A 72,089-nucleotide genomic window follows, 5' to 3' on the forward strand; every position below is an offset into this window, starting at 1 on the left:
ATGCAGCTATCCCTTCCTACTTCATGCAATGTTCGCGACTCCCACAATCTACTCTCTCCAGCCTTGACAGACTCAATAGGGACTTCCTATGGAGTTCTACCTTGGACAAAAGGAAGCTACATCTTGTATCCTGGAAGGTTGTCACCAAATCCAAAGATATGGGAGGCTTAGACATCCATAGTATGGATATACGCGACAAAGCCCTCCTTAGTAACCTAGTCTCCAGAGCATCATCTCCCAGCACCCCTGGGCCTGCCTCCTCCGCCACCAATTCCCATCAAGAAACCCAACTAGGCTCAACCGAGGGTCCTGCAACTGGAGGGCACTTATAATTCGTATGAATGTTTGGGATAAAGGAGCAAAATGGCTAATTGGCGATGGAACATCAACCCGATTTTGGACTAACCGCTGGGTAGGTGCATCCCCTCTCAGAAGCCACATACAGGGCCCATTACCTTTCCACGAAAACCAGAGACTAGTCAGTTCAATGCTTTTACGCCACAGGACCTGGGATTTTTCCTCACTTCCCTTTGATCTGCCAAACTACATTCGAGACTCCATTCAAGGCCTCCCAATTGGCCTAAAGCCTAGTACACCAGACACCGTCATTTGGGGACTCTCTCACGATGGCAACTTTAGCAACAAGTCTGCCTATATCCTCCACCTAGATCATGAGAATAGCCCGGTAGACAAATGCGACTGGCTATGGAAATGTCAAACTCTCCCTCGAATCCACTACTTCATTTGGCTGTGCATCAGAGATAGTGATACGACTCAGGGTCAAACGGACGAGCTTAGGTCGGAAGGACTTCGTGATGAGGATCGTGGGCACGATGATGGGGCTGAAGCACACGAGCTCGGAAGTGGGATTCGTGAAGAGGGAGCTGATGCACAAGATCTCGGAGGCTTACATGTTTCGAGTGGACCAATCACACGAGCGAAGGCAAGACAAATCCAACAAGCTGTGGAGAGCTCATTTGCGGGTTTCTTGGGCCAAGAAGAGACTTATTCGAATTGGTCTCTAAAGGGCCTTACCTAATTAACTTGTCTTGAGATGGTCAATAGCCCATCTAAGATTATAGTAGACGCATAAGGAAAGCCAAGAGATGCTGAATAAGGAATAAAAAGACTGCCAAATATTCTAGGGGGGCCTTTATTTAGTTTCCTCTATTAATTTCGATTTTAGGAAACTAAAGATATTCCAGTTGCCAAGTTTATTAGTTTCCAGATTCTACTAGGCTTATATAAAGGAGGCTGAATAGCTTATTAGAGGGACTTTCAGACTACACTGGTGAGAATTTTCCTCTATGTTGTTCTTCGGCAACCTTCCGTGATTGTAAGCATGGATGCTTGTAATTCTCGGCTATTTATAATATTGGTTCTTGGTTTTCTATAACCATCGAGTCAATATTCCATTCCTTTATAATATTGGTTCTTGGTTTTCTATAACCATCGGGTCAGTATTCCATCCCTCTTAATCTCTATTGGCGATTCGGGTTCGATTTCCAGTCTTTGTTGTCGGGTCTTGCGGCTGGTCTCGTGAGGTTCGCATAATTTGGTATCAGAGCCTAAGTTCCAAATCGAGGTTTCATCTATCCTTGTTCTTTTCTTTTTCTTCATTCTAGAATCTTTAGATATAGCTTTCATTTCTATCCTTTCCATTAATCTTGTCTGATCTGATCTTAGCTGTCTAAATCGTCAAAAAAAAAGAAGAAAGAAAAAGTGCAAAAAAAAGGAAAAAAAAAAGAAGAAAGAAAAAGTGCAAAAAAAAAAAGAAAAAAAAAGAAAGAAAAAGTGAAAAAAAAAGAGGTATCATTGGGTGTTGTTCGTAGCACCATTTGCTGTCTTCGTGGGCGAAGAATTTATTGCACAATTTGTTGTCTTTGTGTTCTAATCGTCTTGGCGTTAAGTTGACCTGTCATAGTAGCTCTTCCGTACTCAGTGTCTTCTATCAATCCATAAACTACGTCGTTGGGTCAGATTGTGTCATATCATTTTCTTTGGATCTAATATTATAAGTTGTTCGGGTTGAACTCGTTTTCCGCCTTACGATCGGATTGATTAGTTGCCCTAGAACTTTGAAGAGAAAATTAAGAGAGGAAAAAGGCAAGAGTGTGTGAGAACATCAGAGGATAAAAGCCTATTTTGAGTGAAAACACGAGTGTTTTGAGTGGCATCTTGCTGAGTGTAAACACGTGAGGGAGCGCGTGAGGATCCTATAATTGCATATTTTATCATGTCAAAGGAAAATAGTGGAGACGATAGAGGACCTGATTTGAACATGACGTTACGAGCCATGCAACAACAGTTTGAGCGCATGAACATGGTTTTCGGTGAATTCCGAGAAAGGTTGGATAGGCAAGACGAACGGTTGGAACGGCTTCAACCTGCGCCCGTACCACGGATTAGGAGACCCCACCGACAACCATCCGTTGATACTCTTGATGAAGAAGCATTTGATGAAGAAGAGGAAGTGGCCTCCGATGCCACTTGGGGGAGAGGTAGAGGAAGAGGAGGCAGACCAAGGCATTTCGTTCGTAGGGAGCACCGGAGGAGAGACGCCGTGGACCATAACACAGGTTCAATTAAGCTGATCATACCTCCATTCCAAGGTAAAAACGACCCCGATGTTTACATTGAATGGGAGAGGAAGGTTGAGCTTGTGTTTGATTGTCATAATTATTCAGAGGAAAAGAAAGTTAAATTGGCTGCAGTTGCTTTCACCGATTATGCCATTGTTTGGTGGGACCAATTAACTGTGAGTAGACGCAGGAATCGTGAGCCTCGTATTAATACTTGGGAGGAAATGAAAGCAGTAATGAGAAGAAGGTTTGTTCCTGCCCATTATTATCGGGACTTGCACTTGAAGTTGCAAAGTCTGAAGCAAGGTTCCAAGTCGGTGGAGGATTATTATAAGGAGATGGAAATAGCCATGATACGTGCTAATGTTGAGGAGGACCGAGAAGCAACCATGGCTCGATTCATCTGTGGCCTTAATCGGGAGATTGCCAATGTAGTTGTGCTGCAACATTACGTGGAGATTGACGACGTGGTACACATGGCCATGAAGGTTGAGAGGCAGCTCAAGAGAGGGGGTCGAACATTTTCAAAGGTAGAAGCTTCTGGTTCAGCGTCTTGGAGATCGAAGTGGGGTTCTTCTACGAAACCGGACGAGAAGACTGATTATAAGCCAAAGGGAGACACCTACAAGACCCAAGCCAACAACAAGAATAAGGGTAAAACTTTTTCTGAACCTCAAAGAAATCGTGATATCAAATGTTTTCGTTGTTTGGGCTCAGGTCACATTGCTTCCCAATGTCCAAACAAGCGGACCATGATTATGATGGAGAGTGGGGATATCGAGACTGAAGAAGAAGAAGATAGTGATTCCATGCATCCACTCGAAGATGCTAGTGACGTCGAGCATGCGGTTGAAGGTCAAGCCTTAGTTATCATGCGAGCCCTACATGTTCAAGTTAGAGAGGATGGTGATGAAGTGCAAAGGGAGAATATCTTCTACACTCGTTGCCATGTGAAGGATCGTGTGTGTGGGTTGATTATTGACGGAGGAAGTTGCGTGAATGTGGCCAGCAAGTTGATGGTAGACAAGCTCGGTTTGCATACCCAAAAGCATCCCAAGCCGTACAAACTCCAGTGGCTGAATGAATGCGATGAAGTGAAGGTAAATAAACAGGTTCTTGTGTCCTTCTGTATTGGAAAGTACCGGGATGAGATTCTTTGTGATGTTGTACCAATGAGTGCTAGCCATATGTTGCTCGAGAAACCATGGCAGTTCGACAGGAGAGTGATACATGATGGGTATAGGAACCGATATTCATTTGTAAAGGACGGGAAGAAAGTAACACTTGCACCCTTGACACCGACTCAAGTGTTTGAGGATCAGATTCGAATTAAAAGGTCTCTTAGTGAGAAGAGTGAAAAAGTGGCTGAAAAACAAAAAGAGAAAGAGAGTGATCTTGAGAGAAAAGAAAGTGGAGAGAATGTGAAAAACAAGAGTGAAAAGATAGAGAGTTCAGAAAAAAAAGGAGAGGAAATTGAGTTTTTATGCAAAAGAAAGAGAGCTTAAGGGTGCTTATAAGGCTAATAGACCGATGATCTTGTTCTTGTACAAGGAGGTCTATCTTTCTATTTCTAACCTTGACTCTACTTTGCCTAGTGTTGCTATTTCTCTCTTGCGGGAATTCGAAGATGTCTTTCCCGAAGAAATGCCGCAGGGACAACCACCAATAAGAGGGATTGAGCATCAGATTGATCTTATTCCAGGAGCCCCTATTCCAAACCGACCGGCCTATCGAAGTAGTCCGGAAGAGGCTAAAGAACTTCAGAGGCAAGTTGAGGAGCTATTGGCCAAAGGACATGTTCGAGAAAGTATGAGCCCATGCGCTGTCCCTGTTTTGCTCATTCCAAAGAAAGACGGGACTTGGAGAATGTGTGTCGATTGTAGAGCTGTGAACAAGATCACGGTAAAATATCAACATTCCATTCCTCGATTAGATGACATGTTGGATGAATTGCACGATTCCGTTATATTTTCTAAGATTGATTTGAAGAGTGGGTACCACCAGATTCGAATGAAAGAAGGTGATGAATGGAAAACAGCTTTTAAAACCAAGCATGAATTGTATGAGTGGACGGTAATGCCATTTGGTTTAACTAATGCACCCAGCACTTTTATGCGTCTTATGAATCATGTTTTGCGTGCTTACATTGGGAAATTTGTGGTTGTCTATTTTGATGACATTCTGATATATAGCAGGAGTTTGGATGACCATGTTGAACATTTGAGAAGTGTCCTTGAGTCATTAAGACGTGAGAAGCTGTATGCTAATCTCAAGAAGCGTAGCTTTTGCTTGGATATAGTTGTTTTTCTTGGTTTCGTTGTTAGTTCCAGGGGTGTGGAGGTCGATGAAGAGAAGGTAAGGGCAATCAAGGATTGGCCTACACCTACCACTATCGCTGAAGTGAGGAGTTTCCACGGCCTAGCGGGATTCTATCGAAGGTTCGTGCCGAACTTCAGTACCATTACTGCTTCTTTGACAGAAATCATCAAGAAGGATGTTGGGTTCAAGTGGGGAGAAGAGCAAGAGAAAGCTTTCAATACATTAAAAGAAAAGCTAAGTTCAGCTCCATTGCTACTTTTACCAGATTTCTCTAAACCTTTTGAAATCGAATGTGATGCTTCTGGAATTGGTGTAGGTGCTGTACTTATGCAAGACCGGAGGCCCATTGCCTATTTTAGTGAGAAGCTTAAAGGGGCCGCTTTGAACTACTCTACCTACGACAAGGAGTTATATGCGTTGGTAAGAGCACTGGAAACGTGGCAACACTACTTGTGGTCTAAGGAGTTCATCATTCACACAGACCATGAATCACTGAAGCACTTGAAAGGCCAAGGTAAGTTGAATCGCAGACATGCACGTTGGATTGAGTTCATCGAGATGTTCCCATATGTGATCCAATACAAGCAAGGTAAGGAGAATGTGGTAGCCGATGCCTTATCTCGCAGGTATGCCCTTGTTTCAACTCTTGGAGCTAAGTTTCTTGGGTTCGAGCATTTTAAGGAGTTGTATGAGCATGATTCTGATTTTGCTGCTATGTTTGCTGCCTGTGAAAATGGAGTGTTTGATAAGTTTCATAGGCATGAGGGGTATTTATTTCGTGAAAATAGGCTATGTATTCCAAAGAGTTCCATGCGTGAATTACTTGTTAGGGAGTCTCATGGGGGAGGGTTGATGGGGCACTTTGGAGTTGCTAAGACCTTGGACATTCTGAAGGAGCACTTCTTTTGGCCTCACATGAAAAGAGATGTCGAGAGAATTTGTTCTAGGTGCATCACATGTAAGAAGGCTAAATCAAAAATTCATCCACATGGACTTTACATGCCATTACCTGTTCCAAGTCACCCTTGGATCGATGTCTCCATGGATTTTGTTTTGGGTCTGCCTAGATCTAGGAATGGTCGAGATTCTATCTTTGTGGTTGTTGACAGATTTTCAAAAATGGTACACTTTATCCCTTGTCATAAAACTGATGATGCTACTCATGTGGCAAATCTTTTCTTTAGGGAAGTGGTGCGTTTACATGGAGTCCCTAAGACGATTGTGAGTGATAGGGATGCGAAATTTCTGAGTCATTTTTGGAGAGTTCTGTGGGCTAAGTTGGGAACAACTTTGTTGTTTTCTACTACCTGTCACCCACAAACAGATGGACAAACCGAGGTTGTCAATCGAACCTTGGGAACTTTGTTGCGCGCTGTGATTGGAAAGAATTTGAAAGCTTGGGAAGATTGCATTCCATTCGTTGAATTTGCATATAATAGAACTGTGCATTCTTCTACAAAGTTTTCACCATTTGAGGTTGTTTATGGTTTTAATCCACTAACTCCATTGGACTTGATTCCTTTACCTGTAAATGAGCTTTCTAATCTTGATGGAAAGAAAAAGGCAGAGTTGGTGAAGCAGATTCATGAAGAGGCACGGCAAAACATTTTGAAGAAGAATGAACAAGCAGCAACCCGAGCCAACAAAGGAAGGAAGCGGGTCACTTTTCAACCTGGAGATTGGGTTTGGGTTCACTTAAGGAAGGAGAGATTTCCGAGTCTGAGGAATTCCAAGTTGAATCCACGTGGAGATGGACCATTTCAAGTTCTGGATAAGATCAATGACAATGCTTATAAGATTGATCTTCCAGGTGAGTATCAAGTAAGTTCGACTTTTAATGTTTCTGATCTTTCTCCCTTTGACGCAGGTTCAGATTCGAGGACGAATCCTTTTGAAGAGAGGGGGAATGATACGACTCAGGGTCAAACGGACGAGCTTAGGTCGGAAGGACTTCGTGATGAGGATCGTGGGCAAGATGATGGGGCCGAAGCACACGAGCTCGGAAGTGGGATTCGTGAAGAGGGAGCTGATGCACAAGATCTCGGAGGCTTACATGTTTCGAGTGGACCAATCACACGAGCGAAGGCAAGACAAATCCAACAAGCTGTGGAGAGCTCATTTGCGGGTTTCTTGGGCCAAGAAGAGACTTATTCGAATTGGTCTCTAAAGGGCCTTACCCAATTAACTTGTCTTGAGATGGTCAATAGCCCATCTAAGATTAGAGTAGACGCATAAGGAAAGTCAAGAGATGCTGAATAAGGAATAAAAAGACTGCCAAATATTCTAGGGGGGCCTTTATTTAGTTTCCTCTATTAATTCCGGTTTTAGGAAACTAAAGATATTCCAGTTGCCAAGTTTATTAGTTTCCAGATTCTACTAGGCTTATATAAAGGAGGCTGAATAGCTTATTAGAGGGACTTTCAGACTACACTGGTGAGAATTTTCCTCTATGTTGTTCTTCGGCAACCTTCCGTGATTGTAAGCATGGATGCTTGTAATTCTCGGCTATTTATAATATTGGTTCTTGGTTTTCTATAACCATCGGGTCAATATTCCATTCCTTTATAATATTGGCTCTTGGTTTTCTATAACCATCGGGTCAGTATTCCATCCCTCTTAATCTCTATTGGCGATTCGGGTTCGATTTCCAGTCTTTGTTGTCGGGTCTTGCGGCTGGTCTCGTGAGGTTCGCATCAGATAGGCTTCCCACGACAACCCTCCCTGCTCAATGAGGACTTCATATTCCGCCCTTCTGTCCTCGATGCCCTGCAAAGCTAGAAACCATCGATCACATTCTTCGGGCCTGCCCTATAGCGCAATCCTTTTGGCACCTAATTTGGGCACCTTTACAGAACCTATCAAAGCTTGGGTTCGATATAACATTTCTTCGACCCAACCTTCTCACCTCAACATCCCTTGGGGTGTGCTCTTTACCTTTGCTATTTGACACCTTTGGAAAAATAGAAATTCTCTTGTCTTCTCTTCAAAACCTCTCCATAACAACCTGATTGAGCCAATCATCGAAATTGGATTCCAATTGGCCAATAAAATAGGTCAATTGGAATTCATCAACGAGAATCGAGCCAATCATCGAAATTGGAAATTCCTTCAAATCTCAAAAGCCTAATTATTCTCGATCCATTCGAATAAGGCAAAATTGCTGGGCAACTATATCTAGCATGCTTTTGAGAGTTAGGCTTCGTTTGAGAGTGCGGCGGCATTTGAATAAGTACTTATATTGTTGAGTTTTAAGCAGAAGCCAGTTTGGTGAATTCTTTCAAAATCATGGTTGGCTAATTTCAGTAATTTGAAACGTGATTTTCTCCAGTAGGTTTATAGGTGCTTATAAAAACTGATTCTGCTTATTTACTATTTTAAGTATTAATTTTAATTTCAACAGTTTCAAATTGTTACATCCTATACGCTTTTGCTTATTCAAAAATCAGCTTTGATTTTTCATAAATTATATTTCAACACTTTTATTTCAGTAATAGGTAAAGAAATTAAAGAAACCCTAATTTCAGTAATTTGTCAAATGATGGCTCTAATATCACATTATATGAATCTCAAAAATTTCAATTCCTAGAAATACTGTATAGATTAAGATTACACCAGTTATTGATAACGTACCTGAATGCGCCATGTCCAGTAATCAGACCATGCGAAACTACGGATTGAGACTTACCTATACCATGGTGGATCGGTCAATCGATTGCACCAGATGCCTCTTGTTAACCTTCTGAATCAATGAGGCAGCAAAAGCTGGTTAGGGTAGAAGAAGGTACCTAGCTCGCAATTTATTATAAGGATCTCCTGTTACGAGCCCATTAAAGTAAAAAGTACTGCTTTCTATCTACAATACCCCCTAATCGAGGAATGCTAATCCACTAAAAATGGGTTATTTGCAAGTCTATTGATGGATCAAATATCTATTTGTTTTTATAAACTGTAAATAAATAATTAATGGTAGCCAATTTTATAGTGGAATAAAAATTGCTAACAATATATACATATATGTATATATATTACAGTCACTTCTTTCACCCCAAAATGATATCCAGTTCCTCCTCCTCTCTCGCCCTGCCAAGTGCCAACCACGTTTACTTGTCTTCTCACTTCCAATATATTTCATTCAGCTCAACTAAAAATTGGCAGAACTATGAAGTCATACCATGCACATGAGATTGTCTAAGAGGGACCATTTAAAATTTATATTTACTATTTAATCTTGAGTGAGTATTTCTTAACAACAATTGTATGGCCTAACTAACTAGCTCCATATATATAGTACAAATATTTCGTATAGTATAAATATTTTTTCTAATGAATAAAAAAATGACCACAGGGAACATCCCTCTTTATATCCAAAAGAAAAAAAAGTTAAGGGAAAAAAAAAAGAAGAGAAAAGAACATCTCTATCTTTAAAGGCTGTGCATTAATTGGAGGACCCCGACCAAGATGGTGTTCAATCAAATGAGGGTATGAAATGCCCTACCTGACGACACATTCAGCCCCAACTCTCCCACTTGTGCCCTAAAATATTTCAGTTCCCAAAGCACTATTTATATAGACATTGTCCCCATAGCTTCTGGTGCCATTAAAATTGTCGAGGAATTATCAAAAAAAGGATGTAGCGTAGTGATGTAAATCCTCGCATATTGACCTAGAGTCACATGTTCGATACTCAGTGGAATTACTCGTACTCCTTAATTAATTATTTACGATTTCACTTTTATTGTACTAGAATTTTGGCCCCTTATAATTGAAAAAAAAAATCAAGGAATACCAATTCCAAACAATAAAATCTTCCACACGTAGCATCCAAACCAATGATCCATTGCACAACATCCCTGTGGCCTGTCGGGGTCCCCTAACAATTGCCTATTATAATTTGTCCTCCCTCGGTCAGTGTAAGGTGGAGCCATGCAATAATATTAATGTCGGGATAAAAGCATATCCCTTCAAGGTGAAAAACATATTCACCATACATAATTTGTCCAAGTTTCAGATATCGTGATTCATGGTACAACATAGTCGCTGTACATTTACAATCGGTTATCCGAGCACAAATTAATTAGATGTATTTATAATTGCTAACATGATGGTGTCGGGAGTATCTAAATAGACATGACATATATGGGTAGACTGTGATTCATGTGGAGCTAAATCATCCCATGCGTGTCAAGAATATTTTCAACTGATAATAACTATTCAAATGTTGTTCACTATATGGAAAGCAAGACGACCGTGCATGGCCCTAGGAGAGTGCAAACATCAATGCTCATAGGTTTTGAATCCTATGTTTCTTCCTCAAAGCTTTCCCCACTTGAGACTCCTAGTATTACATTCATTGCCCTATAAATTGACAAAATGTAGGACGTTTCTGTAATGTATACTGCTGAAGATATACGTGTATCAGAGCAAATTCAATGTCCTTGTTACTATAACTCTCAAGTATTATATCTTTTTATTATTCCTTTCTTTTTCGGTTACAATAGGAGGCTCATGGCCTAGTACAAGAAAATAGAAAGGAAATCTAAATAAAGCGGCACGGATAGTCCTACTGGTGAGAATCGAACCTGAAACCTCTAGGTTATCAGGTGAGGGTGTTAGCCACTGCACTGTACCCAATTTCTCATTATTCCTTTCTTTTTTCTGGTTACAAGTGAGGCCTAATGCCTAGTATACAATGAAAGTGAATATTTTTTCCTTTTCAGTATAAAGAAAGATTCATGAGCCAACTAGGAGACATAAAAAAGGTAAGAGCATGTAAAACTTACACTCATGATAATTGAACCTAGAATATCTTGGTTTAAAGTTTGGAGCGAAATATCATTATCGGGCTAGATTTCTATATAGTTATCTTATATTTCGTCCATAAAAGTCTCTTATTTTTTCATAATTTCAATTTTTCCCTTCAATGCACGTGGAAACTTTTCTTATATACTAATTCCACTAATTCCATCAATGCGGACAACTTCCTAATGTCTTTTTGATAATTTAAAAGATGCAATTATTAATCATTGTAAAAACCTTTTACCAAGGTGTATTTGTTCAAGTGGTTCAATATTTACTTCCTTAAATAAGGTATCGAGTTTGTATTTTATTAATGGAGATATATTGCATTATAAGAGTTTTATACCTTAATGGACCAATTGAACTCAATTTTAGATTAATCTTGGCCTATTAGACCTCCGGATATTTGCACACAAAAAAAAGATGCCCTTTTAGTTTAGTGGTATATTTTTATCCATTGTGACCATGCAACTGAATGGTGCTTTTCTAAGATCAAATGATAAATGATTGATACAAACGTATTTTATACAAGAGTCTTTTTTCAAATTAAGCATTTTAAAACTTATGTTCACTAATTTTTTTTATTAATTTTCAATATTTCATGATGTAAATATATTTTAATCTCTTTGAAATTTTAGAAAGATATAATAACTACAGAAATGTATATAGAAAATTTTTGACATTATTACATAATTGACATTATATTAACTATAGCTAGAAATTCAAATAATCTCATTTTAATAGAAATCTTATTTCTTAATTATATTACTCTTATATATATTTATATATCGATCTTTGCTTTGCTGCATATATGATGAATTTTGGTTGAAATTAAAATTAAGTACCTCTGAATAAGGTTACTTATATATCTATGTCTATATACATAATATTATAGTGGCTGAGATACTGATAAATATTCCTCCAAGATTGCCTAAAATCCAAATCCTGAATACCATGTTTTCTCGAATATTATAATTAATCACTTCAAAATATATAAGAATTTTTTTAAAATAAAAAATATATATTCTGATTTTAACTGTAAATATACCGAGAAGTACAACATAATATAATAATGTATATTTAATAATTAAATAAATTTATGTATGCATTACATTACTCTCGTATCTATCTACATATAAATATGTTGGTTTTCGACTTTACTTTGTATAATAATATCATAAATTTCGGTAAAAATTAAAATTAAGTATCTATGAATGATTTGTACGAATCAGAAATCGACAATTCATCTATTTCTAGATATTCAGTCATGGTACTATAAACTCAGATTTTATGCTCAACTTGCTAAAAGGTCACTAATTTGGGAGAAATTATATATTCAAGTTTATGCTTTGTCAAGATAAGTTATTAATAAGAACCATAGATACTAATTTATAGGTATACCTACTACTATTTTTATAAATGGACAATTTTATTATAATTAACTTAAATTATTGGATTTAGTTCATTTATATATAATCTGATTTTATTCTTGAAGTAACACATTTGTCAACATGAATACTAACTTTGATGCCGTAAGTTTTTTTAATTGAGAATAAATATAAAATTTTAATCAAAGACATAATATAATAATAGTTTGAATAGATGATGTTGGCTAAAATTCTAACAAGTTATTAATGAGAAAATTTCTTATGGAAAGTCAATAAAGAATCCAGCGCAAACGGCAGATGCCCTTTCAATTATCACTTCATGTAATCATTTCTTACTGTAGTATCAAATTGAGTTAGTTTTTCCAGTTTGAAGCCAATTATCATCATAATATATAAAAGCTAAAGTGCGGGACAATATGGATACTCTATCTAAACTCGATTTTGGAACCCTTAGCTCTACAAAAGCTATAGGCGCGACTTGGATGATCTATCCAAGCTCAATTTTGAAACTATTACTTCTATGATGAATTCTTTTTAATTAGTCTATATTATTGGTACACGTTAATTAATTATTAAAATTCTTTCTTAAAAATGCAAAACTTTACTAGAGAATTAAAAAGGACGCTTTGAGATACCAAAAGTTTTCTAAAATTATTTATATATATTAAAAAAATTAATCTAAGTACCATATATATTTTAAATAAATATATATTTTAAGTTAAATCTGTCAATTCTAATTATAAGGTAAAAATATATATTATCTCGTACTTTTAATCTTAGTAGTATTTTATAATTTTTAAAAATACAATTTCACTTTATATTCTACCAAATCGCCCCTGTAATTTGCGTAGCATGTGAGCCTACATCTAAATCTAATGCTTTATTATTATAACAAAATTTCAAATGAATATTAAAATTATTCATGAAAAATTATATAAAAAAAAAACTCATTTCGTGAATAAATCTTAAATTTTTTTAAAAAGAAATTAACCTCCACCACAAATTAGATAAGTTTTTGATATACTAATTTTCTTACACGCTCATTAAAGCACGAGCCTGTGTCTAGTTTGTTTGCCAAACGTCATGCTCCACCTTCATTATTTTGAAATTCCGATTAACATCATTAACATATGGCATTATATAAAAGCCGAGCATTTGTATATCTTTTTATTATTTTTTCTTTTCATTATAAAGGGAGACTCATCAGCCAAATAGGAGATACCAAAAAAGAAAAGGCATGTGAAACTCACATATGATAACTGAATCTAGTATATACTGGTTTTAAGTTTGGAGGATATTTCACTACAGGGCTAGATTTACATATCTATCTTATATTATCGTCCAAATTATATGAATAGCACTAGCTTATCTTACATAATCTATTATATATTTCTCCATTTTTTGTGATATTCCACTCATTCCATGAATGTGGACATCTCCGTAACGTCTTTTTAATAATTTCAATGTGTATGGTTTAATCTTTCAATCAGTACCTATTAGTTATTTTGAAATATCACCCTTTACCAATTTGAATTGATTCAAATGATTAGGTTCTTATTCCCATTAAATAAGATCTTGGATTCTAGTATTATAAATGAAAAAAATATATGCTAGGAGAGTTTCATACCTTAGTAAGCCGACCTGACTTGATCCTAAATTACTCAGGCTCATTAAAATTTAGAATACCACGTGGTGTACACTGAAAAAGCATGGCCGTTTAGTCTAGTGGTATCCTTTTATCAAATGAGACCATTCAATTGAATGTTGTCTTTGTAGAAATCAAATGTTAGTTAATTAATATAATTATTCTTTTACAAGAGGTTAACCAAATTAATCATTTTAAAACTAATGTTCAGCGGCTTTTCTAATTAATTTTCAATATTTCAGGATGTAAGTAGATTTTAATCTCTTTAAAAATCTTAAAAAGATATAACAACTTAACGAAAATTATTTAAATAATTTTGACATTATATGATTGATTTCATGAATTTATAAATCTAACTATTGACATCTATACATTTGGTAGCCTCTATCCTATCTTAATTTCTACATTCTTATTAAAAGATGAGCTCTCAGGTGGATCATATGTGGATTTATACTAGTGCATGTATAATATATAGTTACTTTGTTAATAGCTTGATTCTGTCACGTATGCCCATTTGTCGAAATGGAAGCTTAACGTGCATTAATAACCGTTAATGTCAATTATAATTTTAGGCAATTATTAATAGACTTAACATAACAGTTTACATTAAATGCGCCTAAATATTCAAATACTCTCATTTTAACGTAAACTTTATGGTTAATAATATTGCTCTTATATATATATATTTATTTCTCTTTGTATTATAATATTTTTATGTATTGGTCTCTGGCTTTGCTGCATATAATAAAATAATGAATTTTGGTTAAAGTTCAAAATAAGTACATCTGAACGAAATTATATAAATATATATATATACCTAAATATCTATATATATCACATTATAGTGGCTAAGATACCGACAAATATTCCGTCGAAAATGCTTAAAATCCAATTCTGAACTCCACGTTTTCTGTGGCCAAGGTAACGCTCCACATTTTTTCTAATAGTAAAATTAATTAATTAATTCTTGAAAATATAAAAGAATCTTATAAAATATAATTATTAATATATATGTATATATAGATAAATATAAGAGTAATAAAATTTACACATAAAAATGTTTTTATATTTTATATATATATATATTATGTCTGTATATATCACATTATATATATAATTGTTATTATATATATAATATATATATAACTATATATCTATATATATCACATTATAGTGGCTAAGACACCGACAAATATTCCGTCGAAAATGCTTAAAATCCAATCCTCAAGTCCACGTTTTCTGTGGCCAAGGTAAAAGCTCCACGTTTTTTCTAATAGTATAATTGATTAATTAATTAATTAGTTCTTGAAAATATAAAAGAATCTTGAAAAATATAATTATTAATATATATTTAAAACAATTTTATGTGTAAATTTTATTACTCTCATATTTATCTATATATAAATATATTTGTTTTGGAATTTCCATCTAAAATAAAATTATAAATTTAGATTAAAATTAAAATTAAGTAGCTCTGAATGAATTGCCTAATTGTAAATCGAAATACATCCGACATAGTGATTGTACTTAAACTCCGATTTTATGATCAACTTACTAAAAAAGTCACCGATATGAAAGAAATTCGACGTTAAGTAGGTAAACGTTTTGTCCAGATACATTATTATTAAGAACCAGAGAGTTTAACCTATTAGTACACCTACTATTTTTTTATAAATAGATTATAAATAGAGAATTTTGTTGGAGTCAACTTCAATTATTCGTTTTAGTTCAGTTATATATAATTTGTTTTTATTCTTAAAATAACACATTGTCGTAAACATAAATAATAACTATATTGATGCCATAAGTTTTCTTCATTGAAAATAAAATTTCAATCAAATCAAAATATAATAATCTTTATTTTCAATTGAATCAAAATATAATAATCTAAATAGATGATAATTGATAGAACCCTAACGCGTTATTAATAAGGAAATTTCAAAGGCAAAAATAAAAAAAGAATTTCGCTCGTAATTGAGGGAACCCTCAATTACTTATTAGAATTGAGGGTTCCCTCAATTCCTATCAGCGGGGCCTGTCTCCGACCACTACCCCTCAGTTGCGGCCACCAGCCACCACTGCATGTACCGGGAATGCATATACACATAACTACATATAATCCTTTCTAAATGTAGTATCATATTTTATTAGTTTTTCTAACAAAATACATACACAACATAAATCGCATATTTGTCTTAGCTGCATAATGTTTCACTATTACGATCACTCTGATATAGAGATGGCTTTTAGTTTTTCACGTACTAGTTTATTGCTCTTCGTTTTTTTACCTATCAACTTACTGTTTAATCGACTTACTATCTGCTCTAATACATAAATAAAGAACACAGACAACCAGTCCAGAGAGGGTATCACAATATTGGAAGGGAATTTCCAGAAAGTATTGACACGCGGCAATTCAATTGCATGCACCTACAACATGTCAACACTACGCAAAGCTTTTCCAACATGAAACATCTTTCTGCTGCATGAATGGTCGAGTTTTTTTTTTTTCCCATGTCTAGTCACCGCTTGACGTTCTCAATTTATTTGTAGACCCTTCCTCATCACTTCAGACAGAACGTTCGCTCCTACCATCACGTGTTTTCATTCACTTCCACGGGAGTGCATGTGGATGAGGCTTTGCTGACAGGAGGCAGGGGAATATATACTCTCCGGGCAGGAGGAGCGATATATCACCAAGTTGGAGATCTTTTACCCCTAGAGAACGAAAGGCCTATATATCAACTGTCGGCACCCCATTTTGGTCCACAGGCACTCGAGGACTATGATGGAGGCCTGACTACATTCTTCATTTATTGACACTCATTGCTTTTGAAATCAAGTCATTTCTTTAATTTAACTCTAATTTTACATTTTCAGAAAAATACTCTATGGAACATTTTCGGGATTTCCGTGTGTCAAGTTCGATTTTTAAAATCTGGGACAAAACTCGAGGCCAAAATATTTTTTTTTGCATATCATTGATCCTTGAATTTTTCTGAACCAAATGGTGATCCCGGTTTATTTTTTGAATATCCGGTTGAAAAGACGAGAATTTCAGGCCTTATGAACATCAATTTCGATTCATTTTCAAAATCAGGACAATACTCGAAATCGAAAAATATTTTTCTGCAAAATGTCGATTCTCAAATTTTTCTGAACACGATGGCGGTCCCAAAATATTTTTTGGATATCTGGTTGAAAAGATTGAATTTCGAAAAATAATCGAGTAATTACGATCGACACATTGCGAAACCTCAATGTCGATGCAAATTGGAATTCTCATAAAGCCAATTATTTCTCGAATTTCGAAATTTTGAAATTTTCATTCCATAAATGTCAACGGATCCTGAGAAATCAAATTTCGCCTGAAACGATGCTCATACGAATAAAAAAAATGGAAATAAGGTCGATGTGTGGACCCGAATTTGCTCTCGTCGGGGCCTACATGCGTGCACCTATGCGCATGGCTTGGGAGTGTCCACCTTCTCGGGGATGCATGATGGACACACGTGAGAAGAAGTCGCCACTTACCATTTTACGACCCGAGGGTCGAGGACCGGTAAGTTACCCGGGTCTAAGGGTACGGGGTACACCTATTTGCTAAGGCAATGGTCATGCGGAACCGAAAATTTCGAGTTCGAGGTTCTATTACGTGCAGGCCTATATCCCGCAAGCCCTTTCGGTACTTTGTTTGCCTAGGGCTTGCCACTTTATTTTATTTACCCATTGCATTAAGTTGCACTCGACTCGCCTGTTTTGATACCGTAAATTTGGTGAAACGATCGATTTCTTAATTAGCTTAAGTGCATATAGATTAGATGACTAGGTTGGTAAATTGTGGGAATTAGAGCTTAATTAGGATTAATTGAGTAGTATCTTGCTAAACTAGGATCAAACTTTGCTAAGTAATCTTGATTGTACTCGCGAAAAGACTACTTGCATGTTAATTTAGCCTAATTTGGTGCTAATTGAGTTGATTTGTGTGTAATTAGGTGTAATTAACTTGTACATGTGCTAATTAGGTACTAATCAGGTTAAATAGGACTTAATTACTCATGCTAGTATTCTGGCCATGTGATGATTTGGTCGAATTTGGGGTCCGTTGGGTCTAATCGGGCTTAAATCATGTGTACTCGGCTTAACCACGAACTTGGCTATGAGTAATTAAGCTCGAATTAGCTTAATTGGGTGAATTTAGCATGAAATTGGGCTTTGTAGCATTCTGTAATTTTCTGTAAAATGGGCTTTAATGAGTCATTTTGATGGTTTGTTGCTTGATTAGGCCTAATTGCGTGTGATTAGCTTCCTATTGTTTGAAACCATGGTCAATTAGGTTTAATTAGCCTTAATTAGCTCAAAACCGACCTTTCAAGCACGCTGAAAAATTTTTGCTGACTTGATCCGAGATTCGATTTATTGATTTAGGGCTCGGTCAGGCTTAATTATGTGTAAATTATGTTGATTATTCATCCCCCTTCTGTAATAAGGCCTCATTGTGGTCGTTTCTTGTAATTCGTGCTTTAATTGATATATAGAGCTCATGAATGTATGAATGATGTTGAGGACCGAGCGGATTAGGGTCCAAGTGAGTATGATTTTACTTAATTAGTGTCTAATTAGGGGTAATTATAGCATTTTAGGTGAAATTGACTTAATTAGGATTTCGGCCTTAGGAATCGAGTCTAATCGGGTGTCTTTAAACTTGATTAATGTAGATAACCGCTCTTGTGACTGTCGGCCGAACTTGTATACGTCTAATCGAGTCAAAATCGGTCAAACTGTGAAATTGACATGTTACCTTGTAATAATTATGTATATTTGACTTAATTACACGGGCCTAAGGGTAATTAGATACAATTAGTGTGTCTTAGGGTTTCTTTTGTTTTTTAATAAAGATTTTACTACAACCCAACTCAACTCTATTATTTCTCAAATTCAATATTACAATCATTATTATTTTATATTTTTCTTTCTTTAAATAATAATATCTCACTCATATTTTTTGCTAACCATCTTTATAATCATTTTTTTAATAATAAATTCTTATCTACTTCACATCTATATATACATATATATATATATATATTCCTGCACATCCTTATATTTTTTAACACTTGCAACAATTATTTTTTGTCTTTTCTTATTATCCAAAATTGTTCCCCAAAATTAAGTTTACTTGAGTTAAAATCTCAACTCAAAAACTAAATACAAACTTAGACTCTTAGGAAGGTCTTTGCGACCTTGAGGGCGAGTCATTAGGACTTGGGGTTCCCTAAATCGGATTAAAGTCAACAATTTGACTTAATTGGATTAATAATTCAATTTTTAGTGTAAATCGCTCAAAATGGATAATTACGTATGTTGACACGCGTCATGGGGATAAAGAATAATTAACCAACTAATTGAGTCTTAGTATTCAAATTGAAGGGCAAATTGATCTTGAGGGGATTAAGATCATTTTGCATATTTTTGGAGATCAATCGGTTAATTCATGTAAACACGACACTGTTAAAAATCAAAAAAACCGTGAATAAAATGCGTAAAGATAGAAATCAACTTAGAATTTTTCCAAGTTAGGGACCCTAGGGCCATTTTTTCTCTTCGAACTTTAGGCCCATTTATGGGCTCACTCGGTCCATCTCATGGATATCGGCCCAAATGAGTGGCCCACGAATATATGGTTAGCCTGAATGTATGGCCCATTTGCTTTGGCCTGAAGGTATGGCTTGTTTTACATTTTTTTGGCCGGAATGTGTGGCTCATTATTCAAGAGCAGACTGTATAATTGTATACCCACGTGTATCATGCAGAGTCTGTAATTTATTCTTTAATTTCCTGGTGCATTCTCGAATATGGACTCGACCATAACATTAAACAACTCGACTATAAACGATAAAAAGTATTAAAACTATTAGGAGCCCAAGATGTCACTGAAAGGGCGAGTTATTGGCTCGCAGACCTCTAATCTCGTAACAAAGCCTCCGAACTCATTTCTTATGTTAGAAAGATTGAGTCAAACTTAAATCCTTAAATGGTTAATATCCTGATCATGTAGATGACTTAGGTGGCTCACCGACCAATTAAACGGTGTAGGGGCGACTCCAATCTCGATTGGATCCCAGGTCACGTAAACTAATAGAGCACTCAAGTCGATGGCAAAGACCTAATGTAGACAAGATTAGGACGATTAAGAGCAGTTAAAAGACACAGTCGGGTATTACAGTGTGTTTGGTTTTAGAGTTGAGTTGAATTGAGTTTTGAATTTTAATTTGTTTGTAATGATTGTGATGTTGAATTATGAGAAAAAGTATGAAAAAGTATGAAAAAGTAAAAAAAGTAATGGTTGTATTGTTGAATTGTGGAAGAAGAAATGAATAATTGAGATAATTTATTATTAAAAATTGAATTGAATGGTTAAAAAAATTGAAGAAAAATGAAAAAATAATAATTGTGTTGTTGACTTTTGTTGTGTAGTAAGTAGGGGTGTTCGGTTCCAAGTACCCTTCTTTTTTTACAATACTCGGACCCTACCCTGGAAGGAGCAAGTTCCAAGATTTTGGAACCAAACCCTATCATGTTGAGTCATGGAATCGGAACCTGTATTATCCCATAGGTTCCGAGTATCTTGTTGGAACCTGTAAATTTTTTTTATTTCACTAAATAAAACCGAAAATGTCTCATCCATAATCAATAATTACGCATAACAGAATGTCAACATAAATTTAGATTAAATCCACAATATCTACAACAAAGAGTAATATGTCTATTCAATCCATCCACAAAACTAAACATATATAATACGATCAAGCCTCACCAAGGATACACCTATCATCGTAAAACCAAAGCTACCGACGATAAGGAAAATGAAGCTTCCACCAAGAGAAGAGAGTGATAGAAAGGGAAATAGGGTAAAGTAAAAGGGAGAAATATATCTGAATATAATTAGAAAAATTATTATCTGGTCTAGATACCAGTTCCGATTTCGATTTTGGGTGCCCTATATGCAGGAACTGGAACCGGAACCTGTTTTCACCGGTTCCTAATTTTAATACCGGAACCCTACCGTATTTTCAATACGAGCTGCCCGAATCTTACCATAACGTGTAGGTTCCGACCGGTTCCGTGTATACCCGGTATCCGTATACACCCCTAGTAGTGAGTATAGTTAAAATTAGAGTTAAAATCTTAAAATCTGATTGCGAAATGAAACGGGTAATAAAAGTTCTTTTGAAAACAAAACTTATTGATTCACGAATAAATATTAAATACTTTCTCGGAAAACAAAAATTTTCTTGACAAATTAATTGATATGCGTGTAATTTGCATAGCATGCGGGCCTGATTCTATTATGACAATTTCTTATTATAATAAAATTTTGAAAGAAGTTAAAATTATTCATGAAAAAATTAAAAAAGATAATTCTTAATTTCTTGAATTAATCTAAATTTTTTTCAAAATGAAATTAACTTTCACCATAAATTAGATAATCTTTTCATCATAATTTCTTACATGCTCGCATAAAGCACGAGCCTGTACATTGTTTGCACTTATTTTGCTAACTATCATGCTCGGCCTTCATTATGTTGAAATTCTGAATAAGATTATTAACATAGGGCCATTACCAGTTAATTTCAGGCCGTGTGTTGGCTATAGACGGAAGAAAAGTATAACGATTTATGTGTTAATAACTTTGTTTAAAAAGAGGAAATCGTTCGGTTGCATCCTAATCCGGGGAGGAGAATAATGAACTCCCGTAAATTCAAACCATTAATGTGAAATCATTTCTCCATAACGGGGGAAAGTAATTTATATACGGTGAGGGGTGGAAAATGCTTGATAAAAAATATTAAAATTAGGGCTTCGGCCCCATAGTTCACAAAAAACAAAAAAAAAAGAAAGAATTTGAATACCTCACGAAAAGAAAATGCTTGATTAAATTCAATATAAATTGGTTAAAGCAGTCTAAAACTTATTATCATTAAATAAGATCTCACGTTTAAATCTTGTGAATGGAAAAAAAATACGTAATTGGGATAGCTTTACTTTATAATAAGCCGATTCGGCTCGGACTAGATTATTCGAGATCTAATAGATTTCCAAATATTCGAATGCATACGAAAAAATGCTTGATTAGGGAGAGAAAAACCAAAAAAGAAAAAGAAAAAGAAAAATCATCAACGAGAAATGTATGGAAGAGAGATCTTCGCTTGTCCCTCCCTTATCACATCCATAGCCCTAATTTCTCCGGTCTTAGTGACCATAGCAATGGCCACAAAATGATTTTCCCAAAAATAAAAAAGGAACTCAGATTTCTATTGCGGGTAAGTATCAATCACAGTATATACTAGAGGAAACATGAAAATATTCTTATAACAACGTGAAATAGTTCAATCAATTCGGTATTTGTTTCGTTTAAGTAATGTTTCATATTTGAGTTCTTGTGAATGTAAAAAATCAACGTTGGGAGAATTTTACTCATTAGTGGGTCGACTCAACTTGACTGGATTAATCGAAGTCCAATTGGCCTTCCTGATGCCAAGTTCACACTAGAAAAAGAAAAGAAAGCAAATTACATCACTGTAAATTACTAAAGTTGCTATTAAATTACTAAATAAAGGAAGTAAATCGCACATATCTAGAAGTAAATAACAAAAATTTTGAAATAAATTACTTATTATATGAATTTCAAATAATTTTACTTAATTTTTTAGTTAAAGTAGTTGATTTTTACTTAAATTTTAATTACTTTCTCAATAAAAAGCTTTTAATAATATACTTTTTTTTAGGTGAATTTTTTTTGATAATATACTTGATTATATGGTCAATGGCACGACCATTTTTATTAATCTTATCGTAGAATCTACCATGCGGCTAACACAATTGTGCACTCTCAATCGCCAATGACCCAAATCTTTGAGTAATAGTTGGCAAGATCTCGACCAATACTGATCTACAATGGCATAATTTTGTCAACCTTGGCTGCGTGCTTGCCCTATCTCAAAACAGAGTCGGGTCCGGCTATATTCGATCTCTCGGACATAACAATGATATATATAAATATGTATTATGTTTATGTATGTGTACAACGGAGGGGAGGAAAATGTGATCATTTGAAATGATTCTCCCGATCTTAGCGGAGAAGATGTGCGGACGCAAATCCTCATGCCCATATCGATTTCAATTTTCAATTTCAATGATTTGACTAATAGGAAAAAAACATCTTATCTTAGTTATTTATTATAAACCCGTGTGTCATATTCAAATTGAAGGGAACTTATGTGGCATTTAATGTCAGACCGGGTCAATTTTTCATTTTTCTAAAGGCCCGACAGGCCGGCCAAACCCAACAGCTTCACGACGAAGACTCAATAGTCACATGGGTCACTCTTTTTCGGTATGGAGTCGATTTCTTTGGGCAATTAGGGGCACAGCAAACAGATCAAAACATTGATATATGCATATGTATACAGATAACGACTTAAATAATCAGACAACAAACGACACATTTGCACTGATCAATTATGTCAGACCTCACAGTCACCTATTATTCATCAGCTTGCTAGCTAGCTAGGCCTAGCAAAGCTACATATGAAAGACATTCATCATATATATGCAAAAGGAGGCATGACAGTGTGTTCAATCAAGCATGTCTAATTTTAAGACTAATGAGATAGCTACATAGCACACCTTAAAAAAGTGAAAGTTCACATCGGAAATGTGATGCAATTGGCGAACTGAACTATTATTGGATAGACTTTATATACAGTGTAAGAATTTGAAACTCGCTGAAAATCACTTCAAGTCCAGGGTCAGCCTATGTATGAGTAAGTATTAGTCTCGACCAGTAAGCTAGAAATACCTCGTATTTCACCTAAAAGAAAAGGTGATGTCAACTTTTCCTAAAAAAAGAAGCAGCTAGAACAAAATAAATTCTAAGAACAAGTTCAAAGGTTTGCTAAATCCTCCGGTAGTCCTCTTAACTACACATAATGGCATTGGCCTCTTACTTAATCAATATGTAATGGTACTTTTAAATATGAATATTAGGAGGGTTATTATTCACGGAAAATTTGGCAATTCTAATGTATTAATATATAGTTTTCATGATCATGTGCTTCCTTGTTTAAATACGGAAAACTTACTACACAAGCTCAGCCTATTTATCCAAGCTACCACCTCAAAATCTGATCGACTGAGCCAATCGTCGGGTGAGCATTATTTACATGTGCTTGATGGTGTTTTGTGTGGGGGAAGAACATTGTCTGACTTTTATTTCCTAATCAAAGGTAAAGCCTGACAGCGAAATTAATTGGAATTTAGTAGAGGTCGCACTATATGTGGTGTTCTTACAAAATGACATGCTTTTGTGGAAACATTTCAAGGAGAGGGGGATAGCTTAGTGATCAAAATCGCAAGTACTGTGTTGTCGTTGTGATGAGCAGTCACATCGAACTTTTACATATAAAAAAATATATTTATATCTTCTCATTAATTTGACCAAATTTTCCGCTTTGGGTCTCCCTAAGAGCTACCTTAACCTCCTACCGGCATGTTCTTCTTGTAAGACTCATCGCATGTTTCCAAATTCTGTTCTTTCATGGTATAATTGGCTTAGAATTACTGCCGTTAGAGCATGAAATAATGACTTCTAATACGGTTCCGAGAAAGGAACGATCTAATATCTAACAATTATATATTTAGATCAATACACAGCTTAGGGACTTATAATTATAAAAATTACACTGGATCTGAATCTACATTTGACCATATAATTAAATATATATTGGGATTAGATTCATGCAACCATAAAATAAATGCCCAGCTGCCTTAAAAGACAAAACAGGATCTTGGAAAAGAAAGCCCGTCTTCTAATTTTTTTTTTTAAACGGTCAATTCAACGGTTTGATCTGACCAAATTTTTTATTGTAAAAACTTGTCGCATGCAGAAGCCAAGAATCAAGCTTTCAAAGTAGATCTGAATCAAGTAATTGCCCGATTTGCCGAGTGTTTCTGTATTTTATTCATTCCCTTTGTCTGAACGGGCTACTGTCTCGGAATTAGGATGGGGCCGGGCCTGAGGTCACTGAAGCTAAGCCCAATTCATGCTAATTAACCGAATTGAGGTGGCGGCAGCGAGAATCGAAGGCTTGACCGTCCTTCGGCCCGAGTTATGGGCTGGGCCGCCTGAGGTCATTCGAGATGGCATCCGGCGGCAGCATGCTAGCTAACCTCATGAGCAGTTCACGAGGGGATGAGAGAAACTACCCGTTCGAGTGAGATTGCTTCCCGTCCCATTCCTCAACTTAACAAATCCGAGTGAAAAACGGTGGATCATTAGCACTCTTTCGAGCAAATATTGGATGAGTATCATTAGTCTACTTAGATGAGTAACAACTAATCATAATATATAAATGAGAAATCGGTCCCGTAATGATCAGCGAATTCCTACTATTTAGCCCATTCTTTCTAAACAACCAAAGCATCAATAAAAATGTGACGAAAAGAAAGTCATCAATAAAAACGTGCATATATACACATATAGAATTAGGGTGCGGATGTAAAGACTAAATGCTACTTTGAGGTTTTTACCTTTGTCGAAGTTGTAACAAGCCAACACGACACGTATAGCTATAAACCTATCAATTAGGATGAATGACCATCGCGGATCGAGTTTGCATGCTTCGCAGTCAATTGTTCTTGGCACCCGTGAATTTTTCTAAAGCTTATTATGGGTGCAAAAGATTCAGAAATGAGACTTTAGGGCGCAAAACTAAATGATTAAAATATCCAAAACTGCATGAAATTTGCACTTTACATCATTTCTCTGAAACCACTGGCAGAATTTCTCCAATGGAATTCAGAATCGAAGGAGATGAAGAGTTCATATACGAGGTTGCATCTGGCTGGGTCGAGGCCCATACATCATGCAATGCTTATCTGTCGCCCAATCTTCTTCCCATTCCAAACCCAGACACACTCCATAACATTCTGATAAATTTTGTTTGGATGATTTGATGAATGCAGTTTGCTATTCAGAGCCATTACGAAAGCAGGATTAGTTCTTGTAACTTGAGCAATGCGATTGCCAAATATGGCCTTATCGTTAATCTTATCGGCCAGCTGATTATGCTTCATATAAGACTGCCAACATCACGTGAAACTAAAACTTCCCTGTGGAATAATTGTTAGCTCCTGTAGCAGCAAAGGAGTGTGTGAGATTCAGTGCCTCGAAGGAAAGGGTCTCGTGGATACATTATTTCCAAATTCCCATCAATGCTGCTAGTCCAGGCAATTTACTTCGCAATCTGCATCATTTAGGAAGGGATTACACTAGAATATGATATTATGAACGACTTACTTGACCTTCAAGAAATCCTTTATGCTCTCGTTAGTTTTTCCTTTTAATGATGTAAAAAAACACATTATTATGCACGGAAATCTGAAGATCATGTACATCTCGCTGAGCAAATTTTCTCCATCTGATCATCACATTGTATGTCATTAGTGTCTTTATGATGATATCTGTTAAGAATATCTCCAATAGCACAGTGGATCACCGACTAAGTAATTGATTTCATGCTAAGTTCCATCATATGAAAATGTAGTACATTAAATTTCATTAGCCGAATTTTGTTAGGGTTCCTTGTACATCATCACAAGCTCGATTCTCACACTCCAGCTTTCCCCATCTTGCATCAAGTCGCTCGCAAGGAAACACCAATTTCCCGAGGCTGTCAAGTATCACCAGAAATATTTCAAGTAGGGTGCAAATTAATTTGTGGGAACTCTAAAAATAATAAATTGGCAAAGTCCATAAATTATTAAGATACCTTCGGTTAACAACGTTGTGTACATGACATAACCACTGTGAGAACTCAGCATGAGATCCTGCCTGCACTGGATTTGCTCTGTCAAGCGTATGACATAAAAAAAAAGTAAGCAGTAGGCAAAGTAACAGAATAATTCCCCACTTGCGGGGAAAAAAAAAAGTAATAGAACAATTGCTTGAGAAATTTACAAAGTGAAATTGACTTGCTGCCTCTAGGTAGCAATGGCGGTATATATTGCCTTGTAAAGTTCCAATATGATTTATCTCGCTTTTGAATCGGCATCACATCAGGGTAAAAGCTTTATAGACATGTAAAAATAGTGATTTCTCCTAAAAATCCATTGGTCGTATAGAGGTTGATGTAAATGAGCTTGTGCTGTGGTCGCATAGTGTTGCTGTTTATATTTTCCCCTTGTTAAATTGTGTTAAGTAATTGCCAGCCCCAGCTTCAGCAACTTATTCTAGAAACGTGACAGGGGAGGGTGAAACAAAGGGGAAGCTAAGAGATTGGCTAGATGAAGAGACTCTATATTGTACCTCAGCACTTCTTTAAAATGATCGGCACATTCCTGGCAAGGGTATAATCGAGATAGGATAGCCATCTGCAGTGATTCAGTGAAACACATTTGGTTAATTTGATCATGCTCCTTATGTCTGCAGAAATAATTGTTACATGTTACCCATATATGCAGTTGTTTATATTTGGTAGCTCAATCAATCATAAGAAGGTAACATGAAAATATAGAGTATAGATATGATGAGAGAGGAGACTGATTAGATCACCATACCAAATCTTTTACATCTTTCTTTTGCTGTCTGCTTGGATTGTCTGGGTACTGCAAAAGAGTCAATATATAAATTCTCGAATCAGCAGAGAGAAGAACGAGAAAGCTGCTCTCTTGAAAGGAAGGAATTTCAACTTCAATAACTTATAAGCAAAGAAATTGGCATAGTGCATGCAACAAAATTCTAATGTCAAGTAATTGTGCTTGAATGTCCTGAGCCTCTCGGACAAGCATGCAAAAAGATGAACCACTGAGTAAATAGAGAAGCGAATTCCATCAGCAATTTCTACCTTAGACTCAGATGATGGCCAACTGTACTAACAAGTCAATATATTTATAACAAGCTTCAAAAATCAACAGACAATTAGAGTAGATAACAATGACAGCTCCTCCAGCCGACTACCGAAAGTCCAGAACGAAGATAATCAAATCCAAAAGTATACCACAGAACAGACCTGGGCAGCTAGTGTGTGAAGAAAAGTCTAGGTGGCCCTCCCAAGCTCTTCTTTTGTCACAGGTGCGGCAGCTTGGGCCTGAAGGAAAAATATTCATCACTTTGGCTGTGCTATTTCTTTATCTCAGACAGTACAGAAGGAGTATCGCGTGTCAATGCAAGCTAATAAGGGCAAAATCTACAACTCTAATTTTCCAAAGAGTTTCACATAATATGGACAACAAAAGCAGCCTAATGGAGCGGCAAAGTAGCCGTAGGGATTAACAAGCACGACTGAGCCGTAAGCCCCTTACTATAACTTGCCATAATTCTACATCAGGGGTGATGGTCTAGTGGTTTCAAGCTCACTCTCATGCGGTTTAGAGATTCTCAGTCTCGAGTTCAATCCCCACGGACATATGCTAGGGTGGGCTCTTTGGTTTAGACCTAGGGTCATCTCCGGCTTTCGTAAACTAGCTCTTGGTGGCGCTACACTAAGGGGACCAGAGCTTGCGCTAGTTGTTCAGTTCGTCCGATATGTTCGCGATTGATCACGAGAGTCCGAACATTGCATAGCAGGGACGGAAATGTTGCAATCGCTGCTGCCCACCATTTTACACGGCAAAAAAAAAAAACTTGCCACAATTCATCCAATTGCCTAGCAGCCTCCAACAAAGCTTCAGAACACAACAAACCAAAATCGAAGGATGGGAATGCTACTTGGCAAGTTTGGTACTTAGTCCTTCACTCTGCCCTTTACTATTAAGTCCTCCAACATCACCAAATTTTCTACCATTTTTCACTAAAGAGGTTGCAACCTTTATGCTAATTGGCGTTAAAACTTAATCGACACAAGCGAGCGTCTCGTCGAGTGGATCAAGTTTGCGTTTCATGTCAGCAAGACAACCCAAACTAACACAGATGTTAGGGGGAAAAAGAAAACCAAAAGTGAAATTTCATTCCCACTCAGACAATCATTAAGTACGTAGAGATCTTCGAATAAGCAGACAGAAAACAATAGGACTTCCCCACAAACTCCAAACACACACCACGCGCTCGCCCCTCACCCAACCTCCCCCCCCCCCCCCCCCCCCCCCAAACCCCAAAAAAGTAAAAAAAAAAAAAAAAAAAAAAAAAAAAAAAAAAACCAAACCAAACCAAACCAAACCAACCCACCAAAAAAAAAAAAAAAAAACTCAACAGCTATCAGCTACAAAACAAGTTAACTCCATTCGATCAACCAATACCTTCTTCTTCAGAATGTCAACCGGTTGAAGAGAATTGACCCCTGTACTTGACGATTTCCCATGGGATGAAGACGAGGTAGAGAAAAGGTGTTTTCTGTTGATGGGCGATGGGTCGTTGGACAGGCCGATGAAATTAGAGAGGTGGGCTTGAAGGCATTTGGATACTGTTTCTATGTTTCGGAAGAGCGACCGCAGTGGATTCTCGGACATCTTCAGCCAAGAGAAAGTTCGAGGGAGACGAATTGGAGGGCAAAAGAACAAGAAATTGAGGGAAAATATAATTTGCGAAACTTTCCCTTTAGAGTTGTAAATTGCAGAGCCAGTCCCTCAAATTTCAGAAATCTACGAGATAAGGTTTGCTTTATCTATTGAATTTCAGAGTGAGTCGCGGAAACTAGGGGTGTGCGTGTCCGGGTATTCTTTTTTTCACGATATCCGGATCCTATCTTGTAAGGGACAAGTTCCAAATCATGCTCTGTTGGGACTTGAAACCAGAACCTACTCGAAACCTTCATTCAAGGTGAGGCTAGGGAACTCCAATATACTGACAGTCAAAACCTGGATGACGATATCATACTCCTTAGCGAGCTTCATAGCCTTTCTGAAGCAAAAGCTCAAGCACCAGGCTCCATATCGTCACCTCAGAACTTGGTTTTTAGTATTACTGATTTCCTAGAATTATCTGGATCGCATCTTCTAATGTGCGGGGTCCTTATAGGAGGCAAGCACCTAGTATACCTACTGGCAATGAAGAAACTACTTGGAGTTCCAAGCCCCTAGCCCAAAATGAGAGTGTTTGGAAGATCATTGAGGGATAATGAAAGTATTTGAAATTAACTCTTTTTTTCCTTGCCCTTGAATACAAAGTGAAGATGCTATTATATAGGCACCGTTCCAATATGACGACAAACAGATATTTTAATATGGCCAGCACAAGCATGGCCGACACACAAACACTTATAATACATGAAGGGCCTAACATATTCGTGGTCGACAATAGATGACATACTTTAATAATATAGGACTTGAACAGCCTGGTGGAGATAAGAGAGAATCTCCATTATTTGCGAAATAGCTCGTGAGATGATGACAGGTTGGGGTCATTAGAGTCATTGTCAGACGCGTGCCACCACGGCTTTTCCTAGGGCCATTGTTCTGCTGCAATTAAGTCTTCTTTAATCACGTGGCTCCACCATTCTTCATTAGTCATTGTTGGCGGAGGCCAATTTGCAGGATCTAGTAGATTGTTATTGAAAGAGCTTGGCCCAAGTTGGTGGCCGGCTGGGGCTAGGGCTGGGGGTGAGTTCCATTTGCTGGTGGATTCAAGTCTAGTTGCATGAATGCATTTGGATTTGGGGAGTATGGATCTTGTGAGTCCAATGGAGGGACCAAATGGTCCCTCTTGTAGTCTTCAAAGGCCTGTTGGATTATGGGCTTAGTTAGCAAGTAGTATCCTAGGTAGTCCCAAGGGAGTCGGACAGTTGCAGGCGGCTAAATAACTCGGGGAACTTCTCCATTCTTCTCACATATCACCATTTGGAACTCTCGGTATTGGTATTCGAGATCTAGGATATCCATGGTGAGAGTTTTCCAGACCTTCGAAGAGTATGTTCGCTGAAAACCTGCTGGTTCTCGCTGTACTTATAGCATAAATACCAGAACAACCATTTCATGTATTCAGGATATGGAAGTAAGGGTGTGTGGGTTCGGATACCATATTTTTTTCATGATATCCGAACCCTACACTATAAGGGAAATGTTCCAAGATTTTAGAACCGAACCATACCCCGTTGAGTCCTAGAACTAGAACCCATATTATACCACAAGTTCTGAATGCCATGTTGGAACTTGAAAATTTTTTTGTCTCGCTAAATAAAACCGAAAATGTCTCATCCATAATCGATAATTATGCAAAACAGAATGTCGATATAGATTTAGATTTTTTTAAAAATTGTTGATTATATTTTTTAAATATAGGAATATCTGAATATAATATATATATATATAAGGGGTTTTTACCTAAAATGGCATATGGTTTGTCCGTTTTGTCAAATTTATCCCATGGTTTACTTTTTGCATCAAATCTATCACGGCGTTATCTTTTCCGTCAATATCTAACTGTCGTGCTGACGTGGCACGTGGAGAGATAACGGGCCACACTTGCCACGTAGGCACCACGTCAGTACGGCCGTTAGATGTCGACGAAAAGGATAACGCCGGGATAGATTTGATGCAAAAAGTAAACCATGGGATAGATTTGACAAAAAAAACATATGATAGATTTAACAAAACGGGCAAACCATTGGCCATTTTAGGTAAATACCCCTATATATAATGGGGGAAAATATTATTCAGGTCCAGGAATCGATTCCAATTCCGGTTTTGGATATCCTATATGCATAAATCGGAACCGAAACCGGTTTTTACCGATTCCTTATTTTAATACCCGAACCCTACCTTATTTTCAATATGAGCTACCCGGACCCCACCTTAATGGGTAAATTCTGACCGGTTCTGGTATACTCGGTATCCGTGCACACCCATATATGGAAGGCTAAATGAATGCTAGAGTGGATGGATAAAAGGATACCGAGGATGCATTCCGAAAGGACAGATAATAAGATCCCTATGGTATCGGAATATCTTGTATTGGTATTCCCATATAAGATTTTTAGCCTTGATGAAAAATGTCTTTGTCCTAACTACCTCTGCGACTTTAGGGGAAATATCACCCTAAGATTTCCAAGTGTCCTAGGTCTTCAATGCACTCCTACGGCTTAGTTCTGTGCTGGAAGAGCAGTGAACATACAGATGACAGGAATGACTTGAAGTGGCTGCCCAGTTAATGACCATTTCTTATACTTCTTTTTTATTCTCCTTTTTCTTACGCTTTGCCTCTCTGATTCTGTTTGTCAGGTCTGCTATGCTTGTCCAGGAGGGCTTCCATTCTTCTCCTGCCGACGGGAAAAACGAGGACCTAATGATGGAAGTTCTTTCCATAAAACTGAAAAGACATGAGGTCGGTGATGACAGAGATGGTGCTAGTTCAGGGACTCTAGAAAGAGCCACAATCTAGTTACGCAGTTTGCGAATTTCTTCGTCCTTTCTGTCCAGATCAATCTGAAAATAAAAAACGGGAGGGGTCTCCTAGATCTTCTTGAGTCTTCGTTGAAATTATCTCATAGCCTTTTTGCAGAGCATAAGAAAAAGGAAAAAAAAAACAAAAGATAATTTCAAATACTCTCATTCTCTCCCAATGATCTTCTAAACACTCTCAATCTCGGCTAGGGGCTTGGAACTCCGTGTAGTTTTTTCAATGTCAGGAACTGACCTAAGTATGCTCTATGCTTGCCTCCTATGAGGATTCTGCACATCAGAATACATGTTGCTTAGATATGACCCGAGTTAATTCTAGGGAATCAATAATACTAGAAATCAAGTTCTGAAGTGACGATATGGAGCCTGGTGCTTGAGCGTTTGTCGCTGAAAGGCTATGAAGCTCGTTAAGGGGGCATGATATTGTCATCCAGGTCTTGGTTATCAGTATTATTATAGTTCCCTAGCCTCACTCCAAATTAGTACCAGAGCCCGGTTTATGTTAGAACTATTGAAGAGTTCCTTCGTTGATACCTAGAGTTTCACCACCATGGAGACCTCTACTTAAACTCCTCATTCTACTAATGTCACTCTCTCTATAGAAACTCCATTTCGCAAGTCTTTTGGTAAAAAGCTTGACGCCCCATATGAGGTATCTTACCTTAGCGACGACTACAAGATCTATGCTGACTTGCCTCTTATAAACCCTTGCATCGATTTCTCTAAATCAACTACTTTCTTGCCCATAAGAAGCATACAGCATCTCATTCGCCAGTCCACTCACCACGTCGAGGAGGATGTTCAATCTACGAGGTTTGATCAACACCGAGCCTCTGAGACTGAACAGTTCGTATACCAACAAATCCCACAAAAGTTTCCCCGCCAGCTTGCTTGTCGTTGCAAGGATGGCTTTGCTGGATACTAGATTTTTGGAGTATCAGCACGCCTATATAGGGACGATAGAGACTACCCTTAACGCAGGGTTAGTCTTTCTCACTCTATTCCAAACTTCAACATCTCAGTTCTCAAACTACTGACGGCCCTAAAGGTTTAGCTCCAGATTACTGGAGCCCTTTAAGTTCAAGATTCTGTTGCGGCCTCCCTGCACTGTCAGATGGTCTATAGAGTCCATAATCATGAACAGAATCTTTCTCTCGAAGGATCTAAAGAAGCTCTCATGATTTTGGTGGACTCAATCAACACACCCACGTGTGTCCACATCCCCCGCCAGATCACGAGACAAGACCTTGTCAAGCTGCTCCCAAACAAGTGGATAACCGACTATGAGTGCCTGCATCAAAGCGCTCAGCCCATCTAGTCCTCGAAGCCTAAGTTTGGCAGAAAACCTGACGGAAAAGTTGTGATCACTTTCGATCACAAACCTATTAAAAATTCGGAGCAGTTCACTTATCCCATGTTCCAGACGATGATGATGATGATGATGCAGTCAGAAGAATAGGGTATGCGAGACAATCCCAAGAACCAAAAGTCGATGCCCCCGATCCATTCATTTAACAACAAAGGAAAGTCTATGTATTTCTTTCGAAAACCTGGAGGAAGACTCTACTACTGGGATGTTTGCAACTGTGGAGACTGTGGCAACTATTACCAATAGCAGGAAGACAAAAAGAAGAAGCCTTCTTGTTTCAAGGAGTACATAAGAGACATAGACTCCAAGCCGGACCCTCTAGAACCAGATGTAGAGAATGGTTTATCAATCCCAAAGAAAAAGAACGTCATGCCCTGCTCTAAGCCCATACTCAAATGGGTTAAAAAGTAGAAGTGGGAAGATCTAGGAGAAATTCGGGAATATCTCAAGGATTTGGTGCCACCTTTGACGGCGTAGAGGTTTATTAAGGGAATGGGGCAAAAATAGCCACTAGCTGAAGTTCCCCGAATAGCTCTTGCTTGCATGTTCCATCCTACTTTTCCTAGCTATGACAAGGCATTTCCCCAAGTAGAGTAATTCACAGATGGCGAAGGAAGGCATACCAATGCCTTTAAAGTCCCAAATCACACTAGTCGTGATGAGACTGGAAACATTAAGCCAATCATCACCGGTGAGGCTGTTCTTAACTAGTAGTCAAAGAACGTAGTAGCCTAGACCACGTCCTTTCATCAATTAGGACCATAGACTCTTTTGCCACATAGGTCAATCAATTGGATAATAAGATTGACCGTCACCATTAGCAGACTCAGTCACTCCTCCGAGTGCTCCAATGAAGACTCCAAGAGATTCAGGAGACCCCACATATTTCCTATTTCCTAATTCATATTGATCTAGAAAGAAATGAGGAAGAAATCCGCAAACTGTGTAACCAGATTGTGGCTCTTTCTAGAAACACTAAACCAACTCCATCTTCGTCATCATCGATCTCCTGTCTTTATAATTTTATGGAAAGACCTTCCATCATTAGGTCCTCGTCATTTTTCCCATTGGCAGGAGAAGAATAGAAGCCCTTCGGGACAAGCATAGTGGACCTGAGAAACAAAATCAGAGAAGCAGAGCGTAAGAAAAAAGAGAAGAAAAAAGAAGTAGAAGAAACGCCTCTTCCTAGTAAGACCCCTTCTGCCTCTGTGCTCCGTCCTGAAGAAGGAAAGACCAAGGAAGCCTTCATGTTTCCTCCAAGGAGAATCTCATAAGCTCTTTTCTCAAGAAAAGCTGTCAAGCTGACTATATGATTGTCTCTAGTAGGCAAGAAGACCAAAACTAGTCTGATTCAGTTGAAGAGGAAGAAGACGCTGTGACATCAGAAGCTTCGTCATGGGAAACAAATGATTCAGAAAATTCATTTCTGCCCTTGAAGATGATAGGCCAAGGGCCAGGAGTTGAAGAACCCGAAGAAGATGTTTAGTCTGACGTCTCTGACCATCACCAAACAACATTAGCATTGCAGCCAAATGGAGAAATATTGTCTTCACTTTAGACGATATTCCCTACCCAAAGTGGCCAGAAAGACTCCAAGAATTTCTGGCCTACCTCTCTCAAAGAGCACTCGTTACTCAGAATAATCATGACCTCCTAGCAAACTTTGTCGCCCAATTTACCTGAACACTCTGAAATTTGTGGACCATCATGGCAGAAGTAGATCAAGTATATTTCCTTTGTCGGAGTCCCACTGAAGCCGTCAAATTGATGCATTTAGTCTTTATTAGGAACCCTGACAATCTCAAGGAACTCAAGAGAAAAAAGTTCTTCGAAAGAAGATGTTACTCCTCTAAAAAGAAGCACTTAGACCTCCATTTCAAGCATATGGTCCGTCTTTTCTATGAGCTCGGTGCGGACATCTCCCTCAAACAAGCTTTCCTCTCCTCCATCCTAGCTTCACTAGCACATGCCACTGAAAGAGCTTCGCAAGCAAGAAGAATAAGGGTCGTCGACTGCACAGTTGGCGAGATCCAATAAGAAGTCCATTTAGCTCTCGAAGACATCTGTAGGAAAAAGCAGGTTCTCAAGGATTACATGAAAGGAGACAAGGCCATGATCGAGCATGTTGAAAGCCAGAGTTATTCATCAAATGCTCTTCACGAGATAGAAGTTGCAGTTCCCCCATTAAGAAAAAAAAAAGCATCACAAGAAGTGGAAAATGTCCAGGCCACTTCGCGAAAAACTGTCCAAGTGCCCCAAGACGATGAATTAAGCTAGTACACTAGCTGGCAAGTGCAACTGTCATCTCTTTGGAGAAAGATGATGTAGAATCTTTATTCTCCTTAGATGAAGAAGCTGGACCCGTTTCAATTGCGGCACTGGAAGTTCTGACAGATTCTGACTCTGATTTCTCGGAGCCTGAGTCTGATACCTGCAATATGGCGACAGAGGTGACCGGAGAAATTAAGTTGGTGAATTCAATCCCTCATGTACCAGTCTCCATTTATTCTTCAAATTATGCAAAGCCAATCAAGGTCATTGCATTCTTTAATACTAGAGCCGCCTATACCATTATGAATCTGGAGATTATTTCCAAAGAGTGTTGGAAGTCCCATACCAAGCATTTCAGCGCTGCCTCCGGTGAGGTGTTCTCAACCACCTCATCATTAAGCCAATCAAAATTCAATTCTTTCCCGGATGTTCTCTGATTACCGAGTTGTTAGGATCAACCTTGCCTAGGAAAGGCACTGTGGTTGGCTGGAACAAAATAACCCGGATGGCTAAGCTCAGGATGACGCCTAAAGGAGTACGGATCAAGCAGTACTTTCGACCGTACGTTCAAACCCCTCAACTCTTTATGGCACAATAGGCAGAGATCGAGTAGCTAGTCAAAGCTCTTGAGCAAAAATCTTGTGCGGACTCTAACCAAACGCTCTTCAAGAAGTGTTATCATCCATTTGTGGAAAAATGAGCAATTCTTTATTAGACTGCCCTTTAAGAAGAGTGAGGATATTAATCCCACTAAGGCCAACCATTCCGAAATGAGTCCAGAGCACCAACAAGCTGTCTCCTTTGAATGTGCAGAACTTCTTCAATAAGACCTCATCAAGCCCTCTAGTTCACCATGGGCGTGTGCGGCCTTTTATGTTAACAAAAGGTCGGAGCAGGTTCGAGGTAAGCTTAGGCTGGTAATAACTATCGGTCGCTAAACCATTTCCTTTAAGATGACAAGTTCCCATTACCTAACAAACAAGCCATGTTCACTAGCCTGTCACGGGCAAAGGTGTTCTCAAATTCGACCTAAAAGCTTATTTCTGGCAGCTCGGAATCCATCCAGAAGATAGAGCCAAAACTGAGTTTTGTATTTCGAATGCTCACTACCAGTGGAAGGTCATTCCATTTGGGCTTAAAATAGCTCCCTTCCTGTTTCAAAAGGCTATGTGTCAAATCTTCAATCCTATTATTGACCAAGTCCCAGGGTATATTGATTATTGACGACATCCTTCTATTTAACCCATCAGAAGAGGCTCATGTTAAATTGCTCCAGCAATTCTCAAGCCTAGCATTCAACCATGGCATCATGCTATCTAAGAAGAAAATAGTTATTGGCCAAAAGGAAATCCAATTCCTTGTAATGAAGCTTGCAGACAATCAAAACCAACCGAAGCCGCATGTGACCCAGGAGTTGCTAAAATACCTTGAGGATTCTCTTACCCATAAATAGATCTAACAGTTTCTTGGGACGGTGAATTATCTCAAAGACTTCCTTCCTAAGATCGCCTGACTCACTCGCCCGCTTGAAAAGATGTTAAAGAAGGATGCCCTAGCATGTGGTCCGTCTCAAACCAAGGCAACTCGAGAACTCAAAGCTCAATTGCAGTCCCTACCTCCTCTCCATATTCCTTATACCGATAAACATATACGCCATACAGATACAAGTGATAAGTATTGGGGTGCAGTCTTGATAGAAGAACTGAACAACAAACACCACATTTGTGGATACCGGAGTGGAAGATTCAAACCATCAGAATAACGTCCCATTCTACGTTCAAAGAAATCATGGCGGTTGTGAATGGGATACAAAAATTCGAGTTCCATTTAATCGGGCAGAAGTTCACAGTCGAGATGGACATGTCTTCCTTCCCAAAGATGATTCAGTTCAAGCAGAAGCAAGTGCCTCATCCTCAACTTCTTAGGTGGGCCGAATGGTTTCCTAATGATTTCGAGGTTAAGCACATCAAAGGGAAGTATAACACTCTCGTTGACTTCCTTTCAAGGAAGGAACAATCATTAATTGGGCAGCCACTTCAAGTCATTCCTGTCATCTTTATGTCCACAACTCTTCAAGCATAGAACCAAGCCATAAGAGCGCATTGGAGACCCGGGACACTTGGAAATCTTAAGGGTGACATTCCCCTTGAAGTCGCAGAGCTAGTCAGAACAAAGACTTTTCTCATCAAGGCCAAAGATCTTAATTATTTGGAAATACCAATATCGGATATTTCGATACCATGGAGTCTCACTCTCCATCCTTTCGGTATGCATCCTCGATATCCTTTTATCCATCCATTCCAGCATTCATTCAACCTTCTATATCCCGAAGACATGAAATGACTGTTGTGGTATTTATGCCGTAACTACACTATCAAGATTCAGTTTCATCGAGAGTGGATGCTCAACTTTCTCAACCGCAATCTCCCTGACAGGGAGATGCTCATTTATTCCACTTAAGACAGAAACTGGGACACTCATTTCATTCAGTTCTTAAAATGATTTCGGTCCATCCAACAGCGGAAGCAACTCTTTGAGGAAGAAGCTCGAAAGGTGCCCCCTCATTCTTTGTTGCACAGACACATTATTGTCATCTTCAAGCAACCATGGAGTATGGTGCGTCCTAGAAGACCTTCCAGAGCACAGGGAGAATCCGCAGGTTTTCAACGAACATTCTCTCCTAAGGTCTAGAGAACTCTCACCATAGATATTTTAGATCTATATGACCAATACCGAAAGTTCCAGAGGGTGATCTGTGAGAAGCATGGAGTAGCTCCTCAAGTTATCTGGCTGCTCGCAACTGTCATAGTCCCATGGGACTGCCCAGGAGACTAACTGCTAACTAGGCCCATAATCCAACGGGCCATTGAAGACCATGACAGGGACCATTTAGTCCCTCCATTGGACTCACAGGATCCATACCCTCCACATCCAAATGCATTCATGCAACTAGACTTGAATCCACCAGCGGATACAACTCACCCCCTAGCCTTAGCATGTGACCAACCAGGACCAAGCTCTCTCAATAAGAATCTACTGGATCTTGCAAATTAGCCTCAATCGACAATGACTGCTGAAGAATGGTGGAGCCATGTGACTGAAGAAGACTTAAATGCAATAGAACGATGACCTTGGGAAAAGCCGTTGTGGCACACGCATGACAGTGACTCTGATGACCCTAACCTGTCACCATCTCACAAGTCATTTCGCAAATAATGGAGATTCTCTCTTATCTCTACCAGACTATTTGAGTCCTATATTATTAAAGTAATGTCATTTACTGACGGCCATGAATATGTCAGGTCCTATATGTATTATAAGTGTGTTATGTGTCGGCCACGCTTGAGTCGACCATATTAAAATATCTATTTGTCGTCATACTAGAACGGTGCCTATATAATGGCATCTCCACTTTTTATTTAGAGGCAAGGAAAAAATAAATAATTTTAAATACTTTCATTCTCTCCCAATGATCTTCTAAACACTCTTATTATGGGCTAGGGTTTGGAACTCAAAGTAGTTTCTTCAATGCCAGGAGCTAATCTAAGTATGCTTTGTGCTTGCTTCCTATGAGAATCCTGCACATCAGAATACAGGTTGCTCAAATGCGATCCGAGGTAATTCTAGAAAATCAGTAATACTAAAAATCAAGATCTGAGGTGACGATGTGGAGCCTGGTGCTTGAGCGTCTGCCGCAAAAAGGCTATGAAGCTCGCTAAGGGCATGATGTCGTCATCTAGGTTATTCTAGTTCCCTAGCCTCAAATTGTACTGCAAATTCAGGATACCATGTTGTAACCTATAACCTTTTCTTTTATTTTTTTCTCTTCAAACACAATAAATGAAATAAATAATTAAAATAAAAAAGATCTCATTCACAATCACTCAAAACAGATAAATGTTTACATAAATTAATTGGATCACATCCATCTATCTATAGAACTAAAAGATTATGTAACTCTCCTTAGGATTATATAGTAGACAAATCAAATAAGCAACTAAAAGTGATTATATAATACACAAAGCAAATAAGCAACTAAAAGATTATATAGTTATTTAGCAAAAAAAAGATGATGTAGCTTTTCTTAGTCAAAAAAGCAAATAAGCTCTCATTATAATTTTGTAGTTACTACATCGCACATAGAAGATTATGTAAATATAAAATATTTTAAAATATATATATATATAGGGTAAATTACAAAAAAAACCCAAATTTTGTAAAATATTTCAATTTTGTCCTAAATTTTGTTTTGTAACAGAAAAAATCATAAGTTTTCTAAACTGTCTCAAAAATGACCTCCGTTATAACATCCGTCAATTTTTGCCTACGTGTGACCTACGTGGACTGTTAAAGGGACCCACCATCAGCAACAAAAATTGACTGAAGTTATAACGGATGTCATTTTTTAGACATTTTAGAAAACTTATGGTTTTTTTTGTTACAAAACAAAATTTAGGACAAAACTGAGACTTTTTACAAAATTTGAGTTTTTTTTTGTAATTTGCCCATATATATATATATGAGTCTCAGGTACCGATTCCGTGAGTACCTTGTATGTTGAAACTGAAATCGGAACCTATTTCCATCGATTCCTTGAATTATTACCAGACCCTACCATATTTTCAATTGGAGTTACTCGAACCCTACCTTAGCAAGAAGGTTCCAACCAGTTCCGGGTATACCAACTATCCATGCACACCCCTAATGGAAATTAATGAGGCGTTTGGTTTCAGAGTTAAAGTAACTTTGATTTTGATTGTGAAAAAGGACAAATGTTGTATAGTGTGTTGAGTTAAAGTTAAAGTTGACTTGGGAAATATGTATTTTTGTTGTGTAGTGGGTTGAGTTAAAGTTAAAGTTAAAGTTTTTGTGATTGTAATCCTGAAAACAAATGGGCCATAATTATCCACTTCCTTTTCTATTTTTCTCGTTTTTCTAAATTTGTTTCTCTACAGAAAAGTATGAAAACATCCTTACTATTATTAAGTTAGAAAATTTTTTACTCCGAAAAGAATGGGGAAATATCCTTAACAATTGAACTGAATTTTATCATTCAAAACAAAGTTTCATACATGTACAACAAGCTAATCTTATTATTAATACATAACAGTGTTCTCAGCGGGGACAAATTAATATGATATTCCAAGAAGCTTGATGAAGACGAACTACTAAAAAAATAAATTAAATCAGAAATAAATAAATTCAAATGAAAAGAGAGACTGATTCCTCCCTCCCATTCTCTGTTCCTCTCTGTCTGTCTCAGTTCGGCGGCCACTAAACCTTACAATGGAAGGAAGGAGAAGATTTTCTTTATTTATATTGACTGGTCTCAAAAACCTCTGCCTCAGCTCTAAAAACTGATTCATTAATCACACAATTGAACTGACAACCCAGTTACCACCAGAGCAGAGCAAAGCTCGACGAACCAAACCAAAAGCATCTCAAATCGAATCAGTTACCAGCTCAACTGAACAAAACAAATCAGCTCCAATCCAATCATTGATCGAAGACCCAACCAAATATGATCGAATTAGTTTACTAGCTCAACTCAACAAACCAAAATCAGCTCCAATCGTCTAAAACCCAAATACAATTAATCACAAAAAAGATCACTACCAGAGAGAGGCTCTGACTGAGCAGCTGGGGCGACGCCGGAGCAATGGGGCAGCGCAAAAGGTGACTACCAGAAGAAGACCAGGCGACGGCACAGCGAATAGGAGAAGGAGCACAGCAGGCAGCAGCTCGAGATCGGTGTGGTGTGTGTTGGGGGGGGGGGGGTTGGGGTTGATGTTTGTGTGGGTCGGAGGGAGAGACAGAGAGACTGGGAGACGAGAAGCAGACTGAAAGGGTCGGGGACTGGGGGCTTAGCTTAGCGCTAAACGTAAATAAACGTGATAATAAGATAGGAGAAATACATAAACAAATTATAAAGTTTAGAAAAAACGAATGACAAGTACAACCTACTTGTCATATCTTATATATTATATGTATCTTATATCTTATCTTATATTTCTTATACTATTATTATTGCTCTTACCCTGTTATTATTAGTGAAAATTTGATTTTAATAACTATTACTTTTATTCCTAGTGTAATTGAAAAGTTAAATTCTTTGTTTAAATATGATGATAAGGTTTAAAATGAATGAGAAAAGTTATAAAAATAATATTATCCCTTATTCATTTCTTCTTCCTCTTATGTGCTAAGTTCTCCTTATTTCGCTCTATTCTCTCAACCCCTAATCTCACATCATATATATTTTTTTAATTCTATCTCAAATTCTTTTTTTTTTCTTACCATCAATTTTTTTCTTATTTTACAAATTAATTCATCCATGAGCCTAAAAAAATCATTATAGTTGGAGTGAAATACGCGTAGGTTAGGCCATGCTATATATGCATAGGTAAATTTCTTCTTTTTATTTTATTTTTTTTTGCTGGGAAAGGTAATCTATATCCATATATCCATATCTTTTTACTTTTTTTTTTGTTGAGGAGTAACGCAAACTACTCCTCAATTAATCCACCCAGCAAATGCATTGTACTTCTTTGGGCCTCGGCCCAGTACTGTTAAAAAAATGTAATATATCTATTACACAAAATTATATGTTATTTATATGTGCTTTATCGCATAACAAAGATAATATTTATCCCCATATTTTAGCTTATAATTGTTTTTACACCAAGATGATATTATATATATATATATATATACATATTCGAACAATGCAGATAAAACAACTGGTGTTAATGGATGAATTTATGAAAACAGAATGAATACTTGGCATTGGAAAGAGAAGAATTATCAATACGTAAAGATGTCAAATTAACTTGAGTACATTTAATGGAATTACTATATCCACTTATAATTGAAGATAACGAAAAATATTTATAACAAAAAAAAATTAAAATTATAACTAATTATCTATCTATATAAAAATTTAAAATTTAGTAGTATTTACAAAAGAAAATCAGTGCGATGCATGGATAAGAAAACTAGTAGGGTTCTATTCTGAACAATTTTTGGTTGAAGGAATCCCTACTCGACTTGCAACAATGATCGCGACACAAACACAATGCAAAGATACATGACAATTCTCTTTTGTAGTGTTCATCAAATATATTAATATATTGTCGCTCTATGTCCTCAGATCAAGTGAATTCACTCTTAATTTGAAGAAAATTCATTTTCCCAGTTGTTAAACAGGGTATATTTATTGAATTTCCGTTGGGTTTATACGTGCTCAAGCTCATTTTTACTTAAAAACTCAAGCTGATAATATGGTGGTACCCAAGTCATATATTAACCCATGGATTTTCTTTTTCATTTCTGATGTGAGATTTTTATCCCATTTTACTCCTCAACACCCGCCATCACGTGCAATATGTGGTCTATTTCTGCCTACACGTTGTCACGTGCCCTTAAACACCGGCTCTCAACAACTGACCTCGAGTCGGGCTCCTCTTCCATACTTGGGCAAGGGGGGACAAATACCAAACTAGCATCGAGCTCCACACTCGAACTTTAACTAGATGTGCATTTTTAGTTACCTCGGAACTGGACCGAGCCACTCTCGGGCCTGATTAACATGAGGCGCACTCTTGACTGCCTCGAAACCGAATCCGGCGTTAGCATAACCTTTTCTGATAACATGTAAAAAACCCACTGGGCCTACACAGACTTAAGCCCATCTGCAACCCAAAAGTTTAAGCTAAAAGGTTGTTTGATCCAAGCCTCATATAAGCTTATGGTTTCTTTCTCAAATTATGTGGAGCTCAAGGCTAATTTGGTATTTGTCTCCCCTTGTCCGAGCACAAAAGAGAATGTCAAGCTCGTAGTCAGTTGTTAAGGGCTGGTGTTTAGGGCACGTGACACGTGATGGCGGGTGTTGAGATATGTTGTCTCACATGGTAAATTTGAGAAAGAAACTACAAGCTTATACAAGACTTAAAAATATTAACATGAGTCGATTGAATCAACACGTTCTTATCTCTAATTCGATTGGTCGGAACCATGCAATTTTCACAAAACAGATGGCTCTATCTGAGCATGTCCGAAGATCTTAAGGATATTGTCAGCACCCCACTTTGATTCGCCATCGCTCAAGAGCCGCCAAGGAGAACCCGACTACATTCCCCTTTTATCAGTGGAGTCATCTCTGATTATTGCTTGATGCATTCACTACTTTTGAAATCGAGGCATTTCTTTAATTTAATTCCAATTTGATTTTCAGAAAAAAAAAATCCTATACGGGACATTTTCAGACTCTACGTGCGTCAATTTCGATTTTTCAAAATCTAGAGTAATACTTGGGACCGAAAAATATTTTTCTGCATAATATTGATCCATGAACCCGGTCCATGCGGTGAACTTGCCATCACGGTCAGCTTAGCCAAGACACATGGACGGTGGACCGGTCCCTTGACGCAAGGATCCGCTCCTCTTTTGGTTAATCTGAATCAATTGTTTTCACGAATTTACGGTGTCGAACCGAGCGAGATGAGCAAAGCCTAATTCACGCAGAAAACAAACTAAAAACGACAAACTTTAGACAAACTAGAGTACCGATAGGGCGTGCGGGATATAGTCCTACACGTAACAAAACCCCCGAACTTAGAACTCTTGTTCCACAAGACGATATGCCTTAGGTAAGTAGGTGTATCCATTACCCCTAGACCTAGGCAACTCATCAGCCCTCGATTTTCGGGTTGTGAACAGATAGTGGCAATTCCTTTTCATGTGCATTCGTCATCCATCCCCCAAAAAGGTGGATACTCCCAAGCCATATGATCGTGCACACATATGCGGGCCTCGACGAGACGAAGTTCAGGCCCGCATATATATTATAACTATGCACAACATTGATTGTGATAGATGAAATCAAAGTTTGCAGATATGAAAATGGAGGCACGTGCATTTAAAATGAGCAGGGGGAACGAGATCCGCTAGCAGACGATCATAATTATACATTTATATTAAAAGGTGTCACGCCCGTAAGTCTCATATTGATTGTGAAGAGGAAAGATCTGGTATTTATATGTATGGTGAAATGACTTTACTGGCAGCTAGTACTTTTTAGCGTTGAGTCTATGGTTGTTACATTTTTTTGTCACGTCACGTGAACCCATATTGATTGTCTAGTAGTTAGCACCGTTGAATTTATGAGTGACGGGCCGTAGTTATCATAGAACCACAAAATAAGATGAAATTTTAATATCTATATATACTGTCGCATTTGTTTTGATTAAGTTTTACACTTTCTTGAGCATTTATAGGAGTGAATGCTTCTCTTGAAACAAAAATTGATCAATGTCGATGAAAAGATTAAAAGATCAATATATCGTTATGTTGATTCATGTCATATTAAGCTATACGACAATGTACGGAGAGGTAATCGCCAAGAGATAGAGAGGTAAATATAATTCGGATCAAGTGAAACCAACTCAATTGTATGTAAGGTGTAAAATGCCAAAAGAAAATTGCAATTAATTAACACAAACAAATGAAAACACCACGCTAGCTAGCGAATCGATCAATAAATACATAACCAAAACACAAACCATGATACGAGGTAGACTCCTGTGACAATCCGTAATACGACACTACTGACAACGAATTTTAATTAGCTAGCTAGTGACGACATGACTCCACAAATGTAACTCTCTCAAGGGCTAGTCGGGGCTGGGGGTGGAGAGAAGAACGGAATAGAGGGAATGGTAGTCGGGATCGAGGGCATGCTTGGGAGTGGTGGCAACGTGACCTTCGGGATGTTAGTCGGCACTGAGGGGAAGCTCGGAAGAGGCGGCAGTGTCCCCGGCTTAGGCCGAGTCGGTTGAGTCGTGGGGAGCGTTGGCAGGGTTGGCTGAGGCAGTGTGTTGGGGATCGAAGGCATGGGCGGCACTGCCAGCTTCGGCATTGAGGGAAGCGGTGGTAGAGTGACCGTAGGAAGGTTGGGGATGCTGGGCAATAGGGGAGATGGTGGTGGAGTCGTGTCAAGCAACTTCCGAACTGCAGAGCCAGTGCTTATGCTCGAGAACAGTATAGCGATAGAGAAAGCAAGTGCAAAGCTCATGCGAGAGGCCATCTCGGGGACGACAACTAAGATTAGATGAAATCACCTGGGCAAGATTAATTGTACTTTTGAGGTATGAGTTGGGATGATAAATGTGATGGAATTATAAGGTTTATATAGTCGAGATTTTGGGGCATGGCTTTGTCAGGTAGGTGGCTTAACCATTGGCATCGTTGGGAAATAATGTGCCTAAAACCTGTTCTCTTTGGTTGTATGGTTAGTTCATCTCCTTCATCAATATTTTTTTTTTAACTAACAAAAAGGTTATGGAAAAGAAGAAAAATAAAGATCTTGCCAGATGTTATGAATATAGAGGCTTTCATACTTTGCCTGGTCAAATATGTCTCTCCATTTGTCTCTCCATTTCAGATATATTTCTCTTAATCCAACTTATATTCTCTTTTGCAAAAGAAGGGAAATCAACCACATTAAAATTACGTTTTGGGAAGATTTCCAACGACCTCATTTTTTTATTTGGCTTTGATATGATTTTAATCATGAGATACTTTCGGTTGATTCAAATCTTTACACTGCATGTAAAGTTCACTTAATGAGATTTCAAGTTTACCGTTGCCTCATATTTTCCTGGTTTTTGTCAAGATATATTACTCTTCACAAAAAAAATTATTCAACAAAAATAATATGGCAATTTAAAGGGGGAAAAAAGTGCTTCGAAAGGGAAATTGGGGTTTGGGGCAAAAAAAAAAAAATAGGATTATATGATTGGGCACGTTTAGAAGTACAGTTGATCCAGGATAAGTGGGCTGGGCTAGGACACGGCCCAAAGCATGTGCACATTTCTTTTTTTCGTGGCCGTGATGAGCATATGGTTAATTATTCACTAATTAATCACTTAACATATGGTTACTCATTCACTAATTATTACCATCAATCAATATCCATATATATAAGTAAATTTGACTCCTACTATAATAAACGATCCATCATCAATGTAAAAAACTTATTAAATAATTTTTTGAAAAGATAAAACTATTAACCTCATTTTATTATAAGATTAAAATCATTATAATATAAAGTTATAATAAAATAAAAATTAAATATTTGAAATAATATGTCATAAAATTTTATATTTAAAAAATATGTAATTAGTTTCTGTATATACATATATTTATGATAAATCTGGCTATTATACAAACAATTAAATAAATGTGAATTGAATTATTCAAAGTTATTGTAATTTTATTAATTTATTATTGTATAATGAAATTAATTATTAAATTTTTTTTTGCTGTGTTAAGAAGGAATATACTTTCCAAAAATCAAAATAATTGTTATAAGAGATGTTATATAAATGTGCTAAAACAAATATTTACAATACAATATATATAAGCACCACAAAAAAATCATTTGATCATAAATATAGAATTTTAAAAAAGGTAGTGGGCATAAAAGAAAAAAATTATAACATGTCACTATGAATTTAATCTCATAAATAAAATTTAAAAAAATTGAAAATAACAATGAAAAAATACTATCTTAGAAAGTGGGCAAAACAAATTCCTATTATAGATGTTATATAAATGTGCTAAAACAAATATTTACAATGCAATATATAAAGGAACCACGAAAAAAATTCAGTTGATCATAAATATAGAATTTTAAAAACGATAGTGGACATAAAAGAAAAAAATTATAACATATCAATATGAACTTAATCTCACAAATAAAATAAAAATAAAAATTGAAAATAAAGATGAGAAAACGCTATATAGAAAGAGGGCAAAACAAATTTCTATTATAATTAGTAAAGTTAATTAATGTAAGAGACAAATCTATATTAACAACTAACTTAAATATCATATACAACTTATTTGACCATATTATAATAATCAATTTACTCCAACTTTTAACAAAAAATTTTGAATAATAGTATTTGAAAATTAAAAATTATTATTGAAAATATTTTTGATGAGAAAATTGGTTCTCAAAATATAATAATTATAATAAGAACTTATATAGCTAAATATAAAAGAGAACCCATGCAATGCATGGGAAAAGAAGACTAGTTTTTTATATAAGTAAAATTGACTCACACGAACATTTAATAGGATTATAGTAAATAGGGCTAAAATTGTCAATTTGCTTCATCTCTTAATAATATTTCAATTTATATTATTTTAAAATTTGAAATGAAATACAAAAAGGAGTTTTTTGTTTCTATTACTATATTTAATTTTTTTTGTAAAGGTCCGAGATAGAATATAATTCGAAATCAATTCATATAATTGCAACATCATATTTTAATTATTGAATTCATATATCCATACTTTGTATATATAGTAAAATACACTAATTAAATTATATAAGAGCAAGCTCCTTCAAACTTATATAATCTAGAAAAATTTTAACAATAAGTGATAATATATACAAAAATAGTTTTCTAGATGGAATCCAGTCCAATGCAGATTAATATATATATAATTCAACTAATTTTTTTTATACAAATGACAATGCATAATGTCATAAGTGTAACAACTTTAAATTTTCAAACAAATCTAATCTAGAAAATTATTAAGTAAGAACTGATAAATGTAGAAATCGCTTTTTAAATAGAATTCAATCCAATATATTTATATTAATATATATAATTCAACTAAATTTTTTTATATAAATGAAAATGGATAATTACATAAATATAAAAAATTTAAATTAATATTTTTCAAATATCAATAGAATAATTAATTAATTAATTAACAGACTTTTAAACAAGTTTATTTTGCAAAAAATATGAATAAATTATATAACTTTGTGATGAACTAGTGCATTCCAATAAATAGAACACTAAAAGAAAAGACTAATTGATTATCTATGTAATAAAAAAAGATTATTGCAAGACACTAATTTAATGAAATTAAGATTATTTGAAAATTTTAAAATTAATCATTACCTGCTAATTTCATGAACTTCTGATTCATTAAGAAAAAATAAACCTGACATTTTCAAAATTAAAAGCTCATAAAATAATATTTTTAGAGCAATAACAAATCTGTAATTAATAAATGCAATTATTGAATATCCTTGATAAATATTTGTAATATATTAATGTTAAATAAATATATGATTCATATTGAATAGGACAATTAATTGCAAAATTATTATTGAATTATTTATGCTTAATCTAATGTTATTGAAGATTATTGTTTTTAGTTTCAAATTAAACATTTATTTTTATTAATAAAGAAATATTGTTGTTAAAATGTGAGTAAGTCACATGGAAACGATAATAGGTAGATGATAATCAACCCATGCAACGCACGGTATCAGTATCCCATTCTAATCCACCGACGCTTGAGGACCACCAAGAAGGACCCCACTATATTCTTTATTTATCAAGGAAGTCATCTATGACTATCGCTCGATGCATTCACTGCTTTTGAAATCGGGACATTTCTTTAATTTAACTCCAATTTTGATTTTTCAGGGAAAAAAAGAAGAAAAAAGAAAAAGAAGAAGATCTACGGGACATTTTCATGTTTCACATGCATCAATTTCGATTTTTCAAAATTCGGAACGATACTCGAGACAAAAAAATATTTTTCTACATAATGTTGATCCTCGAATTTTCCTTAACACGATTGTGGTCCTGGTATATATTTTTAGATATATGATTGTTAAAAATGAAAATTCCAAAATAATCGAGCAATTACAATCGACTTATTTCACAGGGCTCCATATCGATTCTGCTGGGTATCCCTCCAATTTGGAGGAAGTTGGGCTCAAATTGTATTGGGCTTTTATCGGGCTTTAATAGGCCCAAGAACCCATTTTTGTTAGGGTTAATATTTCAGCAAACTAGCTGAGGAATAAATAGCAGCAGAACAGCTGCAGATCAGTGGACGTGCGGCAGCAGCAGACAGAAGCAGCAGATCAGCAGAAGCAGCAACAAAAGAACAGAACAAAATCGGATAAATAGGGGCAGCGCGCAGCTGGAGATCAAACCTCGATCGGGACATCAAACGAACTCCGATTGGGACGAAATTTTGACAGCAGCTTCACAACACGTGGGGCTAACTTCTGAACGGTCAGAATTTCTATTCGAGCTCTGTAGGTGCTGTTTCAGCTGATTTTGTGAACCACCCGGTGTGGGTGACGAATTTAGTATTTGGGTGATCCAAGAGAGTGTTTCTCTTGAGTTTGGTGATCCAAGGGTTTACCCTTGATGAAAGACATTGTATAACCTTCATTCATAGTGGATCGTTGATTCGGAGTTGGTCCCGTGGTTTTTCCCCACATCGGGGTTTTCCACGTAAAATTATTGGTGTTCTTTTACTTTACTGCTTGTTGGTTGATTTGATTAGTTCCTATCTCGATTACACTAGAAGGGGAGGAAGATTAATCGCTGCGTTATTGTTTGGTTGAGTACATCCCTTCCCAACAAGTGGTATCAGAGCCTCGGGTTAGAGAAGTTTGAGTTTTTCGGTGTTTTCGAGATGGAGGAATCTACAGGATCTATGTTCAAGTTGAATGCAACCAACTACTCTATATGGAAGTCTCGGATGGAGGATCTTCTATTTTGCAGGGATTTGTACGATCCCATTGAAGGGGATTCCGCGAAACCCAAAGATAAGGATGACAAGGCTTGGGAACGCACAAATCGGAAGACTATTGGTTTGATTCGGCAGTGGATAGACAATAGTATTTATCATCATGTTGCTCAGGAGACAAATGCAAAAGTTTTGTGGGATAAATTGAAAAATCTCTATGCGAGGAAGACACCGCAAAATAAGGCATTCCTCGTGAAGAAGCTGGTTCATCTTCGTTTTCAGGATGGAGGTGATATGGCTGCGCACATGAGTAATTTCCATGATATTATTAACCAGTTGACGAACCTGGAGATAATATTACCCGATGAGTTACAGGCTTGTCTACTTTTAGGGACTCTACCGGATAATTGGGACACACTCGTGGTTGCATTAAGCAATTCTGCGCCAAACGGGAAGCTATCGTTGGCCACAGTGACAGATAGTTTATTTAATGAGGAGACTAGAAGGAAAGGCTCGGGGATTTCCATTCAGTCTGAAGCTTTGGTTACTGAACAACGGGGGAGAAGTCAAAGCAGAAATTTCTCTTCCAAGCATAGTAACTCACATGGCAAATCGAGGGGTAGATCAAAGTCGAAGACGAGGAAAGTGGTCACTTGCTATCACTGTGGAAAGGAGGGACACTACAAAAGGGAGTGTAGAGCTCTGAAGAAAAATCAGAATGGCAACGGTGAGAGCAAGAAGGAAGAAGGTACTACAGCAGTGGCATCTGATGGAGAGACCTACATCATTTGTGATGAAGCCTATGTGAATTTCACATGTCAGGACTCTACCTGGGTTGCAGATACAGGTGCCTCGTTTCATGTCACTCCTCATCGGGATTTCTTCTCATCTTACACTACCGGGGACTATGGTTATGTGAGAATGGGAAATGGACAGTCATGCAAGATTGTCGGTACTGGTGATGTCTGTCTAGGGACCGAGCTTGGCTGCAAGTTGCTTCTGAAGAAGGTGAGGCATGTTCCAGAAATTCGCCTTAACCTAATCTCGACGGGTCAGCTTGATGATGAAGGCTACAGTAACGAATTTAGTAATGGGAGATGGAAGCTCTCCAAGGGTTCGTTGATTGTGGCACGGGGTCAGAAGACCGACACTCTCTACAGGCTGCATGCCAAACACAATTCCGGTCAGGTTAATGTTGCTGAGGATTATCCTATCGAGCTATGGTATAGGAGACTTGGGCATATCAGCGAGAAAGGTATTCAAATTCTTGCTAGAAAGCAGTCTTTGCCCGTTAAAGGTATGCACTTGAGCACTTGTGATCACTGTTTAGCTGGTAAGCAGAGGAGAGTTTCTTTTGTTAGAAGTCGTCCCTCTAGATGCGATCATATACTTGACCTTGTGCATACTGATGTTTGTTTCATGTCGGATAGATCTCTTGGTGGTGCTCTCTATTTTGTGACCTTTATAGATGATCACACCAGGAAGGTTTGGGCTTACCTTATGAAAACTAAAGATCAGGTGACTGAGATTTTCAAGAACTTCCATGTAGCAGTGGAAAGAGAAACGGGCATGAAACTGAAATGTGTCAGAGCTGATAATGGTGGTAAGTATAGGGGTCCTTTCGAGAACTATTGCAAGACTCACGGTATCAAACTTGAGAAGACGGTATTGAAGACACCACAGCAGAACGGGCTTGCAGAGAGAATGAACCGCACAATTGTTGAGAGAGTTCGTTGTATGCTTTCTCAGGCGAAACTGTCTAAGCCTTTCTGGGGCGAGGCAATGAGGTCAGCGGTTGATCTTATTAATCTTACACCGTCAGTTGCACTTGATGGAGATGTACCCCAGCAGGTGTGGACCGGCAAGAAAGTATCATACAAGCATCTCAGAGTTTTCGGGTGCAGGACATCTGTTCACATTCCTCGAGATGAAAGATCAAAACTTGATGCCAAGGCAAAACAGTGCATCTTCTTGGGTTATGCACATGAAGAGTTCGGGTACAGGCTTTGGGACCCTGATAGCAAGAAGATCATCAGGAGCAGGGATGTTGTCTTCTTTGAGGACCAGACAATCGATGATTTGCAAAAGTTAGAGAAGGCCAAAGTAGGCAATCCTCACGAGATCTCTATTCCTGTACCGGTTGATGTAGAGCATCCAGTGGAAGAGGTACCTGGTGAGTATGAAGAAACCACGACTGGGGGTGAGATTCCTCAGGTAGATGATGATGTGACTACGGATGATACAGGCTCGCGGTTACAGTTAGAGCCTGCAGATCTACCTAGACAATCTGATAGAATAAGACGACCATCTACAAGATATCCGCCTCATGAGTATGTGCTACTGACTGACGGGGGAGAACCTGAGTGCTATGATGAAGCTGTGGCACATGAGCACAAGGTGCACTGGTTGAAGGCGATGAATGAGGAGATGAACTCCTTGTCTGAAAATCACACGTATGACCTAGTGAAGCTACCGCAAGGTAAGAGAGCATTGAAGAACAAATGGGTCTACAGGTTGAAGACAGAGAACTCGCGACCTCGATACAAAGCTCGGCTGGTAGTGAAAGGTTTCAACCAGAAGAAAGGAGTTGACTTCGAGGAGATCTTCTCGCCCGTTGTCAAGATGTCATCGATCCGAGTTGTTCTCGCACTGGCAGCTAGTCTGAACTTGGAGATCGAGCAGCTCGATGTAAAAACAGCTTTCCTGCATGGTGACTTGGAGGAAGAAATATATATGGAGCAGCCTGAAGGATTCCGAGTTAAAGGTAAGGAGCATTTGGTGTGCAGGCTGAGAAAGAGCTTGTATGGGCTTAAGCAAGCACCTCGGCAGTGGTACAAAAAGTTTGACTCTTTCATGTTGAGCCATGGCTACACACGGACAACTTCAGATCATTGTGTGTTCGTGAAACAATTCTCGGATGGTGATTTTATCATTTTACTGTTATATGTTGATGATATGTTGCTTGTCGGTCATGATATGAGCAAGATTGCAGAGTTGAAGAAAGAGCTCAGCAAGTCCTTTGCCATGAAGGATTTGGGACCGGCAAAGCAGATCCTTGGGATGCATATTTCTCGTGACAGATCAAGTGGAAAACTTTGGCTTTCTCAAGAGAAGTACATCGAGAAGATTTTGGATCGGTTCAACATGGGTAATGCTAAACCAGTTTCATCACCACTTGCTTCTCATTTCAAACTTAGCTCGAAGCAATGTCCTACAAGTGAGAAGAAGAAAGAAGAGATGAAGAAAGTTCCTTACTCATCAGCTGTATGAAGTTTGATGTATGCCATGGTCTGTACAAGACCAGATATCGCTCATTCTGTTGATGTGGTTAGTCGTTTTCTCTCCAATCCGGGGAAAGAGCATTGGAATGCAGTTAAGTGGATTCTGAGGTATCTCAGAGGAACATCCAAGGTGTGTTTACACTTTGGCACTGGTAAACCGGAGTTAGTGGGCTATACGGATGCGGATATGGCAGGAGATATTGATTCCCGGAAATCCACTTCGGGATACTTGATGACTTTTGCAGGGGGAGCTATCTCATGGCAGTCAAGGCTTCAAAAGTGCATCGCTTTGTCTACAACGAAAGCCGAATACATTGCGGTGACCGAAGGTTGCAAGGAGATGTTGTGGTTGCAAAAGTTTTTGCAGGAGTTGAGCTTGAAGCAAGAAAGGTATGTTCTACACTGTGATAGTCAAAGCGCAATTCATCTTTGCAAGAATCCCACTTTCCATTCGAGGTCGAAGCATATCGATATCAAGCTTCATTGGATTAGAGATGTGTTGGAGTCCAAGCTGGTGAAGCTAGACAAAGTGCACACCGATGAGAATGGAGCTGATATGATGACAAAACCTCTCGCTAGGGAGAAACTTCATGTTTGCCGAAGTATAGCCGGTATGCTTGAAGCCTCCAAATAGTCGGGAGGGGGAGTTTGTTGGGTATCCCTCCAATTTGGAGGAAGTTGGGCTCAAATTGTATTGGGCTTTTATCGGGTTTTAATAGGCCCAAGAACCCATTTTTGTTAGGGTTAATATTTCAGCAAACTAGCTGAGGAATAAATAGCAGCAGAACAGCTGCAGATCAGTGGACGTGCGGCAGCAGCAGACAGAAGCAGCAGATCAGCAGAAGCAGCAACAAAAGAACAGAACAAAATCGGATAAACAGGGGCAGCGCGCAGCTGGAGATCAAACCTCGATCGGGACATCAAACGAACTCCGATTGGGATGAAATTTTGACAGCAGCTTCACAACACGTGGGGCTAACTTCTGAACGGTCAGAATTTCTATTCGAGCTCTGTAGGTGCTGTTTCAGCTGATTTTGTGAACCACCCGGTGTGGGTGACGAATTTAGTATTTGGGTGATCCAAGAGAGTGTTTCTCTTGAGTTTGGTGATCCAAGGGTTTACCCTTGATGAAAGACATTGTATAACCTTCATTCATAGTGGATCGTTGATTCGGAGTTGGTCCCGTAGTTTTTCCCCACATCGTGGTTTTCCACCTAAAATTATTGGTGTTCTTTTACTTTACTGCTTGTTGGTTGATTTGATTAGTTCCTATCTCGATTACACTAGAAGGGGAGGAAGATTAATCGCTGCGTTATTGTTTGGTTGAGTACATCCCTTCCCAACAGATTCTTATCAAGATTCGGTCTCCGTTAATGCAAATTGGATTTTTGAAAGAGCCGATTATTTTTCAGATTTTCAATTTCGAAATATCCATTTCGAAAATTTCGATGAACGCCAAGTAATCAAATTTTGCAAATAAAATGCCGTACGAATAAATGAATTGAAAAAAAAACAAAACAATAAAAAACAAAAATAGGTGGCAGGATTGTCGAGCTCAACTCTCCAAGTGGGCCAACGCCCCTATGCCCCCTCTCGCTGTTCTTTCCTTCCCCTCTCTCTGTCTTTCTTCTTCTTTTTCTCTCTTCTTCTTATTCTTTTTTCCTTCTTATTCCCGACCCTGCAAACCTCATCCCGTGCCCATCCCTTGCCTCTGCTCCATCTCATCCACATGCAGACCAAAACATCATCTCCTTCCTTTTCTTCTGCTGCTCCTTTTCCTTCTTCAAGGCAACTAGCTCACACACACACACACGCTCTCTCTCAGTCTCGGCAGAACGACAGCGACAATTTCCTCTCTCATCCTCACCCTTCCTCTCTCTCTCTCTCTATCTCAGGCTCCCGAAAAAGCAGCAGCAGTTTCCTCTCTTCCCACGCTCAGCCTTCTCTGATTTTCCTCACCATCACAGACCTGCCTTTCCTTCCTTTTTCCATCATCGTCATCTCCTTCATTTTCATCACAACCTCCCTCTTCATTCCCTACCACAGAGAGTAGAAAAAAAACAAACCATCCTCTTGCCGATCTCTCCCTCTCTCTCTCTCTCGGCTCCACGACAGAAATTTACACGCACACACACAAAGCCCTTCCATCACAGCCATCCTCCTCCTTTTTCATCTTCTGCCACCATCACCAGCACCTTCACTGCCTTCCTCATTTTCCCGCCAGCTATCATCACCATCATCTCGTCTCTTCTGCTGCCTCTTCCTTTGCCTTGCTGCTTTATTTGCTGCTCTATTTGCTGCTCAGTTGCTGCTCTGTTTGCTGCTTTGTTGCCGCTTCCCCATTACTGAGCTTCTGCTGCTTCGTTGCAAGTCCCTTCGAGCTCCCCGAGCTTAGTGCTGCTGTGCTGGTTCGTTGCTTCCTGCTGCCACCCGCAGCTCACTGAGCTGCTGCTCGCTCCCAGCCCCCACCGAGCTGAGCAGCTGCTAGGCTGCTGCCCTTACTCCTCAAGACACAGAGCTGTTGCCGTTCCCTTCTCGAGCCGTCGCCGAGTTGTTGTCCCTCTTCTTTTCCTCTCCTTTGCAGGTTATTATCGCTACTGTGCTGCTGGCCCTCACTCGTTTCCTGTTTTGCAGGTTGTTGTAGCTCTTTTCCAGCTCCTGGAGTCATCGCTGGCACTACCCGCTGCTATGCTGCCCTCCTACTCTCCTTCCTACTGCTGTTGCTGCCTCTCTCGAGACCCTAGGCTGCTGCCACTGCTCCTCTGCCGCTTCTGGTTTGCAGCTATCCCGTTCCGAGGCTACTGAGTTGCTGTCCTTCGGCCTCGAGCTCCTCGAGCTACTCTGCTAGCCGCTGCTATCGTGCCGTCCTTCCTCGACCTCTCGAGGTTACCATGCCACTGCCTGCTCCTTCCTCGAACTCCTAAGCTGTTGTCATGCCTTTGCTGCCACTGCAGTGCCCTTTGGGCAGCCCACAACAAGCTCATTTCAAGTAGTTTTCGAAGCCGCACGGAGCTCCTCTCGACACTAGCTCGAGAGATGTTCAATCCTGAACCTAGTGGCATGTTTAGGGCTCTAACTTTCGCTTGATCTGTCGATTGCGTGGATGACATCATTATATGAATGTTTTAACAGAAAATAGCACAAATCGGTTTAGTGATTAAACTTGGGTTCTTAAAATCTGGATGTGCAATATAAACTGACTCCGCCATGAATTGGACTTTAAATGAATCGGGATTAAAATGAATTGATTGAAATGAGAACAAACTGACACGAATTAGATTCGACTCTAAGGATTAAAATCCCCTAAAAGAATTCAAATCGGCCTAATTAATCATTTAAGCATAAAATTGGTAAATAAAATGATGATGTGATATTGTATGCTCATGTTCGAGCGTTTTGGATTGCTTAATGCATTTTTAATTAAAACCTCACACAAATTGGGTAAATTGCACTGGTGGTTCAAAATATTTTACAAATGTTTCATGATGATCTAAAAAGTTTTTTTCGCTACATGATGGTACAAAATGTTTCAAAGTTGTTTCATGATGATACAAACCGTCAACTCGAGCTTGACGCCGTTAAGCCGACGCTGACGTGGCTACTACGTGTCACCTCCTTGCTGACGTGGCTGAAAAATTTTAAATAATTCTAAAAATTTTAAAACTTTTAAAACTTTTAAAAATAATTTTAAATTTTAAAAACTTTTAAAAATAATTTTAAACTTTTAATTTAAAATTAAAATTAAAATTTTAAAATAAATTTAATATTAAATTTAAAATAATTTTAATTTTAAATTTTAAATTTTTATAAAATTATTTAAAATTATTTTTAAAAATAAAAAAAATTTAAAAAATTAAAATTTTTTAAAAATAATTTTAAAAATTTCAAAATTTTAAAATAATTTTTTATTTTTTTTCTAAATTTTTACTCTTTTTTGTTTTTTTTTATTATTTTTATATTTTTTTTAAAAAAAAATTAAATTTAAAATTTTTTAAAAATAATTTTAAAATTTTCAAAATTTTAAAATATTTTTTTATTTTTTTTCAATTTTTTTTTATTTTTTTGTATTTTTTAATTATTTTTTGTATTCTTTTGGACTTTTTAAAATTTTATTTTGTCTTAAATGACGTGGCGCACTAAGATTGGTTCAACGTAACAAAAGTAACACATAGGATGCGCCACGTCAACAAAATATTAACGGCGTCAGGGCCAATTGACGATTTGTACCATCATGAAACAATTTTGAAATATTTTGTACCATTATGTAGCGAAAAAAACTTTTTGGACAATCATGAAACATTTGTAAAATATTTTGGACCACCAGTACAATTTTCCCAATCGGACTAATGACGTAAAGTCGGTTTAAAATCGGATTTTAATTATCGCGAAGTCAGGTCCAAACCCGTAGAACATGATGAACACACGGGTCCAACGCCCATTTATGCAAAACACGCAACCCGACGTGACATCGAAAATCGAGAGGAGGTTCGTGTGCCTTGACTAGAGTTCGGCTTGATCTTCCCCGGTCACAGGCCAAGGCGGCCCGCGTTGCATTGATTGCATTTTAAAACCGTCTTCAAGCGCCCGAGCATCAAGCCAGGAACAAGAACGTGCATAAAATCGAAAACATCGGCCATCGGTGATTCACTACATGGCTTGAGTGCGACATGGAAAATCGAACTCAGGAAGACCCGATTTGACTTATTCTCGGCCCATTGGACTGCTTGAGTCTTATTGGCCCTTACTCATGTTCGACCTCATCCGATTTGCGAATTAGCTTATCGGGCCCCACGTGGGTCGAGATCCACGCAGAATCCCATGAGTCTATTCGGGCTGGTCCTCGGCCTTCAACAGGCCCAAGCCCATGAACCATGAATGTCCACATGATTTCACAAAACACGGTGAAAACGAGAGATTGGGACTAAGCGTGTATTAGTTTCGGGCCCCATCTATTTCGAGATGCATTTAATAAAATGGGGAGACATTGAACAGATACCTCGACTTTTCGAAATCCTCATTTGTATTTACATAAGGGCCCTAGGCTTAATGCATACGAATCCAAAGTGAATAGAGAATCGAAATCGAAGTGGATAACGAATCCATACGAGACGGGCCGAACCCATTATGCCCCATGGGCCACTCCATGAGTGATGACAAATTGGATTGGACCAAGTCCACCAAAGCCCCATGAGCCATTCACAAAGCGAGGATGAAGTAAATTGGGACAAGCCCATTAAGCCCCATGGGCCATTCGCAAGTGAGAACAAAACGAATCAAGCCAAGCTCATCCGCCCTATAGCCCTCATCTCATGTAGCTTCATAGCCCATTTCCATTTCGATCCTTTCAGATTTTGTAATTAAAACTTAAATCGTGATAAATATGCGAAACCCAAATCCATGTGATAATTCAACTAAAATGAGGCAAACTCCAGATAAGCTAAAGTACCGAAAGGGTGTGCAAGGATTTGCCCCGCATGTAACAAGAACCCCTTGAATTCGGAAGCATGGATTTCGCAGACCATTTGCCTTAGCAACGAAATGTGTCTCTTACCCCTAAACTTGAGCAACTCACCGCCATTGACTTTCGGGACATAAACAAGTAGTGACAATTCTTTTTCACGCGCTCATCTTTACGCCGATCATCGAAAAGGTGCATACTCCCAAGCCGTGTGACATGGCATGCAAGGGGACCCGACGATAAGAAATTCGGGTCTGCACACACAAGATATAATACTAGTATATATGTAAAATTGACTCATATGATAATAAATGATCCATCATTAATGGAACAAAATTATTAAAATAATCTTTTACAAGGATACAACTATAAATCTAATTTATATCATAAGATTAAAATTATTATAATATATCAAATTATGATAATATAAAAAATTTTAAATATTTGAAGTAAATTACATCATTAATTTTATATTTAAAAAATATATAATTGAGTTTGTGTATATATGATAAATCTGTCTAATATATGTATGATAAATATAAATGTAATTACAGACTGATTGAGAGATGTGAGTTATATATTTGTTAAATCATTTAAAATTAGTCTCATTTTATTAATTGATTATTTTGAAATTAATCATCAACCATATTTTATTGTTAAGAAGTAAATAAGTTTTCGAAAAATTAGAATAATTTTATAAGAAATGTTATACAAATGTGCTAAAGCGAACATATACAATGCATGTATAGAATTTTCAAAACAATTGTGATCATATAAGAACATTCTTAAAATGTTATCCAGTAAGAAATGCACATATTTCATTATTTATATAAATATATTGTTATTTTCAAATTTATAGATATGATTTCATTAATGTTTTACATTTAAAATTTGTTTAACATTCTTAATGAATCTTTTCTTTGTTTTTGCAATATTTCAGCTACTAGTGGATTTATACTTGCATTCCATGTGAAAAGTTTCTCGATTAAGTGGTAAAACGAATTAATTATAAAATGTTATATATAAAAAATAAATTTTATCCAAAAATATTTAATTTATTATATAACATCATTAATAATCTTACTTATTGATTTAAAGATACCAAATCAATAAATAAGAACCAGTTAATATAGTTAATTTATATTGATAATTTTTTATTTAAATATAACATAATTGATAATATTAGAAATTATAAATAATTAATTCAAAATTTTCCCAGAAATAAGTCAATTTTCCTTTACAAAATTAAGGTTAATATAAGAAGTGAAACTATAATCTTTTAATATTGCACATTTCCAAACTATTATACGTTGGTTAGAATTTTGAAGTCGTTAATTGAAACAAAAGAAAGAAAAATATTTCATTTCTAATGTTTAATCAAAAAGAAAATTGTAATAAATATTCATTTTAAGTACATTAGTAATTTAATATTCTTGTTGTATTACACATATAATAAAATTTAAAATACGCAAAAATAAAATGTGAGCAATGATTAATTGATATAGAAAGCCTTAGCTGAATGCAAGATTAAATTCTTGATGATTAAGAGTAAAAAGAGTGAACACTGTTAAAGGAAAATTATCTGAAAAAAATGAATAATTATTCCTAATCTTCTTTATCTGTAAATCACATATGTTTTTTAATTTCTTCTCAATTTTCATTTGGAATAAAAACATTTGAAACATTTTTTTCTTTTTGACCACAACATTTATTTTTGTATAAATGGGACATAACATTTATTAATATTTTAATGAGGCCTTTACAATATTTTGAATTATTTCTTTCTCAAAAGTTAAACATAAAACCTGTAAATTCTAGAAAATTAGAGCAATTATATATACACACATAAAGAGCAAATTTACGAGATTGAAAAAAGAAAGACAATGGTAGATTGGCCGGTGGTGGTTCATGGAAGGGCATGACCGCTCCTTGCAAGGTCGCGGTGGGTGGTGTTTGCAGCCAAAGGCCCTTATCGCTCAATTTCCTACTTCCTATGAAAATATGACCAAGAGTACGAATAAAAAATTAGAAAGAAAACGATAAAAGACAATTAAATAATATCTCCAAATATAGAGGGAAACCTATGTTACCCTTAAAAAAAGAGAGTAAAATCTACGAAGAACAATGGATAAAGAATTACTTGAGAATCATACGTAAATATTCTTCTCTATTAAAGACCCATAAAAATCTATAAATTATAAGAGAATAGATATTTTATAAGAGACGACATACCGTTTGAAATATAAGAACATGACCATTGAGATTTTCCGGCAACATTGACAATCTTTTGGGACTTCTTAATGAAACTATCAAGGAGAAAAGTTTTAGAGGTAGAAAAGAGTTCAAATGATTTTTCATATGTTTATTTGGAAATTGAAAGATATATATAGCAAAAACAAATGCAACTTTTTAAATAGTCACAACCTTTTAACAATTACATCTTTTCACCGGAAAATTATTTCATTAAGTATGAAATAATATTTGATGATTAAATTATCTATACAGATTTAACTAATAAATTTATGTTCTTATTTAATTATAGCTTTCTCTGTATTTTTTTGATCGGATCATTATATTCTTTTTATTACACTAAAGAAGATATAATTTTCAAATAAAAAATTAAGTATCATATGAATTTCATTTAGCCTTGGGGATGCAAGGATCTATTGAAATATTATTTGAAAAGTTGGTTTCCTTGTATTATTTGAATGTAGGGAAATGTACCAAAATGTACAATTATTTCAAGAATTAATTTAGTTTTGTTACTTATGTAAATGAACAGATCCGTACAATCATTATTTAAGTAAGGGCAAAATGGAAAGAATAGCAGGAGAAACACCTCATATATATATTTGCCATTGAAAGCGTGAAAGGGTCGAACAGATAAAGACTGGATGAAATCACTAGGCAACGATCATATGATACAATAAAATTTTGAAATTATAAATCAATATGAAAAAGGTCAAATGTACCTGTAATAAGGACTAACTCAATTGAAATGGACGTGAGAGAAACAAATATAAAAGATCAATGATAAAGAGAAAGAACTTGAATATAAACATTGTGAAAGTATGCGACCGAAAAAAATGAATTACAAGGGTGCAATGAAAATTCACGAAGGTATATGGATATTTTTTGAATAGTAAAATTTGGAGAAACACCTTATATTTTTAAATATAGTATAGGTATAGTTAAAAGTGTTGCCCTGAAATAATCAATCTATAAGTGTATATGCACAAACTTAATACAATGTAATAAATAGTAGAATAACTCTAAATCTATATACAGTTAGAATTAAATTTTTAATGCATATAAATTAGTAAACGTTTAGTAATTTTAATATATAAGCACCTTCTTGGGGAGGTGGGAGACCTGAGCACGGAGTTGTGTGTTCATAGAAAGGGGTCTATAGAGATTGTCCCCGGGCCGAGCATCAAGCCGCATGGCAAATTCATTTTTGAACATTATGATCACACACCTGAAGGCAGGTGACCCACGGCGTGATTTTTAGACATCCGTCCTGACTTAAAAATTCTTGTCAGTCCGTGTACTTGGGACCTTTTTTTATTTTCACCTAAGGTTAAGGGGACAAGATATTGAATTTTAGAATTAACTTGATCTTTGAACCAAAGAACTAAAATCTGGGGCTTTCTTACAGATGGACGATCAGCGTAGGATGCTCAACCGAGGGACAAATGATCAGCGAAGGACGTTTAGGGAGGGGACGAACGGTCAACGAATGGTAAGCGGAGGACGATGAGTGGCCATGGATGAGGAAGGACGATCTTTGGCTCTACCACGGAGGACTGTTTATAGGATGAATGCAATAAGGTTACAGAGGCCTGAGGTGCTTTTGTAATTTTGTTAATCAGAGATTATTAAAAAGGAAAATTTACTTAAAATGGCTGGTAATTTATTCGTTTTGTCAAATATATTATATATTTTTTTTGTCAAATCTATCACATATTTACTATTTGCATCAAATTTATCCCGGTGTTATCTTTTCCGTTGACACCTAACGGCCGTGCTGACGTGGCGCCTACGTGGCAAGTGTGGCCCACTATCTCTCCACATGCCACGTCAGCACGACTGTTAAATATTGACAGAAAAGATAACGCCGGGATAGATTTGATGCAAAAAGTAAACCATGGGATAGATTTGACAAAACAGGTAAATCATAAGCCATTTTAGATAAAAATTCCTATTAAAAATGACTTTTGACAACTTATCCTTCTATAACTCCCCGATTTAATGAAATGCAAAAATGGATCAATGGTTATAGAGGATTGAGAAAGTCCACCATAATCCTTCGTAATTGTTTGTTTTTCTTTTGGGGCCAAATATGGATTTTTCAATTCCCCATATCACCCCATGCCTCTGCATCCAAACAAGGCGTATAATTATAAGCCATTTTAGATTTGACAAAACAGGTAAATCATAAATCATTTTAGATAAAAATCCCTATTAAAAATGACTTTTGACAACTTATCCTTCTATAACTCCCCGATTTAATGAAATGCAAAAATGGATCTGTGGTTATAGAGGATTGAGAAAGTCCACCATAATCCTTCGTAATTGTTTGTTTTTCTTTTGGGGCCAAATATGGATTTTTCAATTCCCCATATCACCCCATGCCTCTGCATCCAAACAAGGCGTATAATTATACCTCCACGTGGCCTAGTCCAGCACAGCATCTACCCCCAAATATGTCACGTCGGCCTGGGCCAGCCATTGTTGGGCCCACGCAGCATCATCATCGCCATCTTCTTCCTCCACCTCCTCTTTCCCGCATTTCTCCTGAAACCCTAATTTCCAAAATTGCGAACAGAAACTTCCACCACTTCTATCATGTCGTTGGAAGCTTTCCCCGTCGACCGGTTCAAGCACAGCCAACCACCGGCTTTCGTCGGGAGCAACAATACCGATGGAGTTGGCTCGGGGCCGCCCAAGGCCGCTCACCGCCTCCGCCTGAGCCCTACAGCGGACCACATGCCGGACAGCTACGAGGACCTCCAGTACCAGCTGGATTTCAGCCCCATGCTCTTCAGCTCGCTCGAGCGGTACCTCCCTCCCCCTATGATGACGCTATCCCGCGACGCCAAGGTCAATTACATGCGCGATATCCTCCTCCGCTACTCGCCTGAAGGCGAGCGCACTCGTGTAAGCAAACTCCCATTTTCTCGCCGAGTGTTTATGTGTTGTTTTCTCTTGTTTGACTCAAAAGCATCCTTTTGCTGTTAAAATCCACAGGTTCTGAAGCACAGAGAATATAGGCAAAAGATCTTGACGAATTATAAGGTACCTTTCATGGAGATCTTGTTATCGATATCCTGTTCGATGAACAGGTGAAATTTTTTGACTCCGACTTGCTAAGCTAGCCATATCTCAATGATATTAGCAAAATAAACTCTCTTCTCTGATGAACTCTGATTGGGTATTGTTCTTTCTGCAATGGTGTGTTCATGCTTGAATTCTTTCATGTCGTTGCAGCCTCTGCACAGAGAGCTGTATTCTATGCATGCTGCAAGTTTCTTTGCGCCCTCGTTCCTTAAAGCGATACGAGAAAACACTGAGGAGAGTTTCAGAAGCATTGTTTCTGAACCTTCCCCGGGGATTTTAGTGTTCGAGATGCTTCAGCCACGCTTTTGTGAAATGCTGCTGTCTGAGGTATTAATCGACCCTTCACCTGTTATCCGGTGGTATTTAGGCTTTTGTTTTGCTTTGAGTGTAGCTTCTATATTTTCTGAACAGGTTATGCTTGCTTAGGTCGATAACTTTGAAAGGTGGGTTCATGAGACAAATTTCAGGATCATGCGTCCAAATACGATGAATAAATATGGTGCTGTTCTTGATGACTTCGGCCTAGAAAATATGCTTAACAAGATGATGGATAGCTTTGTATGCCCCTTGGCTAAAGGTATTAGTGCTCTGTCTAATATGATTGAAATGATTAGCACATAATCGAAGTTCTGAGGATTAGATCTGAAAGATTCTATGTTTGTGCAGTGTTCTTTCCCGATGTTGGTGGATGCACCCTTGATTCTCACCATGGGTTTGTTGTCGAGTATGGCATGGACAGAGATGTTGAACTTGGTAGGTGCTTCATTCTACTTCATTTCACACATATTTAGGTTCTTAGCATTATCGTGATTTGGCCTCCTACGTATGGAAAAAAATTTGTTATTCCTTGTAAGAGTCCCTTTCCAGCTTGTAGCTGATCTTGTCTGTGGACATGGTTTACATTGATGTTAACAAAATTTTGTAACTTATCTGGAAATTCTTCTTTCTATTAGCCATAATTGCATATAAAAAACACCGTCTTTTGATGTAATGATTTTGGGTTGTCTTTAGCCTGCAAATGAAACTCGTGAACTTTTCATTATTTTCTTTTCTTTTCTTTTTTTATCTGGATAAAACTTACGAAGTTTCAGATTCTACTAATTGATGACTTCACTTAGGCTGCCTTTCAAATATTTTGTATTTTCTTTGCCCAGTATCTCTGATGTCTCTTTTTCTTCTTCTAAACGGGTTTCATTTTCTACGCTTCACATATAAAAGTAGTCTTAATGAATGGACATAATTTCTTTCTTCATCACAAGATTGCAACATTGTATAGATCCCGACTGATCTGCCTTATCTGTTAGATTTAAGCATGTGGAATATCTTTGTGCATGCATTCTCAGGTTTCCATGTTGATGACTCTGAAGTCACCTTAAATGTTTGCTTGGGTGAGCAATTTTCTGGAGGAGAATTGTTCTTTAGAGGTGTTCGGTGCGAAAAGCATGTCAATACAGAAACCCAACCAGAAGTACGTCAATCCATGAATCTTTTTTTAGTATTCAGCTATTGGTTGATCTGGATATCTGTTTCTTTACAAAATACTGGTTATTTTTTTATGGTGTTTTCACCTTCACCTCAGTGTCTGCAACTCTAGCTTTGACTTCATTGTTTCTAGGTCAATGCTTGGCTAGTGTTAAATTTTTCCAACGGATCATTTGAAGCAATTATAGCCCTTTGGAATCCTTTTGTTGCCATTAACCCTGTTAAAACTTAATGACTCCAGTCCCTCATACTTTTTTTTTGGGATTCGAGTTTTTGTTTTCCATTTTGATTGATTTGTTGTCACTGTTATTGTTTAGGAAAGTGTGGACTATTCCCATGTTCCAGGGTTTGCAGTTCTTCATCATGGTCGCCACAGACACGGTGCTAGAGCTACCACTACTGGTCATCGAGTCAACTTGCTTCTTTGGTGCAGAAGGTATAGCAGTATTCATCTTTCTTTATTATGTATATATTTGTTTTTTTTCTTTCTTTTTCCCTTCTCCTTTTCCTTCTATAGCTGTTCATGTTTCTGAATCTTTGTCGGCTACCTTCTCAACAGTTCTGTGTTTAGAGAGCTGAAAAAGTACCAGACAGATTTCTCCAGCTGGTGTGGAGAGTGCCAACGCAACAAGCGGGAGAGGCATCGGTTATCTATTGCAGCCACCAGATCGGTAATTTACACGAGACATAAACAAGACTTGGGAAAAATTCACATTGCAGTTATAACTAATTATGTGCTGTATATCTTTCTGGTTTCTTCTGGTCCAGGAATTGATGAAGCGGGAAAGAAAAACAGCTTCTTGAGATGCTGGTCGTGCTGTTCTAGGTTGTCGAGTAAATCTTCAAGAAGTGAGTTCCCTGATCTTGGAACGATCTCAGAGATTCTGCATCTGCCTACTCTGATTGGTGATGGACAGTTCTATTTCGGATCAAATTTTTGCTGTCATAGGCAGGTAGATAGCTGTACATAGAAAGAAAAGAACTTGGTCATGTACTGTCTTTCCCCGTTTGTTTATTGTTCAACTTGAAGGTCCATTTATATCATAAAGCTGCGTTTGTAGAAATGTGATCGACTCATGCTTCTTCTAGCCATTGGAGTTTATATTAATTTTGCCCTTGCAGCTTTGCCATATCAACATGATTATCTTGTTCTCTTGATAGTGCGACCATCCTTTCACTTTCATTGTTGGTTCTTGTCAGCTTCTCTCCGATTTTTACAGTGAGAATTATTGGGAACATGGATAGGATAGGATAGCGACGGGGACCGATTAAAGAATCCTCAACTTGCACGTTCCGATCTCTCCCGAAACATTATCTCTTTTTCGAAACTTGATTAGAATAATCCTCATCTTCTTATCCTCGTCATCCATCTACTCCATTTTTCTAGAGTTATACCTTTTCAGGACGGAAGACCTGGCAAAGAAGTTTCTTCGACAACTGTTGGCTTTGACCCCATTGAGATACGCACTGATACACTCTTCCTCCCGATTTGGTTGTGTGGCAATTTTTACGGTGCGTTTAGTTTCAGAGTTAAAAGTAACTTTGATTTTAATTGTGAAAAATGATAAATGATTGTATAATGTGTTGACTTAAAGTTAAAGTTTAAATTTTTGACTTGGGAAATATGTATTTTTGTTGTGTAGTGTGTTGAGTTAAAGTTAAAGTTAACATTTTTGTTATTTTAACTGCGAAACCAAACGGAGCATTAATGACTCTCAGAAGGTTTTATATAGAGTAAACTAACATTTTAGTCCCTAACGTTTGGACCGGCGATCAATTTCGTCTTCAGCGTTTTATGGCCATCAAATACACCCGGGAAGTTGGCCTTCTCTCCATCAATTTGGCCCTTCCATCAACTTACCGTTAACTGTGCTAATTAAATGCTAATAAAAAATTATATTTTTTAATAAAAAATTAGAGGTACAACTCTCTTTTGTAAATCTAAAAAAAAACGCTAAGGAGGGAGGAGGCTTGGCCGCTACCTCAAGAGGAGGACCAAATTCATCGTCTTCGGTGCAAGGAGCCAAACAGATAGACCCCTCCTTCTCCTCCTCAAGCTGCTGCTACCCCTCAAAAGCATTTTCCGATCAACAGGCCACCGAGACCACCCCAGCTCAGCTCCTCCTCCCTCCACTGCTCGTGGCAAGGACGATACGAACCCGCAAGCCTCCCTGAGCTTAGACCCCGATGCGGCCTTCCTTCCTTACCGCTCCGACGACTTCCTCCATTTTGAGATGCGGCACTGTCTCTCCTCTAGCCCTTTGAGCACAGCTCCACTGGGAACCTCTGTCGAGCATCTTCACTTCAACTTCCTCTACTGAAACCTCCAAGCTCCCGACATTACACGGACAAAATTGGATTCCGGATTCCCTTCCTTCCCCAATTCAGACGATGAACCCTAATTTTCCAAATTCCCCAAAATCGAACAAACCAATTGATTCTGGGTGGAGGAATTTAGCAAGATTGATTCCGGATTCCCCCAGCACCGTTTGTTGGTGGGGCGCCGCTAAGATATAGATTTGATATGTCTTTGCCGTTTCTCAATGGGTATACAGGCAGGGGCGGCGATGAGTTGCGTGGAGGAGAGGAGCAGCACTAGGTTTCGGGCATGAGGAGGGAGTCGGATGAAGGAGGAGACATCCGGACCCGAACTGAACCGAACCGATTCAGGGTGGGAGCTTTCGGGTTTCACGAGCCGGGTTGAATGATCGGGTTCGGATCCGAATGTCTCATTCTTCACCCGACTTCCTCCCCATACTCGAAACCCTGATGTGGCATGTCCGCATTAGCCTCCCTTGCATCCTCGTCGATGTTCATCCTTACGTGCCATTGTCGGGGTTAATCTCCAAAGTCTTCTTTCTCGACTTGTGTGAGCTCATGCTGTTGTTTTGTCTGCTGGCTCGTTTCCAACAATTGGCAATGGCGCGTGTGAAGTTGGGTTCCAAAACATATGCATTCCAACAGCAAGGCCAAGCTTGGTACAAATTTTGCTATGGCGTGAAACTCGAGCTCACTTCCTTGAATATTGTATATCTCTGATGTGCAGCTGCTAAACATCTATTATCCGATTTAGATTGGCCCCCATCTGGTTTTGAATTTTTCCAAAAAAAAATTGTATTTTCTTTTATTTTTAGTATTTAATTAACAGCGAGTTGACGGCAAGGGCCAAATTGGCGGACATAAGGCTAACGTTTAGGGTGTATTTGATGGCCATGAAACGTTGAGGACGAAATTGATGGCCGGTCCAAACGTTAGGGACTAAAATGTTAGTTTACTCTTTTATATAATTAGGACGAGTTATCAGCTGACATTGGTAAGTTGACTATCATAGGATTCTTTTGAATCCCGGATTCCTCACCGAGTATTAGTTGCATTAACCTAACCCATGTTTTGTTTTGACACATTCGCGGACCTTATTTTGCGTGTCAATTCTTCTATAATGGCTTGTCGCTAAATCGACAGTGAAAGGACAGGACATGCATCAGCCCGGACTTTTAACGTTTATAATTTTAGCGTCAAATATTAATATTTTATACTGTTTTTTATATTATAATATTGATTATTTAGACATAAAAATCACATGAGTTCATGATAAAATAAATATTATTAGTTTATTTTATTTGTGGGGCAAAAAAATGATTGGGGTCAGTCGGTTGGTTGACGCTTTGAGACCACAGAGAAACACTGAGCAGCTGAATACAGCAGAAGGATGGCTTCTTCTAGTCACCGATTTTACTGAGGCGTTTGGTTTCAGAGTCAAAGTAACTTTGATTTTGATTGTGGAAAAGGACAAATATTGTATAGTGTGTTGAGTTAAAGTTAAAGTTGACTTGGGAAATGTGCATTTTTATTGTGTAGTGAGTTGAGTTAAAGTTAAAGTTAAAGTTTTTGTGATTGTAACTCTGAAAACAAACGGGCTGATTTCCCAACACAAAACGGCCGTTGGCTTGTGTTTTGGGAAGGTCATCAAAATGTTCCCGTTTTGCATAAGATTGCATGATGCTGCATGACATGATCCTGTGGCCCATTCAGCTTTCGATTATAACTTTGCCGGAATTTTCTCGGCAGAGCGTGTTCGTTTAACTAATAATATAATACCTAACGTTTTGTACGTCTGCCAATTGGTCCAACACGTTTGGCTTCTCATATTGATGCCATAGAATGCTTTAACCTATCTCCACGTATAGTAAAGCACACGAATTCGTACACCCTCTATATTTATTTTCTTTTATATTTTAAATGATTTATGTGACAGAATTTGTGACAAAATATTATTATTGTGATAGGATTATAAAGTATTTATGACAAAACTTTAACAGATTTATGGCACATTTGTCACAAAATGGAAGTTCCTAATATGATAATAGCAACCTATTCAAATCGATAAGAAGAACTTGTTCAATAAAATGTGTCCATCACATTATAGTCATCTAATCAAAACAAATACCTACACAAACATAATTAAACATCTTTCTGCTGAAAATACCACTAAACTATTAAATATAAGTTATGAGCTGCTAGTGAAATTCAAATACCGACATCTCCTAGAGTCAAACCAAAATGATGCTCCATGACTTTAAAGCATTTGAATGATCACCTTATAAAAGGTGGAGGAGTGCGTCCCTGAACCTGCTCTGAAAGATATATCCATCAAAGCAATTTAACAACCAATTCATTAAAACCAAAGACAGATTCTTCAAAAAATTTGAAACTTTAGCAGCCAAAATAAAATACAGGAACTCACTTAAGCAATGGAATGATGGGGAAGCAGCGAAGAAACACTGAAGCAGCCAAGCACTGGGAAACACCGAAATAGTGGAGCTGAGAATGGCAAAAAAATGGAACAAAAATTTCAATAAATTAGGACATGAGAGTGGTACAACAAGAATGGCAAACGTAAGAAGTGGCGTGAGAAGTAACAATGGAGCAAAAAAATTAGTAAACTCAATAAATTATGGCATAAGAACAAAGGAAAAATTCATCCAATTTAGTGACTGTGACTGACCATTTCAATTTGAAATAAAAAAAATATTAGATGTTAGTAATACGTTATGGTAGAATGAGAAAAATTAAATATAAACAAGTGTTATACCTTTATTGGAAGCCATTGCGACTACCTAATATTTATACCTTTATAATACCCTAATTAATATATTTTAACATATAATAATACCAGTAATGATGTAGAGTAATAGTACATGCTTTTATATAATAATTAAGAGATTTAAAGTTCGATATTTATTATGGAACTATGTCTATAGACCCCATTGTAACTTGGAAAAGAAAGAAAGAAACTATAGGTACCGATCTTGGGAGCAAATTGTGGCTCACCACTAACTATTTAGGTATTCTAGAATCTATCCAGTGAAACCAACATTAGACTAATCATTGAATACAACCAAATGACGTGGTACGGCCGGTTGTGAGGGAAAAGAAAGAGCCTTTTCAATCTTTCTTTGGATGATAATTTTGGTGAAATAGATGTCTTGGCTTATTATTTGAGAATTTTTTTCATTCGCGCTTTGATTTAGTTTTGATTATGAGATACTTTTAATGAATTTTGAATTTTGTATTATGAGAAAAGTTCATTCACTAACAGTGCAATTTACTAATTGCACAACGTTTCGGCTAATCTTAGATGTTAATTTCATTTATGTCATGTGGGATCGCAATTTGTACCATTAGTTTTTTGTTAATAGACTGGGTTCGAAACCCCTTGAAATCACCGAAGTACTTTTGGCGTGATTATTCGCTCCGTGCATCGTCGGGAATTCATGGAATCCGGGGATGAGTCGGGCGAAATCTGGAAATTAAAAAAAAAAACAATTGTTTGTCACTAGACTTGCAATTTGAGTGGCAACTTCTTTCACATTGATTGAAACTCTGAAGCTGTGTTATCTTCTACATGCTTCGTCCCTTTGTAGGACAGGTTCGTGTTTAATTTAATTCACGCTACTATATTATTCACTTTGCTATTTACATTTGAACATGAAACTGATAATCCGACTTTTGTAATGAAAATTGGTCCTATAAGACAAAATTGTAGATTATTCTGTGCGTGAGCTCGTAACGGTATATTTGCATGGATAATGGGAGATTTCCCGAGTACTTTGTACCATTTTCTTAGCAGAATTTAGCGTCCCAAAACAATCCTAAACTCGTTGCTTTGATCGTAATTGAGATTTAGG

General features: G+C 37.4%; 3 protein-coding genes and 1 long non-coding RNA gene across 5 annotated transcripts; 2 read left to right on the plus strand and 2 right to left on the minus strand.

Moving 5' to 3' along the window:
• Positions 1-26,190: 26,190 nt before the first annotated feature.
• LOC116198540 (FAD-linked sulfhydryl oxidase ERV1-like) lies at positions 26,191-41,625 on the minus strand. 2 transcript variants are annotated; one of them, XR_004155342.1, is made up of 6 exons: positions 41,380-41,625; positions 27,803-27,880; positions 27,351-27,398; positions 27,100-27,164; positions 26,564-26,641; positions 26,191-26,464 (listed from the first exon to the last, which is right to left on the minus strand). XR_004155342.1 is itself a non-coding variant. In XM_031528708.1 (5 exons), the coding sequence occupies exons 1-5, from the start codon at positions 29,235-29,237 to the stop codon at positions 26,353-26,355; spliced, it is 513 nt and encodes a 170-aa protein (XP_031384568.1). In that variant the 5' UTR covers positions 29,238-29,301; the 3' UTR covers positions 26,191-26,352. The 2 variants fall into 2 exon arrangements, 1 of the variants encoding a protein (XP_031384568.1); XM_031528708.1 differs by lacking the exons at positions 27,803-27,880; positions 41,380-41,625 and adding an exon at positions 29,028-29,301.
• Positions 41,626-45,427: 3,802 nt separating this feature from the next.
• LOC116200503 (protein PELPK1-like) lies at positions 45,428-45,847 on the minus strand. The gene has a single exon (XM_031531352.1). It carries the CDS (start codon positions 45,845-45,847, stop codon positions 45,428-45,430), a length of 420 nt encoding a protein of 139 aa, XP_031387212.1.
• Positions 45,848-55,086: 9,239 nt separating this feature from the next.
• LOC116198884 lies at positions 55,087-56,781 on the plus strand. The gene is made up of 2 exons (XR_004155412.1): positions 55,087-56,174; positions 56,256-56,781. It is a non-coding gene; the product is annotated as an uncharacterized LOC116198884 (long non-coding RNA).
• Positions 56,782-63,814: 7,033 nt separating this feature from the next.
• On the plus strand, positions 63,815-67,055 carry LOC116202052 (uncharacterized PKHD-type hydroxylase At1g22950-like). The gene is made up of 9 exons (XM_031533565.1): positions 63,815-64,239; positions 64,330-64,377; positions 64,570-64,746; positions 64,846-64,996; positions 65,086-65,172; positions 65,763-65,887; positions 66,219-66,337; positions 66,461-66,572; positions 66,670-67,055. Exons 1-9 carry the CDS (start codon positions 63,928-63,930, stop codon positions 66,703-66,705), a joined length of 1,167 nt encoding a protein of 388 aa, XP_031389425.1. The 5' UTR covers positions 63,815-63,927; the 3' UTR covers positions 66,706-67,055.
• The last annotated feature ends 5,034 nt before the right edge of the window (positions 67,056-72,089 follow it).

This window comes from Punica granatum, chromosome 3 (genome assembly GCF_007655135.1).
Source record: "Punica granatum isolate Tunisia-2019 chromosome 3, ASM765513v2, whole genome shotgun sequence".
NCBI lineage: Eukaryota > Viridiplantae > Streptophyta > Magnoliopsida > Myrtales > Lythraceae > Punica > Punica granatum.

Coding starts and splice junctions, on each gene's coding strand:
- LOC116202052 (XM_031533565.1), top strand. CDS start 63,928: ATGTCGTTGGAAGCTTTCCCCGTCGACCGGTTCAAGCACAGCCAACCA. Junction 65,173..65,762: donor GGACAGAGATGTTGAACTTG/GTAGGTGCTTCA, acceptor ATGCATTCTCAG/GTTTCCATGTTGATGACTCT. Junction 65,888..66,218: donor ATACAGAAACCCAACCAGAA/GTACGTCAATCC, acceptor GTTATTGTTTAG/GAAAGTGTGGACTATTCCCA.
- LOC116200503 (XM_031531352.1), bottom strand. CDS start 45,847: ATGGCCTCTCGCATGAGCTTTGCACTTGCTTTCTCTATCGCTATACTG.
- LOC116198540 (XM_031528708.1), bottom strand. CDS start 29,237: ATGTCCGAGAATCCACTGCGGTCGCTCTTCCGAAACATAGAAACAGTA. Junction 27,165..27,350: donor AGAAAGATGTAAAAGATTTG/GTATGGTGATCT, acceptor GAATCACTGCAG/ATGGCTATCCTATCTCGATT. Junction 26,465..26,563: donor CACAACGTTGTTAACCGAAG/GTATCTTAATAA, acceptor GATACTTGACAG/CCTCGGGAAATTGGTGTTTC.